The sequence below is a fragment of the Mangifera indica genome, chromosome 9 (assembly GCF_011075055.1).
Source record: "Mangifera indica cultivar Alphonso chromosome 9, CATAS_Mindica_2.1, whole genome shotgun sequence".
Lineage (NCBI taxonomy): Eukaryota > Viridiplantae > Streptophyta > Magnoliopsida > Sapindales > Anacardiaceae > Mangifera > Mangifera indica.
This window is the reverse complement of record NC_058145.1, coordinates 8,756,011-8,827,876: the sequence shown is the minus strand read 5'-3', so window position 1 is coordinate 8,827,876 and position 71,866 is coordinate 8,756,011. Positions and strand designations below refer to the sequence as shown.

Sequence of the window (71,866 nt, the reverse complement as noted above, 5' to 3'; positions counted from 1 at the left end):
TGAAGACCCCTACTTATTCTTCGAATGGAACGTCAGTTATGGCACCATTTCTCCCTTGGGAATTCCTCAACAGGGAATTCTTATTAATGGAGAATTTCCTGGACCAAATATTAATTCAACTACCAACAATAATATTCATATCAATGTCTTCAATAACCTTGACGAGCCGTTCCTTCTTACCTGGAGTGGCATTCAACACAGAAAGAATTCTTGGAGCGATGGAGTTATCGGAACAAACTGCCCAATTCCTCCAGGGACGAACTACACTTACCGGTTCCAGGTGAAAGACCAGATCGGTAGCTATATTTACTACCCAACGACAGCCCTGCACAAGGCGGCTGGTGCCTTTGGCGGCCTCCGTGTTAATACTCGTCAATTCGTCCCCGTTCCTTATGACAGATACCCTGAAGAAGACTACACTGTTCTTATTGGTGATTGGTATACCAAGAACCACACTGAACTCAGGATGTTATTAGATGAAGGTGGTTCCATTGGGAGACCTGACGGAACTCTCATCAATGGGAAATCCGGGAAGCCCGACGGACTGGGCGAGCCTCTTTTCACAATGAAGGCTAACAAGACGTACAAGTATAGAATCTGCAATGTTGGGCTCAAGACCTCGCTCAACTTCAGAATCCAAGGCCATAATATGAAGTTGGTGGAGATGGAGGGTTCTCACACTGTCCAGAATGTGTATGAATCTCTAGATGTGCACGTAGGGCAGTGCTATGCCGTGCTTGTGACTGCTGACCAGGCCTCCAAGGACTATTACATGACTGCTTCCTCCCGATTTACCAAGACAATCATGACAAGCACTGCAATCATCCGCTACGCCGATGGCAACGGACTGGCCTCCCTGGAAATTCCCCAGGCTCCTGAGGGTTGGGCCTGGTCACTCAACCAGTTTCGTTCTTTCCGTTGGAACCTCACCGCCAGTGCTGCCAGACCCAACCCTCAGGGCTCCTTCCACTATGGTGCCATCAACATTACCCGCACGATTAGACTCGCTAACTCAGTTAGCAAGGTGGATGGCAAGCTTCGTTATGCTATCAACGGAGTCTCCCATGTCGATCCAGGCACCCCACTCAAACTGGCGGAGTACTATGGATTAGCTGATCAAGTTTTCCAGTATGATTCAATCTCAGACGAGCCACCAGTCAATATTTCAGAAATTTCATTGAAACCCAATGTCCTCAACATGACCTTCCGCAACTTTGTGGAGATCATCCTGGAAAACAACGAGAAGAGCATACAGTCATGGCATTTGGATGGCTACTCATTCTTTGCCGTTGCGTAAGTATATTAACTGTAACTTGAGACAACATAGAATTTGTTTAATTACTGAAAATCTTAATGTTTTGCGATGTTCACCACAATTGACAGAGTTGAGCCTGGAACCTGGAGTCCTGAGAAGAGAAAGAACTACAATTTACTGGACGCAGTGAGTAGGCACACAATACAAGTCTTTCCCAAATCCTGGGCTGCCATTCTCTTGACGTTCGACAATGCCGGAATGTGGAATCTCAGGTCGGAGAATTGGGAGAGGACTTACCTTGGACAACAACTCTATGCAAGCGTTCTATCTCCTGCGCACTCCCTCAGGGATGAATACAACCTTCCCGATCATGCTCTTCTCTGCGGAGTAGTAAAGGACATGCCCAGGCCCCCGCCCTACAGCAGTTAGTCAAACTTCCGTCCATTGCAGAAATGTGAAGTTTGAAAGGCGTAGAGGTGGTAGCCTTGAGGGTAATTGGGCAGAATTTACCAGGAGAGAGGTAGAAGTATTGTGATAAACAAGAGAGGCTGGAAAATATTGCGAGTGTGAAATGTAAGTGTACGTGGTTGTCTTTTTAACTATAAGGTTATAGGATTTATTTTTTATTTCATTCTTAAATTCTACCATCTCCTGATGGAAAAAAATTATTAATTTAATTTATTAAGTTATGATGTACTACAAACTGTATGCCACCATTCAACATACATACATCCTTATGTTTTATTTTGAAAGAAAATGATAAGATCTGTTCATGAAAAGATTTGAAAAGAGAAATAAGTTTTTAAAAAAGATAAAAATTAGACATTTAATAGTATATGATTATTCAATCAAATTTTAGAAAGGGCATAACAGTAATTCTATTCAGATACATAATGTAAAAGCCAAAAATCTTATAAAAATATTAATAATTATAACGAAATAAATAGATCTGATAGTCTGTGTCATCAAATCATGTTTATATTGTGTTTATTTGAGTTTTGAGTTGAAAATCTTCAATTCTAACCTAATTTAAACTATGTTCGAGTTGACCTGAAACAACCTGAATTGACTCAAAATAATATAATATTTTTACTCTCCTAAGTGTTTTTAGTATTTTAATTTATTTACTAAATTACTTTAGTATACTATTAATAAAACACTCTATATAACATTTTATCTTATTTATAAATAGTATAAAAAATTAAATACAAATGCTTTTAAAACATGTCAATAATTTTAATAACATAATCTCATTTTCACAAGTGAATAATAAAATAAAATTTTAAATAAAAAATAAGAATAATTGACTAATTATAGCTATATGAAATATATATAGATTTCAACCATGGTTGGCAACGGGGCAAGGAGGGGTCGAATACCCTAATCTTTGTCTTTATCCTTCCATGGAAACACTTTTCTCGTCCCTACCCCAATCCCAATACGATTATGACGGGGTATCCTCATCCCCTCCATGTAGGGAAAATTTCTTTCCTTTCCCCTTCTCCATCCCCATAACGAAAATAACCCTCCCATTCCCCTCCTTATCCATACTAAAAAAATAATAAAATGCTATAATGTGTTAGGATATATTTATAATAATTCAAAATTTTGAAAGGTATCTCAATATCTAAGAATTTAATAGATACGCAAGGGAGGAGAAAAACCAAGAAAGAGACGAGTTAGGGATATATCTATCCTCTCCCATGTCCAGTCCCTAATTATAGAGATTTTAGTCATCCTCATCTACGTCCCCATTCTTATTGTGGAATCTATTTTTTGTTTGAGGAGGGTCGAGTTAGAGATCCAATTGGGCAAGTCAAATTGTCATCTCTAATTTTAGCTACTATTAATACTTGTCATTCATCATTTTTTTTAATTTGTACCTAACAAATTCTACTAAAGTAACATTTCTATAAATATTTAAGTCAATTCAGGTTAATTTGAGTTATTTTTATGTCAACCTTAATACTGTCCAATTTTGTTTTGAGTCATATCAAGTTAGCCTAAATTAAATTTTGTATAAAAAAAAAACTTAAACCTAACTCTATTTTTTTCATGTTGTTAACAGGTCATGTTGAAAATTGTTAACTCTAAAAATAAACATTTGTCAAAAATTATAACAAAAAAAATTAAAAAGAAAAAAGAAAAACAAACTACTCAATGAGAAAAGGTAGAATATAAGATTAAGGTTGTACTTGTTTGTATGTCATAAAATTAAATAAGGAAAATGAATTGTTTTAGCCTTTTTTTTTAAATCTTGTCTATTCAATTTTTATCCTTTTTTTTTTTTATCATTATAACATTTCAGCCAAGACCCTAATTTAATACTTATTTTACCCTTATCACTACGCTTAAGAACTCTAGCCTCTTAACATTATTTTCATCCACAATTCATTCGAAAGATCACTTAGAATCAAAGAGTTATTGCATCAAGATCATCAAAATCCAAGTAAATATATTGTTTCTTAGCTTATATCAAAGATTTGAAATTTATATTTTAAGTGTTCATTATCATATATAATTTAGTAATAGAATCCTTGAATTATAATATGCAAATTGTTGTTGTTTTATTTATTTATTTATTTATTTTTTGTTGTTTCAAACTTAAAACAGCTATAAGACGTGTAGTTATGTTAGATTAAAAGTAAACAAGTTATAGTGATCGAATCGAAAGAAAACATAACCCACTTTTTCCTAAAGGTGAGAATGAGTGGTATAAGAGCGTAAGTGAGTAGGTAGGTAGGTACGACAAGGGAAAAAATCAAAATTTTAAACTATTTGGGTAGATTTTGAAATATAGGAGAATCTAAGGGGTTTTATGATATTTTAGAAACATGAATTCCATCTTGTGGATGCTAGTGGTTATTCAGAGTTATTTCATCATTCAAAAATCTTATTTTAAGTATGTGTGTTTCTATATTCTCAAGAAATTTTTCAATTCATTTTTTAAATTGATTAAGGTAATATTTATAGTTAGATATGAAAATTGTGGATTACTAGAGTTGATGTAACACCGTTAGGCATACTTTAGGGGTATTTTAGTCCTTTCCCCTAACTTGTTTTTGAACTAGGAATGAGAATAGTTGAATGTAGAAATTAAATTGATATTTTGGCTTGTGGTATAGTTGTGCATGGTTAGTGCAAGCTCAAACATCAATCACCATATCGACAACCCACATAAGCTATCATGTCGGTAAGATTAACGAATGTAAACTTGCGCATCCTCAGGGTGCATGATTATACATGACGCTTTACAAAGAAGTTCTATTTAAGGACTGATTTCATAAATGAGTTTTTCAAGGAGTATACATTGACTTGAAGACAAAAGAAACCCTAATTTGCCTTCAAATGATTGAAACAAAGGGTTGTTAAGATTTAAATCTTTTATTTCATATTTATTAATATTTATTGGAAGCTCTGGTTGTTAGTATGTTTGTTCTAGTCTTTAGGTATTTGGTTATTTGAGTTCATGGTTGAGAAAGTGTCTTATGTGTGATCCTATTTTATAGGAGTTGTTATTAGTGCTAGGTTGAAGTGTTCTAATGTAAAGCATATTTATAGGCCCTTCTTCTTTATCAATAAAAAAAAAAATAGAGCTTACCATTCCAATACGTCTCTTTTTGCTTTTATCTTTGTATCAGTGGTATCAGAGCAATTAAGTGAGAAAAAGCAAAGAGAGAATGAATTCCCAAACAGTGAGAGTCCCAAAACAGTTCAAAATAGCAACAGTTATTCTCTCTTTGACTTATTTTTTGGGAAGCAATGGCTTCAGATTCAAATTTTGTGCAAGTGGCGATCCCTCATTTTGATGGTCATTATGACCATTGGAGTATGCTAATGGAGAATTTTCTACGGTCAAAAGAGTATTGGTTGATCATTGAATCTAGAATTAAAGAACCAGCACCAAATACAGTCTTAACGGATGCCCAAAAAACAGAGTTGGAAGGGAGAAAATTAAAAGATTTGAAGGTAAAAGATTACCTTTTTCAGGCAATTAATCATCCCATCTTGGAAACAATTCTTAGCAAAGAAACTTCCAAAGATATATGGGATTCTATGAAGAAAAAATATCAAGGCTCTGCTAGAGTGAAGCATGCACAGCTTCAAGCTTTAAAAAGAGATTTTGAGACTCTACAAATGAAGGATGAGGAATCTATCATTAGCTACTGTGCCAATACTATGGAGATAAGCAACAAAATACGATTTCATGGTGAAAAGATGGAAGATGTCACCATTGTGGAGAAAATTTTGCCTTCCCTAACACCTAAGTTTGATTATGTTGTGTGTTCAATTGAATAATCGAAAGACATAGATATGTTCTCTCTTGATGAACTGCATAGCTCCTTGTTGGTCCATGAACAAAAGATAAACCGAAGTTCAACTTTAGAGGAGCAAGCTTTGAAGGCTTCTACCTCTACTCATTTCTCAAACTCTAGAGGAAGGGGTAAAGGTAGAGGTAGAGGTAGAAGAATGGGAGATCGAGGTAATAGAAATGGCAGCAGGCATTTCAAAGCCAATGATGATCAATCTCAGGGCAAAGGCAGAAGACGTGATCAATATTTTGACAAATCCAAGGTAGAATGTTTTAGATCTCATAAATTTGGACATTATCATTCTGAATGTTATACTAGGCTACCTAATGACAAAGCAAAGGAAGAGCAATCGAATTTTCTGAAAAGAATGAAGTGGAAACTTTGTTGATGGTTGTTCAAGCTGATCAGGAACCTGAGTCTGATGTTTGGTATGTGGATACGGGCTGTAGCAACCATATGTGTGGAAGTAAGTCTTCTATTTCTTATTTAAATGAAGGCTTTCATTCTATAGTAAGTTTTGGTGATAGTTCCACTGTGAGGGTAATGGAAAAGGGTGATATTGAGATAAGAACCAAGAATGGTTTTATAGAAACAATTTCTAATGCCTTTTACGTTCTTGATTTGAAATACAATTTGTTAAGTGTTGGTCAATTGCAAAAAAAGGGTTATGTAATCACTATTTAAAAGGGTACTTATGAGATTTATGATCCTACTAAAGGAGCTATTAGTGTTATGCAAATGAGTTCAAATAGGTTATTTCCATTGAAGACTGAAAGTGTGTAATCTTGTTTGGTAACTGAAGTAAAAGATTCTTCTTAGTTGTGGCATTTTTGTTATGGTCACTTGAGTTTTGGTGGATTAAAGACTCTCCAACAAAAAAATATAGTGATAGGTCTTCCTCAGATTAGTATTCCTTCCCAAGTTTGTGAAGAATATGTTGTTGGCAAACAACATCGTTCTTAATTTCCCCAAGGGAAGTCATAGCGAGCAAAAGGTGTTTTGGAGCTAATTCATTCTGATATTTGTGGCCTAATAACACCAATTTCTAATGGAGGTAAAAGATACTTAATTACCTTCATTGATGATTATACTCGAAAAACTTGGGTTTATTTTTTACAAGAAAAATCATAAGCTTTTTGTGCATTTAAAAGCTTCAAAGCTTGTGTGGAAAATGAAATAGGAAAAACTATTAAGACTGTCCAAACAGATCATGATGGAGAATATTGTTCAACTGAATTTGAAATTCTTTTGTAAAGTTCATGGCATTCGAAAAGAGCTAACAACTGCTTATATACCACAACAAAATGGTGTATCAGAGAAGAAAAACAGAACCATCCTCAATATGGTGAGAAGCTTGTTGGCAAGAGGGAGAATTCCAAAACCTTTTTGGCCTGAAGCACTAAATTGGAGTATTCACATCTTGAACAGAAGTCCTATATTTGTTGTTAAAAATATGACACTAGAGGAGGCTTGGAGTGGAAGGAGACCAGTTATAGATTATTTTAAAATTTTTGGCTGCATCGCTTATGCACATATCCCAAATGAGAAAAGGAAGAAACTTGATGATAAAGGGGAAAAGTGTGTTTTTCTTGGTGTTAGTGAAACATCCAAAGCGTATAAATTGTTTAATCCACTAACCAAGAAGATTGTGATCAGTCAAGACGCTATCTTTGATGAGGAAAACACTTGGGATTGGAATAGGCAGCAACCTACTGAAGTTCTTTTTGACAATGATTCTGAAAAAGAGTAAACTCTAACAACCTTTATGCCTGAAAATTCATTAGAAGCAACTTTAACACCTACTGAAATTTTTCCAATAGTAACAGAAGCTACTGATACAGTAGAAGCTACTGATGCAGCAGCTCGATCTCTTTGTCGTATTAGAAAAAAACCTGTATAGATGGAAGACTATAAGGTAACTGAAATTGAAGATCCAATCACTCACTTTGCTTTATTTTTCGATTGTGATCCTACAGTTTTTGAAAGTGTCGTTAAAGAAGCAAAATGGTGGAAGGCGATGGATGATGAAATTGATGCCATTGAAAAAAATGATACTTGGGAGCTGACTGATCTTTCGGAAGGTCACAAAACCATTGGTGTAAAATGGGTCTTCAAAACAAAACTAAAGAAAAATGGTGAAGTTGATAAGCATAAAGCACGTTTGGTAGCTAAGGGATATACACAGGAATATAGGATTGACTATACAGAAGTTTTTGCTCTTGTTGTAAAACATGTTACAATCAGATTGGTGATTGCATCGGTGATGTAGAACCTGTGGCCTATTTTTCAGCTGGATGTCAAATCGACATTCTTACATGGAAACTTGGAGGAATAGGTATTTGTAGAACAACATCTTGGTTATATTAAGATTGGAAATGAGCATAAAGTGTATAGATTAAAGAAAACTCTTTATGGTTTAAAACAAGCTCAACGAGCTTGGTATAGTCACAAAGAAGCTTATTTTTTAAAAGAAGGCTTTCACAAATGTCCATATGAGTACACACTTTTTGTTAAAATTGGAGATAAGGGGAAACTGCTCATTGTTTGCTTATATGTAGACGATCTTATTTTTACTGGAAATGATAATGTTATGTTTAAAGAATTCAAGAAATCTATGATGGTTGAATTTGAAATGTCTGACCTTGGTATGATGCATTATTTTCTTGGCATAGAAGTAGTGCAATTAGCTAATGGGATTTTTATTTCTCAAAAGAAGTATGTGCAAGATATTTTAGACAGTTTTAGATGAAGGATTGTAATCCTGTAAGCATTCCAACTGAGTTTGGACAACACACTCTATAAGCAAATTATTAGCAGTTTGATGTATTTAACTGCAACAAGACCAGACATAATGCATTCTGTGAGTCTAATAAGTAGATATATAGAGAATCCAACAGAAATGCATTTGTTAGCTGCCAAGAGAATCTTTCATTACTTGCAAGGAACTAGAGATCTTGGGCTATTCTACAAGAAGGGTGAAAAGTTAGAGTTGTTCAGGTATACTGACAGTGATTATGTAGGAGATCAAGACGATAGAAGAATCATTTCGGGCTATGTTTTTATGTTGGGCACATGGGCCATTTTGTGGTCTTCTAAGAAGCAACCAATTGTCACCTTGTTAACTACAGAAGCTAAATTTATTGTTGCAACAACTTGTGCTTGTCAAGTTATATGGTTTAGAAGAATTCTTGAAGAGCTACAATTCAAGCAAGTTGAAGCTACTACAATTTTTTGTGATAACAACTCAATAATCAAACTTTCCAAGAATCCTGTGCTACACGGAAGAAGCAAACATATCGATGTGAAATATTATTTTTTAAGAGATCTTAGCAATGATGGAATAATCAAACTAGTTTATTGTCGAAGTGAAGATCAAGTTGCAGATATACAGACCAAGCCTCTCAAGTTGGCTATATTTGTGAAGCTGCGTAATCTTCTTGGAGTTTGTTCACGTGCTGCTGCAAATAAGGACTTTGCAGTGGGTTCATTTTTCTTTTAAACTGATATTTGTAGATTTTAGTTTAAGGAAGGGTGTTAAGATTTAAATGTTTTATTTCATATTTATTAATATTTATTAGAAGCTCTGGTTATTAGTATGTTTGTCCTAGTCTTTAAGTATTTGGTTATTTGAGTTCGTGGCTGAGAAAGTGTCTTATGTGAGATCTTATTTTATAGGAGTTGTTATTAGTGCTAGGTTGAAGTGTTCTGATGTAAAGCCTATTTATAGGCCCTTCTTCTTTATCAATAAAAAAAAAATTAGAGCTTACCATTCCAATGTCTCTTTTTGCTTTTATCTTTGTATCAAGGGTTAGAGGGTCTTAAAGAAGGGGGAAACTTCTAATTACCAACAAGAAGGATTTGTTGCAAGAAAAGATCTCTAGTAAGGCAAAAGAGACTACCAAGAAAAGATTTCAATAATTGTAAACTCTTTCATCAGAGTTAAGGTAAGTAAAAGTTATCTTGCTTTTATTGTTCTTTTGGAACCAAAGAAATGATTAAGTTGATGACTGTATTAATGAATCTATGCAGAATAGAAATGGAATGGTCAAGATTATGAATCTTGACTTGTTGTGCATGAGCTATTGCAATACTTTTAAGGTCAATTGTTGTTTTTGCCTTTGAACATTGTTTGTTACTAAATTTTATGTTAACTAGTGTATGATGAACAATCTTGGCATAGATTCAATGTCTTTGACGTTTTTTCCACCCTACCCCCTTCTTTCCAAGGTCCTCCACGATTATCCTCTTCATTCATCTTTTTCACCCAACCTCTCTTTTACCTTAGATTTTCCTTCAAAATATTATCTCTCTATGTTTTAGCCTTATTTTTCTTCCATTAGTTGTATGCCTCCATCCCCCATCAATACTAAATCTATGCCTCAGTGTTAAATGGATGTCGAATAAGAAATAGATCAAATTGTATGATAACCATATTATTGACAGGTTAAAAGTCAATTACTAGAACTTTTTTAATAGGGTGGCATTAGATTATTTGAGATGAATCAAGTCCAGTATCTAGATAATTGGTTTCGAGTCTTGTAAAATATTTTGAACTAAAACATAGTTTTATATATTAAAGACTAGAATGAAATAATCCTAAGGTAAGAGAGTGTGGATGAAATTATGGACAGTTGACTTTATCTAATTGGATAAGGATAAAGTTGAAACACATTTTGCTAGGATACGTTACAAAAATAAACTAGCATTAGTGAAAGCAAAATAACTTATCTGTTTCTTATAAGTATTGTTTTCATAATTTTAGTAATCAATTATTTATATTCTTATTAAAATTAAATAAATTTGTAACTTTATCGAGGAGAAAATGGTTGTTAAAAATTTATTTTTCATTGTTAAAAATTTTAATGATGGAAAAAAATCATATCGTTTTTTATCATTATAGATTCCCCCATTAAAAGTGTTAACGTTATTAATACTTTTAATGTGGGAAGCTATAAGGACAAGCGGCGGCAGGATTTTCCTATCGTTAAATTTTTTTAATAACGGAAAATAGATTTTTAATCATTATTTTTCTTTCATTAAAGTCATAAAGTTATTTAATTTTAACGAGAATATAAATAATTTATCATTAAAATCATGAAAATATCACTTTTAATGATTAGATATTTATTCACTTGTTATTTTTTTCTCATTAATGCCTTTTTTTAAGTGATACTTGAACAATCGTGCATGGTCAATGCACAGGTGTGCCTTATCCCAAGTTGATAATTATCCATTGATCTTATCAATCTCAAAATTCAGATAATCATATACTGTACAAGATAGGATAAACATCAGGTGCATGACCATGCACCATGGTTAATGATCTTGCATTGTCTCCTATATAGAGAGATGCAGTTTCAAAATTTCAAAACTTTCTTCTACCATGCATACTCAATCACGTCTATCCATCCTTATTCACAATCATACATAAGTTTTTCTAATAGACTATCTTGTACATATTATAGCCTTCTTAAGTCCATACTTCATATGGATACAGAGGTGTAATCCTACTTTTGGATTAAGAGTGAAGATTGACACATTCTAATGATTGAAAAGACGAAGAAGCCTCCAACATTGGTATGACTTTTTTCTTGATCTATGTTCACATAGATCAAATTTTTCATCATGTATGTTTACAACATAATGTCTATAAACAGATCTTGGGTGAATTTATGGCAATTTTGTTCAATATTTAAATTGCTTATTTTGTTACGTATGTATGATTTATGAACCATAAATCCCAATAATCTTTGGTACAAGAAGGAAGGAAGATAACCATTATTGTATTATCTATGGTAAGAAGTTAAATGCCATTGTTATATGATCTTTGGCATAACAAGATACAGTGTTGATATTGTGTGGTTTTTGACATTAGAAGATGCGGTGTCAATGTTATGTGATCTTTGACATAAGACGACATTGTTGTGAGATCTCTAGAGTATGAAATGAGTGTCATCTAATGTTGTGTGATCTTTAGCATATGGAGCCAATAATATGTGATCATTCACTTAGGTTTAGGAGTCATTACCATGTGATCTCTGGCTTACAAACCCAATGTGAAAGCATGATAGTTGTCACATGATACTTATAAAATGCTTCTTACATAAGCCCGTAAGGGATTACTCACAACTGAAGGTATCAATCTAATAGTGCATTTATAATTGTGTGCATGGAAAGAAAAACTTCATAATTATTCCTTATACGGCCTTAAAATGCTTCACACACACACTCGCAATAGAGAGCACCTTCAGGTGACTTTTAAGTTACCCATTTATAAATTGCATGCATGGAAATAAGGATTGTGATAATTATTCCTCATGTTGCAAGGGTGTCTTCGCCTTTGCAGCCTACTCTAACTGATATATCTCTGTGATGATAAAAAGTGATGAGAATTATTTGAAGTTATCATGCTTTCACTAAATATTAAAAAGAATATGACATCATATTATTATTTAGATTTAAGTCAAGAGTTAAACCATGATGGCGTGGCTATATGCAATAATATGCTAACAAGGTCAGAAGCATAATGCCATCAAGTGATTTGATGGCAAAAGTTTTTATGGCAAAAGTTTTGATGGCAAAAGGTTTCTATAAAAATTACACTAGAATGAGATCAAAGGAATGCCAAGATTTGATTTGATTTGAGTTTTATCAATGTGAGAATGTCTAAAAGGTCAACTACTTACTAAGTGTATCAACACTCATGTATTTCCTTTGATTGTTTCATAGGTACTAAATTATTATAATGGGCCTACAAAAAAAATGCAAGTTTAGTGAGGTGGATGGCATGAAGAGTGATATAGAGTCTATTCATGTTATTTGATGACTTTGTTACATTTTTTTAGACATTTTATATGCATATATACTATTTTATGGATGTGGTTGTCTTTATGGTTTTACGAATAATCAAACACGATTTGTATGTTTTTCCTTACAATATGTTTCATGCTCATTTATTATAAGATTTTTAATTTTGTTTCATTTAAGAAAGGCATGTTTTAAGAAATTCAAATTGACACGTCTTTTCATATGCATATTTTCTTTAGAAGGTATTCATCTAGAGCGCTTGTTATAGATGAATCATACATCTTTTAATATAGCTAATCTTACTCTTCTAATAATCGTTTTTCGAGGATTATGTTTGGTTGGTGTCAAACAATACTGATTAATGTATAAAACGGTCTAGTGACTTTAAGTAAAATATGTTAAAGTATTGTCTTAGAGCCAATTGTCATTGATGTAATTTATTGTAATCATTAATGTTTTTATTAATAAAATGACATTTCATTATTTCTTGTTGTTTTTACAATTTAGATAATTGTACTAAAAAATGTTGAACCCTAATGAAGGGCTCAATGTATAATAACTAATCGTAAGAATCTTATCTGCATATTAGGTTACCTCTCTTAAAACATTCATAGTTCTAATATTATCATGACTAAAAGCACAAGTAATAATAAGAGAACTATTATAATGTTGAATAACCCCATCAAAAAATGGTGACCATGTGTTAAAGTTGTTTATTGATAGTTTGGTGTAATACAAGAGTGCATGTTATATACGTGTTCACCCAACGTACTCACCAAAAGATTTCATATAGATAGTTGTTCTAGTGTCTATAAAATATACCATTTTAGTAAACAAAGATACATGTAATTTTCAAACTTGAGGTCACTAGACTATCTTATACAAAGATCAGTATAGTTTGACAATGACTCAATGTAGTCTATTTTGTGGATTACCAAAAAGGTAGTAATTGGTCATATCAAGATATGTGCAAATGTTATGGTAGACCAACAAAGGATTCATCACTCATGAGTAGAAGAGTAGATATCTTAGATAGGCACATTGACAGATGACAATGACCAATTAAATCTATAGTTATAATAGAATTGAGTTGGTGTTCGATTTGATATCATCTAATCGTTGATAAAAGTTAGTCTATGCAAATCGAGGGTTCTTGAGAGAGACACTTAATATATGTCTTAACCTCAAAAAAGATATCGTATGACGAAATAATCAAATTGTGCATGTAACTATATCATTGACATGTTAAAAAGTCAAGTGTTAACTCTTCATTTGTTGGGTAGCTATGATGTCTTACTAGAGACTAATATTTGTCTATGTTCAAATAGATACCAAGTTGAGAGCTCAACACAAATTTGATTACTATTAACCTAATAAAAAGCCTATAGGTCACACATATAAGGAGTTTCTCGAACTCTGGAGGTATTATATTATCCGAACTAAATCCAATCCAAAACCCAAATAAAGGATTTTGAGTCTCAAAAAGGTCTTTGGACTCAAAGTATGTTTTCTAACACCTAGGGATCAAAGTGTAATAATCCTAATATGTTTGGATGTATGTGAAATTTGGTTAGATTAGGTTTATCCAATTGGATAAAGATAAGCCAGGTTTGATTTTTTCATTGATTATGTATGATTGTACATGTTCTATGTACATCCATGCATGGTAGGCAAATACAGATGATTTGTTATTCATATCCATGCAGAAGAATCCAAATAAATTATAGATTGTATGAGATAACGATCGAAGATGTACTATTGTACATGGTGTTTATATATACAAGCATGATTTCTCACTTTTTCACTTTTGCATTTTTATTGTTTGCGTAAACAATGTCACACCTGTACATCCAAACACCCTTCTCGTGGACCACACTTTAGTAGGTTGTTAGGCACTACTCTAGCCTTCGTTTATTTGTGCTCTATGTGGATATTGAGGTACAGGCTCACACTTAGTTTGAGAGCGACTTCGACACCTTCCAGCAACTATGAAAGATAAAGCAGTAGTTAACATAAGTATAATTTCTATAAATACCCTATGTGTGTTTATGTAATACCCTCAGATATATTTCAGGGATATTTGTGTCTTTTGATCCTACTTTGAGACATGTCCAGTTTTAAATTTATATGTTGAAATGTATATACGTGTGTCATATACAAGCAATTACAAAGAAAAAAATAAACACACACATATATATATAGTAATATATTGAAAAAGTATGTAAATATATATGTTTGGAGAGAAAAGTCAAAAAGAAAACCTTTACCTTTTGTTTTTTCCATCATTCTCTCGTCTCTTCCAGAAGAAGGCAGTCTTCTTTCTTTCTTTGCTGTATTTTTTAAGAACAGTGAGTGATTTTGAGAGGGTTTTGGAAGATAAATAAGGAAGGAAAAGAAGAGGAAGCACTTTGGAAGTTTTGGTGATTTTGGTGTCAAAGGAAACAAAACAAAGAGAAGGAAGCCAACTTGCAAATATTTGGCTTGAAACAAGATAAGAGGTATCATCCTTGATATATTGGATGTTTTAGGCTTTTGATTCCTTGGATCTATGTTATAAATGATGATTTTGAAGTTGAGAAATATTGTTTTGTCATTTGGGATGTCTACGTGTGTGATTTTGTTTATGGCAGAAAGTTACATAATATTTACAGTTTTGCCACTAAATTCGTCCCACGTTTTGGCTGTCTTAACTGATGAGTCATGAATGCTATTATGGCTTGTTGGAAAACTCTTTGAATTCTCTTTTCAATTATATATAGCTTGTATGAATTGGGGATCATTTGAACTGTTACATATTGTATGAACCACAATGACTACTTTACCAAATAAACAGAGGAGACAGTTTTTACCACTGATTTCATCTCACGTTTTGACTACCTTATCTAATGGTTTATGAGTGCTATTATAGTTTGTTGGAACGTTCTTTGAATTATTTTTCCAATGATATATAGCTTGTATGAATTGGAGATCATTTGGATTGTTAAATATTATATGAACCATAAGGGCTGTTTTACCAAATAAACAGAGGAGTCAGTTTTTGCCACTAATTTCATCTCATGTTTTGACTATCTTATCTAATGCATTATGAGTGCTATTATAGCTTGTTGGAAAGATCTTTGAATCCTCTTTCCAATGATATATAACTTGTATGAATTAGAAACCGTTTGGACTATGAAATTGTATGAAAAAGAAGGTTGCCCTGTCAAATGAATAGGGTTATAAACAGTGTTTCACAGTTTTGGAAAGGAAAAGAAAGAAAAGGAATTTAGGGCTCAAGATTCAGGAGTCGTCCCAAGAGTATGGTCTGGTGAGTTATGAATAAATTTAGATGGAAGTAAAATTAGTAAGATATAAGGTCCGCATGCATGCTATGAACTATGAGGGGGCACTTTACACTGCACCGTCTGCAGTAGGGCACGTTCATAGTAGGACATCAACCTATAGTAGGGTTCGCTCATAATAGAGCATGCTAGTAGTAGAGCTCAATTCAGATTCAAAAACGGTGTAGTGAGAGAAAGGAAGAGAGCTCGAGCTTAGAAAAGTGTCAAATCCCTATAGTTAGCTTCTAGAAAGTATCAAATAAACACTAGATGGGACAAATTTTGACCCAAATAATAAAGAATAAACTAGATTACCCTCTCAATCTCCTATAGAGGTTAAGATGTGAGGTTGAGTCCTAAAAGTGAGTTAGAACAGGAAAAGAAATAATTTACTAAATTCTTTTCCCTTACTGAGTGTTCTTATCACTCACTTCCTTTTCTTTCATGATTGCAGGTATAGGTGATTGAGGTAGCTGCGAGGCAAGGTTAGGTCAGCAAAGATAGATCTGACTGGAGCATGTTATCTTTGGTTTGTATTATATGCATACAGTCGCATGTCCTTGTTGCTTTTAGACCTTTTTGAGAGATGATGGTACAGTTGTATATGAGTACTCCACATTGTCATATGCTTTCAGATAAGTTTTTATATGAGTATATACATCTTTTGTTTGCTTCCAGACTTTCAGTTTTTTTAGAATAATTTCTAAACATTTTTAGTGATGCATTTATTTTAAAGTATTTTAAAAGAAAAATAAAATATAGACGCTCCAGATATTAATTCGTAACATTTCTCCTTCGGTGGGTAGTGTTTATAGAGGGGGATGTTACAGTTTATATATGTTGTTAAATCAATATCTTAAGAGGGAGATCCGAGTAGGGTTTTGTGGTGATGTTTGTATAGTTTATTAAAAAAACTTGATTGACAATTTTTTTGCCCAAGAACCATAAAACCTTACAATTCACATGTATCATTGTTTGTTAGAAGATATGTTCCATAAACACTTCGGTTACCATTTATATAGTATCTTTTTGGCAGGTCAATCTTGTGAATATTTCTTTTCAATTTCCATTCGTATGCTACACGAAGTTGTTTATAAATAATCTTAACATGTGAGATCCGTCATCATCTTTTAGTAAGGTCCTTAAACAATATAATAGTCCTAAATATATCATTTGTACTCTAGGTTGGAATGATATTAGGACTATAGACATTTCTAGAATAGTAATCATTTGTGCACATTGGTTTCTCATGATCAGTGATATCTATTGATTTCACTATTATAGTTCTACCATTCTAAAGATATTCATCTCATTACAAATGTAAAACAATGATGAAGAATTGCAATTTTTATTGATATAAACATGATACATATACAAAATGTTGCATGTACATCAACTAGATAATCTACTTTAGAGCACATACTCTAATAAATGCACGCTCTAGTCGATCCAATAGGCCACATTTATGTGGTTTCTAAAAACAAAAGAACAATCTTGTGCCTTGTAACTTTGAAGGAAGATTGCACCATCTAGCCACATATTATTTGTGGATACATTGGGATAATTTGAACCATGTACAATGTCAAGCAAGCTACAAAACATCTCCTCTTGTTTTGCCAACATTTGTTGGAAACAATTGTAACCATTATCCATATTTATTTTAAAGTGATAGGTTCATTTTGTGGAACTAGTCATGATTTATTGTCTATACCATATATAGGTGTAAAAGGCTCTAAGTATTAAGTATCTTTAAATAGGGTAATAATTTTTATTTACTAAGTGTTTTGTCACTTACTTCTTTTATGTCTTATTTTGTAGGTCAAAAATGAGCTGGTGAAAAACAATGAGATAGTTGATCGATGTTGAAGGCACTCGAAGATGGTATTTCGTTATGCAATTTAAATGAATTATTTTGACATTTGATTCATATTATTTGAATACACAATTTTAATATTATGTTTTATGATCATGCAATGATATATGTGTAGTTTAAATACTAAATTATGTATGACATTTAATTTAATTTAATTTAATTTAATTTTCCGTGTAAATCATTTATGAAGTTGATTTTTATTATTATTATTATTTTAAATAAATTGTTATTTTCTTGTGATTATCAGTAATATTTCCATTAAAAGGTATGACCTTTGAATTAAGAGTGTTACAACGATGGTGATGCCTCATGCCAAAATGCACAACCAATCAATGTTTTCATATTCGGACTTAGCATTGATGTGATGAAGGGGCATGTTCGAGTCAACTGGCAATCAATTCAATTATATTAACCAAAGATCAGACCAAATTACTATTTAAATCAACATTAAAATTTATAATTAAAACAATTTTATCTATTTAATCCATAAATATAAAATCTCATGTTTAATTAAAATTTAATTTGGTTTGAAAGCACACCTATGTGTAAGGTGGGCTCAAGCTCTACCATTTGCAATTTTTTAATATATATTTTTTTAAATCCAATATATAATCTAACACTAACACTTGTGCTAGCCCAGCGGTGTGGCTTGCAACTTCCCAACTGTTGGGAGTCCAAAGAGAAGAAGTTCACAACATCAAACGATTCAAAACAATCCAATTGCTAAATTCAATATTAGGCTTACCCAGATCAAAATGTGCCCTAAGTCATGATCAGATTAGTTGAACCAATCAATCTTATCCAAGTTTTAAAGTCAAGCAACCAACACTCAATCACTGCACAAAAGCATGACACCCACATATCTCCGATGTTCTGCAAATTCACCAATGAAAACCTATTTAAGACTTCTTCCTTTAAATTGCATGCAGCACTGTGATCCAAACACTTCTCGAGCCATTCAATGGGTTGAAGCCACAGGGTGGTGTCTACAAAGAGCATGCTCCTTGGAAGGAACAGATTAATCAGATAATACTTGCCAATCTAACCTTAATTCATCAGATAAAAGAATTTAAAATAATAATAATATGTATCTAATCAATGAAAGCAAAAGAAATCAGTGCAAGTGATGCATGGTTATCACATAGTTGAACTATATAGCTCAATGCAACAGGGGAAATTTGGACTGGTTTTTCCTCTCATAGCATTTTAAATAACTCCACTGATGGAAGTACCATACACCAAAAAAAAAAAAACACAAAACTATCTCCTGATCATAGTCACATAAATCAGGAATGTTGCACTTACCAGTGTTTGATCTGCAAATAGTGGAAAATTTGAATGTTATGTATTCCAGATTACTCAAGAAACACCGACATCTCCAACACTCCAGCTCTTTCAGAGAAGTTGCACTCATTGTATGCAAGACCAAACAAAAATACTCGAATTTCTGAATCAATCACAAAATTCTTTACCAGCATGGGCAGGAAAACAAGCATTCTGATCTCAAGCCTATTGAGCCTGCGTTTGCAATGTGTCCGACTTCAAAGCCTCCTTGTTTTTTGGGCATGCAGTTCCCATTACATTGTCTGAAGAAAATTGATACAAATATAATGTATAAATGAAGATTTCCAAACATAAGTGGGTTTAGAAAATAATAGCAGCTATTAGATGCTATGATTGGTGACAAAAGACGGCTAAGCAAGATGAGTCACCATCTATAATCCACATACTCAATTCTTTGAGCCTCTTTTGAACTACATCCAACCCCAGTTCAGCAGACCAATAAAGAATCTTCTTTCCAACCTCTAAAGATGACTGATTAGCATTTTCAGCCTCAACCCTGCCAAAGTTTGTTTCATCAATCGTCTTAATTGCCACACTACGCTTCTGTTCCAACAAGTTTGTCACAATACATGCAAAACTTCTGCATTCTCTTGGCAAAGAAATTTTATCCATCGTAATTGCAATTTCAGACAAAAAAGCATCTGTCCAGATTTTCTGAACAGCAGATGAGCTCCTGACGTGAACTAGTTCCGAACTCTTTGAAACAAAGAAGTCAGAAGTGGTATCAATGGATTGAAGAAACAAATCACTATTGACAAAAAGCAAATTCCCATTCACTATCCAAGAATTGTACCTATATTCTAAACACTTCTTGATAACATAAGCCTTCACTAAAACCTCAGTATATCTTGCATTGGAATCTTGAAAATTCATGGATTTGTATGCTCTGATATTGTGCAGAAATTCATCTGCATCAACCACAGCATGTCCCCTCCTTGCAAGATCAAAAAGAAAATCAGAATGAGAGCCTATTAATAAGTAGTTCCAAATATTTAGCCTCTCAAAGTGGCAGAGGAGGTTCCTTATAACCACTTCTGATGCCCCAAATAGGCTCACCAGCAGAACAGTTTCTTGTTTCTGGACTGCATGAAGAACAGAGCCAAGTTCATCCATGCTCCTTGCAACTCTTTCAAGAAACACTTTTCTGAAACAGAAATCATACCATTTTAGATTACTTAAAGGTTGCATATCCAGAAAGTTGAAATCAAGAGAACTTTCATCCAAAAGTTGGGAATCTGGCCCAGCTGATTTCCCATAGTTAACACCAGCATCTCGGTGAGAGACACTAAGTGCTCTCTGATTCTGGAAATTGGTATAAAAATTAAAATAGCCACGAGAATGAATAAATTTTATGAACCAAGGAGTCCAGATTCTTTCTCCCATCTTCTTGTACCATCCTGTTGTCACCTACAAATATAATTTGATTTTTGAGTAACAAGCAAAAATAAGTATACAACATAGAAATATTCAAGGACAGGATACTTGAGCATGAATATTACCATTCCATCAAGGAATGGCTTGATGCCCTTGGTCTTGTGTTCATCATACCAAAGCCTGAATTCTTTCCAAGGTTTTGGAAAGAGAAGCTGACCCCAAGTGCCAACCAGCTGATACAAGAAAAGGTGGGTTCCACTATCAAGGTCTATCTTGTTTCCATGTTTACCTAAAGTCATCAACCAAATATATTTAAAATATAAAAATCTTCATAATATGAATATTCTAGAAATTTAAAGAAGACCATGGAATGTACACCACAAGATTGCAGATTAAAAGGTGTAAGAAGGCAAAGACACATTCATGCAATATACTTTCTATCAAAAAGATAGATGTCAGTGAAAAATATGATGCAGGACAGGAAGATAGGAAGAAAAGAGAGAGAAATGGGATAAAAGGAGGAAAATTAGAAACAGGAAAAACTCAATTCACATAGACAATTAATCAATTTAAAAGTCCATCTTTAAACAATGCATAGTTGGAAAATTTTCATCAAGATGTATGCTAAAATAACTTGGTTAAGAAAACCAAACTACGAAAAATCAAATTTCCACAATATATTTTGTCTCTTTTCATATCTATAAAGTCCGAAACTCTTTTACGAGCCGACCAAGCTCTAAGCTAGGGGCATTCATAGGCCTTAGAACCTTAGCAGCCATGAAACTTGAGGAATATCATATCTTAAACTGGTAAGTCTAAAGGAAATTGAATGCTTGACCCCTTGGTTAAAACCCCAGGTCCTAATCAGTCAACTCAATCTTTAGGGAATATATTTAATCATTCAGATTCTGGAAATTCAACAAGGTAAAGCCCTATTTTGTAATGGCAACAAACATAGCTGGAAAATGATTCTTAATCAACCTCAAACAGGTAAAAGAAGTCCACTCTAATTGGTAATAGAAATCTTATCCAAAAAAGGTAAGAAAAATAAATCTGAAATAAAGGAGTCAAAGAATTCTTACCAAAAAATATTGAAGGAAAAAAAAAAGAAATCAAAACAAAACTCAACTCTTGGTCTACCCCTAACATATGTGCATAGATCTCTATAATGTCCTAAATCATATTATACTTAAGACAGAAGCACCATAACACCAATCAATCAAAACACTATATTGTGTATCAAGACAACAACCACAAAATCAAAAAATTTTCATGTATATTTAATATAAAAAGATAGAAGACTCCAGTGGTGCATTACATTAAAATTAAAACAACACAATGCAATCCATCACACCAGAATATTGTCAGAGACAAATTGTATTGTTTGCAAAAGTCTTAAACCTAAAATAGGAAGATGACAGTAGAATCCTGAGTAATATGGAACTAAAGCTTCAGAAATAAAATTGAGTGAAGTACTAGACAGAGCTCTCTCAAATTGAAGGCAACCGCAAATTCCATGTAAATTTAACTAAAAGTTCTGTTTTGTCAAAATTTTCCATTTGGTTAGTTAGGCCATTGCGCATATAAATATAGATGTTCAAACAAGAGTTCTAAAGAAAAGATTATCTTGCTCAAGCTCAAAAACTAACCTTGAGATGCTATAAATATTATCCTCCAATCAACATCAGCTAGCTAGTTATTAAAGCCATGTTTTTTTGAAATGAGATATCATATAAATCTGTTTCATTTTACTAGCTAATTATTTCGAATAATTCCCATCATAAAATAAAGTTAAGCGCTTCACCAACAACATTGAAATGATTCTCCAAATTCTTCGCAACAATATGAAAAACATAAGTCCTTGCTATTGTTTCCGATTCACAGTTTGTTTCATTTGCAGTGGAAAACAAAAAAATGGTACCTGGAACAAACCTCGGACGCTGAAGCGACGCTCCGTAGATTGACTGACTAAAATTGGATGAATTATAATAATACTTGACAATCAAGCCCCGAAGAAACTTATAAAAGAGAGGAGAAACCTCCAAATCATCCTCCACAACAAACGCAAACTCGTGATCCGAAGAAGGCCACCACGCCTCCAGCCACTGAGCCTGGAGTCCCACGTTTCCCGTCCGGTATTGCACAATTTTTTCTCCAAATTTCCATTTAAACCCATCGATAAACCGCAAGATCTGCCGAGACTCCTCCAAATAAAAATCTGTTGATTCAGAGGAGTGATTACTAATAGGAAGGGGAAAATGGTCGATATAAATGTGGAGATGGACGGTGTCGGATAGGTAATCGGCAGCGGCGAGCGATTTGAGACAGCGGGAGAGCGAGTTAAGACGATTAAAAGTAAGTAGTTTAATGATGACAGAGAAGCCTTGGGAGAAATGGTTGGGAAAAACGGCAATGTCTTGAGATAAAGAGGGATTGGGATTTGAAGAGATGGGGAGAGAGGAATGGTGATAGTAAGAGTAGAAGATTAGGGCGAAGAGACAAAAGAGAAGGAAGTGCTTCTTCGGCGGATTCACCATTTTTATTTTCAGAGACGGATCCAACGGTTAACGATTCGTTATCAAGATGATGTACCCGCACTGCCTCTGGAGATGTAGGATAGGCCGTCTGTTTTCAGGCCGCCACCGAAGCTGCGAAATGCCAGGTGAGTTTCTGAAAGTGGGTTCAATACGATGTCGTTTGACTTATTGGCTTCATTCAACTTGACTAGATGGGTCTGCGAGTTCGAGTGCTCAAAGGCAAATAATTATTAATTACAAAAATAGATAAGTAACTTTTTGTTGTGATCTGAAGTGTCACATCGCTCCCGTACAGTCCACTGAACGTGTATATAGGTAGGGGCCAAAAGCCCTTAACCTCTATGACGCGTTTTCATAAGAGAAACAAAATTGTGCGGACTTGAAGCCCGAAGCGGACAATATTGTTCAGGTTGTTTGTACCATGTTATCAGCACGATTCGCGATGGAGAGTGTGTTGTGATCTGAAGTTCCACATCGCTCTCGTACAGTCCACTGAGCGTATATATAGGCAGAGGACAGAAGCCTTTAACCTGAATGACGCGTTTTCATAAGAGAAACAAAATCGTGTGGGCCTGAAGCCCAAAACGAACAATATCGTTCAAGTTGTTTATAATACTTTTAAAATTATTTTTGATTTCGTCCTAATCCAATTAATTTGATCAACGGTCGATTTTTATGTTAGGCCAAATGACTAGTTCCCACCAAAGGTTTGATAAGACAACAATTTCCACTCCGTAAGTTTGGAAAAATCATTTTTCACTTATTTATTAATTTTAGTTGTTATTTTAATAATTAAATAGTATTTATATTATTTTATCTTAATATTATAATAGAAGTATAATTAACTATATTTTTTTCTTAAGGATTAAAATATTATAATAACACTTTTATCCAACTAAACTATGATTAGTATTATAGGGGTGTAAATACATTTTTTAAAACTTACTAGGGTAAATAGTATTTTTCCTATCTTATTTAAAAAATTATCATATTCATCTCATATATTTTAAAAATATAATTATAGCCATAATAATTTGTATTATGATATTTACATCCCTATATTGTTACATTATATTCAATCTTTTAGGATGTAATTATCAGTTTTAAAATTATCGAGTGGCATATTAAAATTTAAACCCGAAATTTTTTCAAATTTCCAAAACCCCTTGAAAGGTTTTATTAATACTAACATTTTCAAAAATGTTATGAAACTCAAAGCATACGATTATACGTTATTGACACTTTTATCTATACTTATACAAATAAAATTTCTATTATTTTCAATTGAAATTAGGAAAATTAATTATAACAACCTATTTTGTTGGGGCCACATAATCCTAATCAACATTCTATAGATTATATGAATATAGCCAATATCTCAAATCTTGTTTTACCCTAACCTTTAACATAACAACTTTGTGGTATAAATAAAGTAGGAGTGGTAGGAATCATTAACCTTATCAGGGTATGTTGTTAATTCTTGTTTTGTTATAGTTAATTTTAGATCTAAGAATTATTTATATTTCAAATCTACATTATTATGAAATTCTGGTTTGATTTTGAGTTATAATTTGTGAAAAAACTTATCGAAATTAAGTATACATATGTTTTAGGTAGAGGTAGCTGGCTTAGTGCAACACAAAAGTCTATCGAACTAATCTAATAAGAGGATTTCATATGGATGGTTATCCCCTTCTCTATGAAACATATCTTTTAACAAATGGTTGCATATGTAATCTTTTGACTCGAAATAACTAAACTATATTGTATAAGGATTGATACAATTTGACATCAACCTAATATAATTATTAAGAAATGATTGTCAAAATAATGGTAACTAACCATATTGAGAGATGTAGAAAGGCTATAATGGACCAACAATATAGATATTCAATCTTATTGTGGTCATTATCCTAGGTCGATCTTATTTGATAATCTTATCATGTATCAAAAAATGTAGATATTCAAAGATTTTGGGCAATATTATAAAGATTGTATGCACAATTGTGCATGGTACATCAATGGTCATACATCGTTTCTATAACTTTTTCCATTTGTAATATTTATTCACATAATCCATTCCAAAGGTTCTAAAAGACATTTTGTAGCATCCCTGGTCCAATAACTCGACCCACTGTCAAGATATTGTCCACTTTAGACACACAGTCCATCATGGGTTTGCTTCTAGGTTTTACAACCCAAAACACGTCTTGACAGTTAAAGAGCTCACAGGCTATTTAACCACTCAAATTCTCCCACCACTAACCAATGTGGGATACATAAACAGACCCAGCATCTCTCTCGTGTTTTGTCAATGTGGGATTCGCCTAAGGGTATCACATACACCCCCTTTTACGGGACTCAACGTCCTCGCTAAGGTTTGCCCCACCATCGTTCAAGAGGACACGCGGAGCTGCTCTAATACCATTTGTAACATCTCTGGTCCAATAACCCGACCCACTGTCAAGATATTGTCCACTTTGGACACACAGTCTATCATGGGTTTGTTTCTAAGCTTTACAACTCAAAACGTGTCTTGACAGTTAAGGAGCTCACAAGCTATTTAACTACTCAAATTCTCCCACTACTAACCAATGTGGGATACATAGATAGACCCAGCATCTCTCCCGTGCTTTGTCGATGTGAGATTCGCCTAAGAGTATCACACATTTTCAGCCCCATTCACAGTCTTTGTTATCATGTGCCCCATGTAGATATCAAAATGTCACCTTACCCTTGGATCAAAAGCGATTTTCAACCTTTATCGGTGTTGATAAAGACAAAAGAGTCACCAACATTGGTATGTATTTTATGCAAACACCATATCCATATGGGATGATATAAATGTTTGGTAATGGATCACATTTCTCTTTATAGCTATTTTGTTTACTTGATTTATATTCAAAATTTAAATATGTGTTTTGATGCCATTCTTTTCTTTAAAGAGCCATAAATCAACTTATACGAAGTCATACCAAGAATGTGTACATATGAGTTAGGGCCTCAAAGAGACATGAGTTATAAGGTGAAGGTGAGATGTGAGCCTAGGTTATATAATTAAAAGGCTTAAGTGTGTGTATGTATTTTCATGAAAGCATATCCCACTAATTTTTAAATGTGATAGTTTTACATACATATTTTCCTAGATTTAAGGTGTAGAGCTATGTTTTGGAATCAATTTCATAGTGCACATGTTGGACAAGAGCTCCATAATTTTATAGTACACATGTGGACCTAAGATACCTGAAGTACATATATGAGACATGTTTCATAGATTCAAGATTTTTAGAACAACCATGAAAACATGGTTTCTCATGATAGTATGTTTTTGACATATTTTTCATAAGGATTTTTACAAGGGAATGTTTGTAAGATTCTCTCTACACATGTTTGTTATATGACATAGATGATGTGTAGTAGCCTAATATATGTGAGTAAGGAAAGAGGACTATGTAGTTATGCAACTCACTTAGCCAAGGTGTCTAATTCCCATCTCAACCTAGTTTGATCAACATTGAGAAAATTTTTTCTAGAAAAATGTTTTTAAATAAAAACACTTTTACACTTTCACATGCATTACATGTTAAGTGTTATTGCAAATTACAATCGAGAGTTGTATCCTATATGACTAATTGATTGTCATCAAAGTTCTTAGCCTAAAAGTATTCCTTAGATAACTAAGTTAAGAAAATGTCATCAAAGTTCAAGGGCCGAAGATGCTTTCTGAATGATCAAGTTAAGTAAGAAATTTCCACATATCAAAGTTAGGAGTCCAAAGGTGTACTTCATATGATCAAGTTCAAGTGAAAAATGAGTATTAGTGTGGAAAAAAACTAAGAGTTAGAGATATATGACTAGGTTCTCCTATTTACTGAGTGATTATTAGTCACTTTTTTCCTCTTTTATTTTTTGCAGCTAACATGTAGTAATGGCAGTTGTAGTGCAAAAAGTCAGCATGAGGTTCGCATGAGGGCAAAACAGTTTATTTTTGTATTTAATTTATGAGTTTGTGTTTGATACTATTATGTATGGTTTGATTACACATTTTATGTTTTTTTTGGTAATTTGACATCTTTTGACACTTCCATTAATAAGTTAAGGGCATTTTAGTGGTTATGTATGAAGGTTTATTTATGTCAAATAAATTTAAGATATATCATGCTTAGGTATTCGAGAATAGTAACACTTCCATTTGGAGAGAGGGATATTTCAGTATTCATTTAATTACATAAAGTAAAAAAAATAGACGAAGTAATGTCATTTTATTGATATGGACATGATACAAGCAAAAATTAATGTTAATACATTGACCATATGATTGGCTTTAGAGTACATACACAAATAGTTTTCTCCTTTTTAATGTATATTGTTGAAATATTTTTCATTTAGGTTGAATTCTACTCAATCTCACATTGTCACATGAAACTTTATGTTTTTGTGCATTTTTTTTGCATGTAATTGATTGAAAATATCTCCTAAGAAATTGTGGGATCGTGGGAGGGTGTTTTATACCCTTGAAACCCATTGGATTGGGGTGGTATGGCTAGAATTTCAAAAAAATTATGTCATTTTCAAATTTTGGAATTTTATAATCTAATTGATTAAATCTTAATTAAATTGGTCAACCAATTCAAACAGAAACTTACAAATCCTTTGTCAAACAAATTGGTTCATCGATTCACCATGAACTAATCAATTGAATTTCAACAATGTCCAATTTTCTAAATTTTTTGCATTGACATGCAAATGTTCAAAATGTCATACATCATCATGTATGTTTTAAAACAGATTTTCTACACATTGCCATGTATGGTTAAAAAACAAGTTGCCCAAATTCACATAGTCACCCAATTAGTGTTGTGTGCATAAATTATACACATTTAAAGTCTATAGTTTTGTTAAGTTTTGTTTAATTTTATATTTATTTCATGATATTTTCTTATTAAGTGTTTTTAGATATTTTGGGAAGTTTGAGGCCAATCGGAGTCAAATTGAAAACTTGAGGATGACAAAACACGATACTGCACAAAAATGCTAAAGACGCTAATACAAAAGTGTGGTATGCCTACGTTAGACAAAATCGCCAAGAATCTAGGAAGTCCAAGAAATCTAATATGTCCATAGCTATTGAACTTTTAAGAAGTGTTTCACGCATCCCAATACCTCTTTTTTCATTCTTGTCAGCTTCTTCATTTTCCTAGCTGTGTAGGACACATGGAGGATAAAAAAATTCAATAAACACAAGATTGAAAACCAAGAATTGTGGATCAATATAAAAAATTCAAGGAGATCAGCACTAAATATTTTGCCAAGATTCCTAAACATTGTCTTCTAATTCTTTTACATATTATGGAGTGTTCTTATTCATTAATATGTGTTCTTGTCACTATCATGTGCAGCTAAACGTTATTTTTAATTGATTAAGAGCGATCTTTCGATTCCTATGGCTATGTAGTTGCTATATTCATTGGCTTGGTAAAACCCTGATGATGTTTTGATTCAACAATTGAGTGTTCATATCTTGTGTGATGTTAAGGGCCCAATATCATGCATGCTAGTAGGTTGATGTAAACTATCGAGAGATAGATACATAATTAGTTCATGCAATTGTTGAATTTAAAGATTTAATTTAGAGATAAATTTAAGTCCTTGTGGAGTCATTGTTCATCATCAAACTTAATGTGTTTATATTAATCACGTACCATAAAAAGTAGATATTCACTTAATATTTATACGTTTGATCAATCTTGAGAGAGAAATTAAGTAAAATAGAATTATCAACTATTGAATTCATCAAATTCACACTACTAGTTATGTGGGATTGGTAGTTTAAACTTAGTAGTCAAGTTTGGTAATTTGAATTGGTTAATGTAACACTCACAGGTACGTCACAAGGGTATTTAAGTCTTTTTGTATGTATTTATGGTTATATGCATGATAATGATTGAGTTGGAATTGAAATGAAATAAGTATAAAGTATTTTAGGTGATGTACAATCGTACATGGAGGGTGAGCGCCCATACATCCTATGCCACATTGAAGATTTTAAAGTGGTGCAAGAATGTGCATATCAAGTATGCACGTCTGTGCGTAGCCTTTTTTTAAAATAAAAAAAAAAACATGTTTGCGATGACTTTGGGATGTTGGTTATTTCATGTTCACTGTGTGCTTATCCAAAGCAAAAGAGATAGATTGAAGTGACTTGTGTTTGGTGGTTATAGTAATCTCTGACGAGTTTAATAAAGCAAAGAAAGACAACGATAGAAAGAAGATTATAAACTACATCAAATCTAGTGGCAATGATGAAACCGATAAATAGGATAGGTATTCTTTCCATGTAGACGTTGTTTTCATTTTTTAAAATGTTAAATACAATCTGTTTAAGAAATTGAATTAATAGGTTTGATCTAACCCTCTCCTTCTTTTCTTTCTTACATACAAACTTTTAGAGGAAAAAAACTCTTTTAAGTTTTTTATTTTTTGTTATATCTTCGATTTATAATTTTAAATTTAAATGAATGAAATTATGTTTATACTAATGATATTACGTTTTTGTAGAAGTTAACAGTTTCATTAGGTAACCATTATGAAGGATTTGGATCTTAAGATTCAGCCTAAGACTCTTTTTTATAGCCGTCAAAGGAACTTTTACAAATTTGAAATTACTTGGTCATTGGATGGGGGTTTGGATAACCAAGTCTTTGAGGCTTCCAGCGTAAAGCATTGGCTACTGATGGCCTGCTATCTATCATTTTAATTGTATTTAAGAGGTTAATTTCGTATTACTCATTTTTTAACTGCATAACACCCATGCCGTCCATAATATGTCAAACGTTCTTATTTTCTATTGACCTAATTGTTGATGATCAGACGGTTGGGTAACATTAATCTCATAAACAAACAAGAACAAAAAAACGTAAATAAATGTCACGGGCCTTTTCATTCTTCAATTTTATAATGGACATTTACATTTATTTAATAAAAATTTGTCCAGAATTTTTGGGCATACCCAGACCAGAACAATAAAATTAGAATGATTCATGATGGATTTTTTTTATTAGAATGTCACAAGAGGGTCATTGTTTTGTTTGGTTGTACATTTTACAGATAATTTAGACAGGTTTATTATTATCTAATGATATCAGTTTTTGCTTTGATTTCAATCTTGACCTGATTTTTGGACTATTTATTTTAATAATTAATAATTAATAATACATTATGGTAATGTTTCCCAATATTTATGAAACTACAACTCCATTCATATATGGGGTAAGCAAATTACCTGTTTGAATCCGAAACCATCGGATATCTACTTTTTGTTTTAGTTTTTACCCAAAACCTATAGAAATCAGGTCTAATAATTCCTGGTTTCATTTCTAAAAATCTGAAATTGACTTGAAGTTTTAACATTTAGAGTTGGGTTCCAACAAATGTTTTAAAAACTAGACCAGTGATCGAACCGATTATCTCATTAGTTTATAGTTTAACCGATTCAATTGAAGAATAATAAAAAAATAAAAAATAATCAAATTATTCAAAAAAAATTTAAAATTTAAAAAATTCAAAAGTCAAACCCAATTTTTGGTTGATTCATCTAGTCAAATCCGGTTTTTAATCGAACTTGACTGAGTCAATAGTAAAACTGATTTTTTATATTAATCGGACCGAACTTGATGTCAGTTTCCGATTCAATCGGTTGAACCAATCAATCCAGTCCGATTTTCAAATCATTGGTTCCAACTTCTATTTTTGTAGATCTCCTAACCTATATCCCTAGACTTATGAAAATTTTTCCACTACACCCTCATTTGGCATCTAGTCTAGTTCCACCATTGTTAAAATATTTTCTCTCTTCTAGTTACTTTTCCTCTACTTCCAACAAGACCACCACCCCTTATTTCCTCAAAGATTCTTTTTGAACAGGAAGGGTTTTGACTAATGAAAAGATTGAGAAGCTCATGAACCTTGAAAATTTTGTACATTTTCAAAGTTTGAAATTTGGGTTCCAGTGGGTTCCTGAGATTAGACCTTAAGACATGGATTCTATTGTGGGATTGTACGCTAAGCAGTTTGTTGAGTCAATGTTGCCAACTTTAAGGCATGAGAAATTATTAGGGTTCTTAGTGAAGCAGTGTTGTGTTTGATTGAAAGAAGAATGTAATGCCTCATGTTGTTACACTTACTGGGGTTTATAGATGAAAGGAAGGAGGGAGATTGGTTTATGAATTCTAGATTTTTTTTTTATCCAAGCAAAAATTGAACTTTGATTTATACAAATCAATCAGTTATAATTTTAGGTTCACCCATAGTATTTGGATACGGCACAAGTTTTGAACCATAATATCAATACCTTATGATGAAATTTAGCAAATACAAATAACAAATGTTAGATGTGTTTATGCGATATTTAAAACTTTAAGTGATACCATATATATGACTTTTATGCATAATTTTATATATAAATAATAAAATATCATTATATAATTAGATAATTAAAAATTAAAGATAAAATAATAATTAATTATATAATAATATGTTATTATTTATACATAAAATTATTTTAAAATTTTAATATATTTCGTGACAAAAAAATTAAAATTTTCAATATAAATTTATTTATTTATTTATAATGAATTGATTAAGGCGATGATGACGTAAATTGAATGTGAAAGGTGAAGGCCAGCCAGCTCTTTGAATAAGGGTAAACGTAATTGTCACATTAAAGGAGAATCGGATTGAACCAAGAAGATCGTCCAAATAAACAAACAGATAACTAATTTCGTCATCAGCGTTAATAATTTAGATACGGACGGGACGGCTTCATAAGTCAACTACGAAACAAGCAACAACGGTCGATCTCCGCCCTTTTATAAATAATTTCTCATTTATAAAGAATTTTTATTGCATAAATTAAATAATTATTAAATCCAACTAAAAAAATAAAATAAAATAAAATCTCATATTTTTTATTCTAAAGATGAGATAGAATGTTTTTTACAAGAGAATATTCAGAGGAAAAAGAGGGAATTCTTGATATTTCCAGAATAATAATAAAAATAAAATTCAAAATCTCGCTAATAAAATAAATAATTATTAAAATAAAATTAAATTGGGCCCTCCAAGAAGTTTTTGAAGGGCGGCTTTTTCTTTGCTTTCCTTTAAAAAAAGCAAAACTCATTCATATGATATACCTTTAGCTTTTTTTCCCATTTTCAATTTCTTCAATATAATTAAACTTAATTTTGTAAAATTATCTGTTGCTTGAATCCCTATCTTCATCTACTTCTGAATTTTCATCTCATCCAATCCAACATTCTCCATAAAAATTTCGCTTTACATTTTCATGATCTGTAAGTCTAACTCTCCTTTTTCTCTACATTCTTCACTTTCTTCTCCAAATTAGGGTTTCTCTTTGATCATTCTCACTTCTTGCTGTTGATTTTTTTTTTTTTTGACTTCTCTTTCTTCTGTTTTGTGTTTGTACTGATGCTTGATTTAAGTTTTTGCTGTTTGGTTTCTGGCAAAATAGAAGAGAAAGAGAGGATAATTACTTCACTTTTTTTAGTAGTAATATGCTTTGAGTTTATCCTTTCTTTTTTTTTTTTTTTGGTTTTTGAAAAAAATTAAATTAAACATTTTTTTAGTATGGTTTAGTTGATAAAATTTCTTACATTTTCTTGCCAACCAAACAGGAAGTATTTGGTTTCTGCAAAAATTATTTTTTTAAATTTTTAATAAAAAGTTTCTTATATTTTCTTGGCAACCAAACAGGGAGTAGTTTGTTAAAATTGATTGCTTAGTTGATGCATTAAAGGTTGGTAAAATGGTGACCCACGATTTTTTCTTTTAGGTTAAAAGTCATGTTTTTGTAATGATTAGATGGCTTGTTTTGTTTCGTTGTTATTAACTTTTGTTGTTGAAGAGCAGAACCGAGCAGAGAGCGGTTAGTTTGCGAAAATGACGAGAGTGAGCCGTGATTTTGGTAACACAATGCAAAAAGAGGCCGTTCCAGCTGTATCAGCCGACGTCGTATTTGCTTCAAGTCGTTTTCCCAATTACAAAATTGGGGCTAATAATCAGATTGTTGACGGCAAAGATGATCCAAAAGTGATCTCGATGAAGGAGGTTGTTGCGCGTGAAACTGCTCAATTGCTAGAACAGCAGAAACGCCTCTCAGTTCGAGACCTTGCTAACAAATTTGAGAAGGGCTTGGCTGCTGCTGCTAAGTTATCTGAAGAGGTTCACTTCTTTTTTTCTTTCTTTGTGTTTAAATTTAATGGGCTTTAAGATCTTACATGTAATACTGAAGATTTGATTTAAATTGGTTAATTTTATTTTGATTGTATAATTATGTTCGTTTTTATTTTTGGTAATCTGGGGATAATTCACATAATGTAGTTCATCAAAGTTAATAGTGCTGTTTTGTATATTGAATGTGTTTAAAAGAAAAAAAGAACTCAGTATTTGCTTTTGTGTTCAAGATAATGCAGTTCCCAGAATACAGATATCTTAGTCTATATCTGGTGTCATTTGATCAATACTTTTTTCTTGTGAAATGAAAACCCTATGTAGAATGCAAAATTTGATCTCTCAGTAAGGTTATGGATATCAAAGAGAATGGATTATATATGTGATTGAATTACACGTTAGTATTTTGTGGAGTGCAGGCTAGGCTCAGAGAGGCAGCTTCATTGGAGAGACATGTGCTTTTGAAGAAGCTTAGAGACGCACTGGAATCCTTGAGAGGACGTGTGGTGGGTAGAAACAAAGATGATGTAGAGGAAGCTATTGCTATGGTCAGTCTCGTATAATTTTCTTCTTTATTGGACTTGTCCATTTAATGCTTAAATGCCACGTGTTAAAATGTTTTGTTGTACTATTACTGGATAATCAGCAAAAGTATCTATTTCAAAATGTGTTATGGTGTTAAAAAATGTCAGTTATTAATAAATGTGTTTCCCTTTTTTATTCCCTCTCATCCCTAACTCCTAGTTTACCAATGGATATGATATACATTTCTCATTTGGAAAATTCTTCTATTTCTGACACTTAATAGACGTATTGATATGAAGGAGATTCTTGGGTGTTATTTTACAATTTTACTCCTAGTTAATCTTTACCAGACTAATATTCTACCTTTTCTTCACATAATCTGGAGGGAGTCTGTGTTTGCCAAAGAATCGTCAACATCAGAGGGAGTGTGGTCAAGTCATTTACCCTAGCAAGTGCACCTAGCTGATCAGAAGGTGTAATCCCTAAATAAAAACGAACAAAGTTAACCAAAGGAGCATTAACTTATTTTTGAATCTATGTGGGCAACTATGATGGCCCATGGCAGTAAGCAATAACTTGTCTTATTATATTAGTATTCTTGTAATTATCCTTGTTTGGGTTATCTAAGAATTGGAGATCGTGGTGCAGACTTGAAGGAGGATATTATTTTTGTTAGGAAGAAATGAGGTCTTCTTTTGTTTGAAATTGCTTTCAAGAACATAGAAAGTACTTGTAGGAAAAATATATAGTTCTGGGTTTCTCATTTAAGATCCATTAAGGCATCATATCTAGGATCAGAATGGCATTACACAATCTAGACCGGGTTTCTGAAGCTTCAGATATAATTGAAAACCCAATCTTCTGGTATTGAAAGTGTTACTCAATTTCATCAAAGAGTGTCTTATTCCTGATTCAACAAGAATTTGGAGGCCTAAATAAGGAGTGAAAAAAAATTGAAATCTGACTAAGTAAGAAAGACCAATTAAAAATGTGCAAAATATGATCATTGTTGAAATGACAATGTCATATCGATATAATGGAATAGCTATCTGAAAAATCCCTTTTTATTACTTAGAAGACTCGATTAAAATCAGTGAATTCAACTTGATTTTGATTTGACATGGCACACTTTTGCTCTGAAACTGTATACTGATGTATTATGGTTGAGAAAGAAGGTTATAATTGTCAAATAAATGTTGTCTAAGCATTGCTATTTTGATAGGATTCCTCTGCCTTTAAAAAGTTACAACAATGCTTTGTGTTATTGTATAATGGATGATGGAGTGTGGAGCTCATGTATTTTACTTTTTATATTGTCTGATGATGTTTGAATTAAACAAGATCTACAGAAAATTCTCTCACCAACAACTATCCAATTATTGAAGTTGTTTATTTACCCATAGTTGTCAAAGGTGTGCCTAGGTGAGGCTTTACTCAAGGCGATGTCGCCTTGAGTATGGTCAAGATGACCAGTGGTCTAAAGGCGATCACTTTTAGTGCTTTTTAAGCACCTTTGGAGAAGCTATAGGTGTTGGAAAAGTGTGTTATATTATCACACCTGACTTCGGTAAAGTCTAAGACAATTTTGAGGTTATCGGCGAGTTTCAAGGTCATCATAAAAGTTGACAAAGAGTTCTAAGGTTGCTGAAAAGGTCGTTTGCTAGTTCTTACATTCTCAAAGATGTTGTTGGATAGATTTATGGTTGCCAGAAAGATCACTGACGAGTTTTGAGGTTGCTGTAGAGGTTGTGGAGAGATGGTGACCAAATAATAAAATTTAATTTATAATTTTGTCCTTTAGTAAAGTTTTACAGTTGCCGCATTAAATGCAACCACCTACCATCTATTTATTTACCGATTTTTCTTCTCTTTCACTTAACCCTTTGCTCTATTTTCTTGTTCACTCACTGTCCATTTTAATTTTTTTATATATCACCTTTGGTCCAAAGGTGACACCTTCGCCTAGACAATTGGACCCCTCATGCCTTTAAGTGCTTTTCGCTTTTAACGACTATGAATTTACCATGTTGTATAAATTTATTCTCTAGAATTTTTATTCTGACAATTATTCTTGATCTGTGGCTCATATAATACTTCTTAAAGCGATATTTAAGCAATGGTTTCTTCATTTTCTGCAGGTGGAAGCTTTAGCAGTTCAGTTGACTGAAAGGGAAGGGGAGCTAATTCAAGAAAAAGCAGAAGTGAAAAAGCTGGCAAATTTTCTTAAACAGGTATTCTGAATTTCAATGGAAATTTGCACATGGTGTCTATGTTGTTTTTAAAAAGTTATAGTTTGCTGTGGGACAGTGCCTTTCTTAAGAGTTTCTGTGGGCCTTAATCTCAGAAGACTTCCCAGACAATTCTTTTCTGATCACTTTAGTGGATAGCTGATCAACTGAATTAATCCTGTTTTCGTTAATAGAACAAAATCCTTCTTTTTTCCTCTTAAAGTAAAAAAATGTATTTGTATTTTGTTGCAAAGAGGTAATACAACTAAAAGCTTCTATTGAGCAGCCTTCCATTATTCTCCTTGTCTCATATATGTTTGTTATACTTAAAAAAAATGATCATTTTATGGAGACGTGTAATTAATGCATCATATAAATATTGACCTATCATTATTGGCCTCAAAATTTTGGAAAAGTAGACTGAACTTATATGGTTACATGCGATTTGTTAAAGTTACAAAATGACTTCTAAGTAGACTGACTTATGGAATAAAGTCAGTCAAATAATGATAACCAAAAATAAGGAGTGGAGGCTGTACTTTTGTAATCTTCATTATAGGCTTTAGCTTTAATTTTTCATTTTGCTCAATCATGTACTCATTGCTGTTGTTTTTAAAAAGAACACCTTTCTCGGGATAGCAAGTCAATCTTGCCCTAAAATCCGTAGGAATATTCTTGCACCTTCTTACTCTGCTTTTTGCTTCTTTTGGCTCGTTATTGAGCTCTCGCTAAGTGGGAACGAAGATGCAAACTACATTTCATTGTAGATAACAAATAATAGTTCAATGACATCTACATTTCTTTATATTCTTGAATTATGTTTTTTGTATACTCTTTTGTTGTTGTTAATTATCTTGACTACATATATGATTTTGTCTCATAAATTAGAGCTGATGTCAATTTGTAGGCTTCAGAAGATGCTAAGAAACTTGTTGATGGGGAAAGAGCTTTTGCTCGGGCTGAAATTGAGAGTGCAAGAGCTGCAGTTCAGAGGGTGGAAGAAGCTCTTCAGGAGCAGGAAAGAATGTCTCGTGCTGCAGGGAAGCAGGTAATACAACTTTAAGATTTCAGTGGATCCTAAATGTGAATGGGAGAAATTTATGGGAGAAAACTCAGAAGTAATAACCAAATGAAGCTTGCAATCAATTTTTAACAACCACTTAATCATGTAACTGTTTTACAAATAAATTAAATGTGAAATTGGAGAAATTTTTTTGATAGCTGGAAAGCCGTTGACCTTCTCTAGATGTTGACTGAACTCTGGCCGTGGGCCTACATTTAGTCCCTTCAAATTTGGCAACCAAGAAAAAATTGGGATAAAATATCCCAATGAACTTATTTAAAGTTGATCAGCAATCTGTTTTAACATCCATATAGGAAATTTGGGAACTCAAATATGGTATAAGTCAATGTGAAGTTAAATCAGCAAGTCTTTCAGGTTAGGTTGCTGGCTTAACATTTTGTTGAAGAATTGGTTTAAACAGGTGGAAAAAATTTATGGCCATGAAAATGCATTTCTGATGTGAGCGAAGAATATTTAATGTGACAGCCCGTTGAAGGTTGGTTCCACATATTAACGATCAAGTGGGAAGAGGAAACAAACTGAATAAAATCAGATGATTTTCTGCCTAAAGATACTGGTAGAAAAAGGAGGAAGTTTAAAAAGACACCAGCAGAACTAGAGAGAAAAGGAAAGGGGATGGCCATTTTTCATTGGAGAGTAGCTTAAAATCAGTTGAGAAAAAAGGCACCTGAAACTTGAACCCAAGTATTTCAAGAAAGTTACTGTAGACCATAAAAATCTTGTTATGGTACCCATCAGTCATCCAAATGGTGTGGACTGACCTCAGAATCCTTGGTGGAACCAAATCAAATTAATGTGTATAAAGCCCTTTGGACAAATAAATTAATTTACATGGCTCAAATACTAGTTAAATTAAGAATATCCAGACAATTAAATCTAAAGAAGCAGGTTTTTGTCTTTTTTGCATTTATGAATTTTACTTATTATAGCTGTGTACTGAATTTATTAAGTATTAGATGCAAATACATTCTTTATTGTATAACTCCTTATTGCAAAGCATTTATACTTACTGTTGTAACTTATTTTTCCCTAAAGTTTAGACTGTTATGAGTAGAATTGTGAGTTCTGTTCTCCCTAAAAAATGTTTCATGTATTTAAAGTTGTCAATTTAGTTGTAGTTCATTATTATTTTGGCATATTCATCTCTAATTATAAATGTAAAAGAGAATATTTTGCATCTGATTTCAGGATTTGGAAGAGTTAATGAAGGAGGTTCAAGAGGCTAGACGGATTAAAATGCTGCATCAGCCAAGCAAGGTGTATATTAGATCTCTCCTTTTAATTTTCCGCTCCTTTTACAGTAGAAATCCTTGCATGCTGATTTTTGATATTTGCATTCCTGGAATTCTCCATTGATTAGATGTCCTGTTAGAAGGGGAGTTATAGTCATTCCCATATGGAGGATCCAAAACGTGGGACTAGGAGACAGTTGCATAATATCGTTTTTCCCTGTGATTTTTTTTGTACCAAATTTATAAATCATGTGTAGAGAAAATTCATTTGTTGATAGAGTGAATTGCTTGATTTTGTAGGTTATGGACATGGAACATGAACTTCGAGCATTGAGAATTCAGCTTGCAGAGAAGTCTAAGTGTTCTCTTCTCCTTCAAAAAGAGGTTTGGCAATCATTTCACATTATCTATTGCAGATTTTGCTGACTTCTTCTCGTGCCAATTTTTCCTTACTATGTCATGAATATTCACATATTTGTATCAGGGATAAAAACCTAATATTTATTAAAATTGCTGAATGTATCAAGTAATTTTTCTGCCAACTTATATCTGCTAGTTCTTTGAATCACTATGATTACGTGCTACCAAAAATCCTGTTGTTAGTGGACATCCACTTTTCCTACAACTTAGCATGTTACTTTTTTACTCTGCACAAGAATGCACAGGAAAAAATTTTAGCTAGATGGTAGTGCCTGAATCTGAAACATTTGATTTTTCAGTGTGATTGGTTTGCCAAGCTAACATAATAAGGGCTTCTTACTTTTAGGTGTTTTATTTTTCCTTTTTTTTTTGTTCTGTTTTTATTTATTTTTTCCTTTTGAAAATTGTAGTCTAATACATATATTCTGTTTTTCATGTATCTTATCGCATTAAAAATTTGAGACATTGCATTAACACTGTGGAAATCCTCGGTTTCATATGATGCTTTCCAGCTGGCAATGAGCAAGAGGGTTGAAGCACGAACACCTGATTTATATGAGTTAGATGGTTCTGAAGCTTTAGGTTCATATTTACGAATTAAACCTTCCACTGACGGTGCTCCAGAACTTTCCAGATTTTCAATTCAATGGTATCGTGTATCATCTGAAGGTGGAAAAAAAGAGCTTATATCAGGTGTATATATATAAAATCAATGGTTTTACTGCTTTACTTTTTCTAGGTCTACGAAGAATGGATATGTGGATTCATAGTGATTTTAAGTTTTACATTGATGGGTAAGAATTTAGATGTGTATTATTTTAGTCATTAAAAAATTGACTACTACAGGTAATAGATTTATTTATTTTGTCTAAAGGTTATTGACATAGTTTTATCCATTTCAGGGGCCACTAAACCAGTTTATGCACCAGAGCCTCTTGATGTTGGCCGAATACTGCAAGCTGAACTAATTTGTGATGGCCAGCAAATCACATTGACAACCACTGGTGCCATTGATCCAGGTGTGATTTTGATCCTGTTTTCAACCTGAATTCTTTTATTTTTGTGGTTTTCACCTTTTGTCAGTTATCTAATTGGATTATTTGGTATTTACTTTCTGATGTGTGAATTATTTTTTTAATCAGCTGATGTAACCTTTTTTCCTCAGCTGCTGGTTTGGGAAGTTATGTGGAGGCACTTGTGAGGAAGCATGATGTTGAATTCAATGTATGTTACTCCATTTATTTGAATTTCACCCATTTTCTTGCTATAACTCTGGTTTCATGAGAGGATATAATTCTGTATTTATTTGCATTTTGGGACTCTTCTTTTATTTCACTGTCCACCATTTGGTGATTATGGTGGTGATATTACATTTGCCCTTATGGTGATCAACTTGACCATGGGTTATTTTCAGGATGAATTGATGTTTTTCACCATATCATTCTTGAACTATTTTAGCTGGTGTATATTTTACTGTGGCCTCAAGTGAAATCCTGAAGTTCAGATACTGGAGATTACCGCTTTCTGCATCTTGGCTTGCTTTGTTGGTCATAGATGTACTTTTCACATTAAACATTAAAAGCACTGGACATATACTATATTCTTCGTACCAATACTAATGAACTGAAATTTAAGCTGGATGAAACCTTTTTTATAACTGGTGTAATGCATAAAAGTTCCATCATTTTGCAGATACAGGATATGGTTTTCTGGGGAAATGTGGTGTTAATGTGAGCACCTGTAGGCATTGGTATTTATGATCTCCTTTAGCCTATAACTTTTTATACATTCTTCTTTTGATCTTTGACAGGTAGTAGTTACTCGGATGAATGGTGCTGATCATACATCAGAATCCATCCATGTACTGCACGTGGGAAAGATGAGGATGAAACTTTGTAAAGGAAAGGCAACACTTGCTAAAGAGTACTATTCCACTTCAATGCAGGTATCATAGATTTTGGTTTATTTTAAAGAACGATTTTCATGCTAGAAGTATTCATGTTTTAAGTAAGAGAAACGATTATATTGGGCCAAGATTGATTTAAAAGTTTTTTCTATCCTTTATTATTTCCTTTTGAAGATGTGAATTAGAAAATTATTTTTCCTCTTTTCTCTCACTTGCATACCTTCACATACTTAAATTATGTTTAAGAACTCAAACTATCCCCATGTTGATATTTTACCTGTTGTTGGTTTTTAATATTCATGAATGTAAATCATGTCTCACGGCTGTCATTATTTTCCCGTGCTTCAGCTATGTGGAGTTAGAGGTGGTGGAAATGCTGCAGCACAGGCATTGTTTTGGCAAGCAAAAAAAGAGCTTTCATTTGTTTTAGCATTTGAATCTGAGAGAGAAAGGAATGCTGCTGTTATGCTTGCCAGGAGGTTTGCGTTTGACTGCAATGTATGTATATAGTATCTTTCTTAATATTTTTTTGCAGTTTTTTACATCCAATTGAGACCCATCTTTACCAATTATCAGATTTTCAGTCTGAAATTTTATTTTTGTTGTTTGGGTTATTTTTTCCTTTTGACCCGACTGAGATATCTTTTATCTTCAACGGTTGGTTTTTAATGGCAGATCACGCTTGTTGGGCCAGATGACAGATCTCCTTTAGGAAACTAACTGACCTCCATCATATTCAGTTTTACTAATTGTAATTATTTTTGTTGAGTAAGACCATGTATTATAAGTTTGTATTACTAGGATTTGGGCCTGTATGATTGTATTGTGGCTGGCTTCTGTTTATTCTTTTTGGTGTTAGCGCAGAGGCATTGATTTTTGTTTGCCTTTTTGTTTGAGTGTAACATATTCCCAACAACATTTGGAGAATTATCTGCTGCTGTATTTTAATCTACAATTTGTTGAAATATTGGTATTTTATGATTGATGATTGGTATAACAATTGCTAGATTCTGGATGGTTTGGAGGGGTGGTTTTGTGTGCACTGACAGAAATCATTGTCCAAATCTTAGTAGTATGTTTAGCTTTCAATGATCTCGTATGGTTGAAACATATAATATGAGGAAAACCTCATTGATAACTTTCCTAGAAATTCAAAGGCCAAAGTACTATTTCCTCTCCAAGTTTTAGTTTAATTTCAAAAGTATACCTATGACAATTGAAAAACTTAAATAGAGAGTGATAAAATTGTCATTTTTCTTCTAAACTTTATAACTCTAAAAATTTATAACATTTTATTTTCTTAGTTTAGAAAACTAATATTTTCTCTTATAGAATTAAGTTTTGCTAAGTGACATTTTCCCTTTTTCAAATTTTTCAGCAAATAACGATTGCTCTCTCCTTTTTGGCGATGACTCTACCTCTGATGCTTTTTTTTCGTCTAAAGCCTTCTCCCTCTTGTGTTTGGAATTGTTGTCGTTCAAACAGTAATGATTTGTTTGAACGATGTTTTCATCTAGATTCAAAGAATTTAGACGAAATCCAATTGGAGAGAGAGGACTTTGGATGGAGAGAGAAGATGTCAAAGAGAAAGCCATCGCTAGGAGGGAGAAAGTGGCTGTTGTTCGCTATGAAATTTGGAAAGGGGAAATGTCACTTTTCAAAAATTAATCCTAAGGGGGAAAATGTTAGTTTTCCAAACCAAAGGGAGAAAATATTATAAATTTTAAGGGTTTTAGGGTTTTAGAGAAAAATAATGATTTTACCATTCTCTATAACAGAAAATTTTAATAAAAGTTAATCTATAAGTGAATATTTGAATTTTTTAACTGTCATGGATGTATTTTTGAGATTAAGTTAAAATTTGGATGAGAAATAGTCCTTTGGCCAAATCCAAATTAAATAACTTGCTAAAATAATTTTATTCTAATTGATCCATCAAATGTTAGATTTTAACGATCCCTCAACTTGAGAATTATATATTGATCATGAATAACTTTTGAAACAAGTGTTCAAAGGAATGGAAATTTGGGTGACCTATCCTACATTATTTGACTATCATTTGAAACATAATTAGAGTCTCTCTTGGCCATTGAAACTCTTTTAACTTGAGAGTTAAAAAAGAACCATTAACTGTTTTAACTTGAGAGTTACTAAGACATCAAAAATATAAGTGGAATAGTTATTGGTTACTTGTTATGTGGTTTGATGCCTTTGAATAAAATATCCTAGGATGTGTAGATTTATTTTGGTCTTGAAAAAACAATACCTTTATGAGCAAAAGTGCATGTCGGGGAATTAGTGTTTTTAAGGCAGGTGTAAGAGTCTTTGAAGTTTTTCAAGTTGAGCCTTGTCATTGATCACTTCCTCTCTATTGGTAATGCCTTGGTGTTTGTCTCGGTGGATTCTTGGAAGCCTTCCTTCTCATTGATTCCCTATGGCTTCCAATTTTAGGGTTTTCCATAGATTTCTCGATATGTCTCACAAGTATGCTAGATCTTATCTCAATGGTTACACTAAGGTTGATCTCTTGATATTGAAATGGGTTGATCTTTCTCTCTTCCAAGCATGACTTTATGCCTATTTTCTTCGCATCTTACCAGAGCAAAGGCTTCCCTAATAGAAGGTAATGGTCTCCTCCCCAAAATAACCTCATCTATCCTTGAGTTATTTGGCCAAAAGACTTATTCTTATTGAAGTTTTAGTCTAATCCCAAACTTCCACTTGTAAAGTTTTAAAAACTCAAAAATCTACCCATAAACTGTTAAAGCTAATAAAATCTGCTAGTTATAAGGGTAAAATTCTCATTTAACTAGTGATATTAAAATAAATAAATTTTATCTCATTTCTCCCTTAAAAAATAAAAACTAACAATTTTTTCCCACCTAAAGTTTTGAAAACTTAATTCCTCTAGGGTTTTCTTTTTTTCTTTATCTCTATTGGTGACTAGAATTTATCGGCGTCTCTGTTGCTCAAGCGAAGATCGACTTCGTCTTTCCTTCCTAGCGTGCTATTTCCTTTTAGATCATCATCTCCATTGAGCTTTATCGTTTGATTCTTTGCGAAATGAAAAAATCAAAGATGAGTCGTTTTTTATCATCAGCTCCTAAAATGAAATAAGTGACGGAGAGGGTTCATTGTTGGCTCTCAAAATGAAATGAATGACAAAGAAGGTTCATCATCGGTTCCTGAAATGAAACAATGGACAAACGATGGAGAATGACCCATCTTTGTCACGAAGAATTGAACACAGGTGTGTCTTTACTGTGCTCTATACATGGGCATGTTAACTTGATAAATCATACACGACCTTTTCTCCTCATGGCTTCTTCCTGCATAAACAAAATATCTCATACATGGGTTTGTGTCTCCAAACACGGGCGAGTGTTCTCTTCTCAACAGTTAGCATAATTTTTAAACTTAAACTCATCTCGACTACTCTACTTTTTAGGTTTATTTTTAGTCATTTCACCCCACACGTAGTCGTGCAACAGACATACATGGGCAACCCTCATACCCTAATTGACTGCTCAACCATTGATGACATCTAATGGTAGTCAGATAGCTAGAAAACTAAAGCTAAATTATGAGTGTCGTGCACACAACTATGTGTCTTATACCATATGATCGTGTGTTGAACCCAGAATAGAATTTTAAACCTGATTTCACACCCTAATTTAGTTTTTATGCATTTTCCTCAATTCAAAACAAAAACTAAGGCATTTTTTTCCACTTTTACCATGCCATTCAACATCACTTCTAAATCATCTTTAAACAATATTAACAAAAATCATGATACTATAATCATATGCTCCATTATAGCATAAGAACATTGGATCATTAAACTTCCAACATCACCGTATCACCATTGAAATTCTCTTATCATAGCACTAGTTTAACATATAATATATACACATATATAAATCACCACCAACTTACATAAAATTCCAAGGGATTCGTTGTTGACAGTAGCATAACATGACATCAAGCAAAAACATAGGAAATCAACTCATACCAATTTAGCTTCCTCATCAATAAACATGTCCCATTTATACAATTTTAGTATGGAAAATTCTCTTTAGTTAAACACTAAATCATGCATAAGTTAAAGAGAGTCTTGAGTCCCACTTACCTTGAACTTTCTGACGCAATAAACCCAAGATACCTGGTGGCCTCCCTTCTCTCTATTTTCTTGATCACCACAATATCAGAGTTCGATCACTGAAGCCACCAAAAGTAAGCTTGAAAATCAAACTTAAGTGCCTCTCTCTCTCTAATATTTTTCGTGCATTTGGATTAGGGATTCGAATCCTAAAATGCAAACATCATATGTTGCATCCCGATTACAAGTGCATGAATTGTCAAGTAATATAATAGATATCAATCACACAAGGATTGAAAAACTAACTACTAACTTATTTCAAAACTTGTATTAACTAAAGAGATCGTAATAAAAGATAGTAAAATATATGAATGTGACTATTACTAATACAAAAATTAAATCAGACTAATATGCAACTAAATAGCGAAATAATATCAAACTCTACTACTTATGCTTGTATGAGGAAAGACTTCTAAGATTGCAAATTCATTGGTAACCTCCGCATAAATCTATAGTTTAATAAAATTGTTAAATTAATCATGATATATTTTGTGAGGTTGACTAAACGTGCAGTTATTGAACAAGTTTCTACTTTTGTGATAACTTAGACAATCTCTTCTAATTTTGCTATTTGATTCTAATTACTTCGTAATGAGTTGACTTATCTTTAGTATCAACCATCCAGGTTCAATCAATATATGAACCAACCTAACATTTATTTTCGATAATTTACGTAAACCTACTAACATGTGCAAAGATAGGCCTATATCTTTATCATAAATAATGAATAACTATTCAATGAAGCAAAACATAACGATTTATAAAATTATAAAATAGTATACTACATACTCATGGGGGTTATCAGATTCCCCATAGTTCCTAGAATAGAGAAATTTAGCCACTCATAGTAAAAACACGTGCCAATAACAAATATAAACAAACACTGTTCTCAAAGTAAAGATGGAGAAAGATTGTATATAAATATGTATACGTGCTCTAAATGGCTGGCAGTTGCTATCACTTGCTATTTGGTGTTGTTGTTGATACTCCTGATTTCTTATGGAATACAGGCAGTAAATTGCTCAAAGCTATCATTGAAAGGCTCATATGAAAGTAGTCTTTTGCACTAATGAATTGGGTGTCTTTATATAAACTCCTTTTTCCTTATGCACTCACGATTGATATGGTTCTTTCTTGATTTTGTTTAGCATTGAATCTGCTCTTTCTCGATTTGTTGATGTTGATAGGTTCAGATTCTTCCCTCTGTGCCTGTTTAGTCCTAATGCCATCAGAAAATTTTTTGAGCTTCTTCCATTTTCTTCACTTTTTTTTCCGTAATTCTTCTTAATTTTCATTTTTTTTTTTCTACAAATAGAAAAAGAATAACAAAATAAAATATTTAATTAAAACCTAAACTAAATTATCACTAAAATGCAAAATTTGTTATGCCTTTAAACACTACATGCGAGTGCATGTATCCACCATACATAGTCGTGTATCATTTAATTTAGATTTTATGCGACATTCACCTTTTCCAATTGACGTGGCAATGTGAACCATGGGTGTGGCCTCTCTATGAATGGTCGTGTATCAGTAAAAAATCATACTTTAATATTAAATTCACTTTAAATTCATCATATATCAATATACACATGCAAAATGACTACTATGCTTTTAAGACATATATGTGAGTGTTACACATTTCCTTAAAGCTTTGGAGAATCCTTGACATTATATTTTAGCTTCATCCCCTGCTTCATCTTTTCACTATAATTTAAACCCACTATTAATCTTTTAACCCTCTCAAATCAGTGTATTAAAAAAAACAAATCGAACTTGGCTTGCTTAATCATTCTTTCAAATTGTTTCATATTAAGCAAGTAAAGGAGCTCCATGGGAATTCAAGATTAAAATGTACTTTGTTGGTGTCTTCTTTGTAGTTTTAGTTTTGTGTCATGCACTATAAAGTTCGGGCGGGGTGGGGGGGTGTGGTGGTGTGGAGAATTTTGTCATGGAATTGTTATAGATTCTATGTATTCATGGGTTGTCATAGGACTTATAATGTTGTGTTTTTCATATATTGTCATAAATTATATATAGCGTTGTAATAGAATCCATAATGTAATGTTTCCCATGCATTGTCATAAATTCATGTATTTGGGGTCCAAGTATTCAAGTTGGGAGGGAAATTTAGATGATATCCAAATAGTTTTACACGGAAGAAATTAATTCAAAAGGACATGGAGACAAGCAAGTGGCTACAAAAATGAAGCAGGTGCTTTGCCCTCAAACTTCACCATTTCTTCAGTTTTTTAACTTTGATCAGAACAGTGAACGAGTTGCTTAAAGGACATGTTCTTCAATTCTTCAACTCTATGGAACCGGCGTTCTTCATCCCAAATAAGCTCTCTAATTTCAAACTTCAATTTTCTTTCAGCTTTAGACAAAAGCTTGAACAGGCTTACGAACGAACTTGTTTTTGACTTGAAATTGCATGGTAGAACTGTTCTTCATCTTGAATGGTTTCCTTCATTCAAACTTCAGTTTTGCTCAATTTTAAACTGCCTTTGGAACAAGGTCATTCCTTGTAAAATGAGTAGTCTGGGCAGTGGGACAGGCATTCCAGGTATATTTCATGCATTTTCATTTTAGGCTTGACATGAGTCATATCTTAAACAATTGTCAGTGTTTTATACAATAACTTTGCTTGGTTTTGTCACATAAGAACACAAGGGTCCAACACAATCAACTCAATTTGTCTCTTGTTTCCAGTTTCAAATTATAAACCATTCCAACCCATAGCCTCATTTTTACCGGTAGATGTAGTATCTAATGGTAGGGCCGTTGATGGTAAAATACATAACCTGAAGGCATTGGTGATGATAGCCTTGATCTCGATTCAGTTAGATTAAGGACATGTTATTGTACTTGCACATATGATTGTTTTATTTTTACAAGATTTCAGTAGAAGCTGTGTAGTTTTCTTGCCGTAAACAGAGAGAGTCGTGTTGCCGAAGAGTAAATTTGTTAAAAAAGCATAAGAAGCCCAATAAACACCAACAGAAATTAACAGGATCCACACTCCAAGAGAATGCAAGGGATAATTTTTGTTTGCAGAAGGTTAAAAGGATTCATGATTTTGTTTATAATAAGATTAAAGGCAGTTTTTATATATGCTTCATCTTAATAAAAAGTGCTATAAAAACCCCGTTTAAAGTTGGACCAAATTAGATTGAACAGTTCAAACAATTAGATCGGATAATAAACAAAACTTGACGTTGTTGTATTATACCAGGTCCCGGAATGTTAAAAAGACTAGATCTAAAATTTATATAAACATTGCAATTGGATCAACAGCTTGATTTAAGTACAAAGTCATGACATGCCAACATAGGTTGCCCCAGGTCAAACGCTATACACAGCATTGAAAAAGAAAATGCGAATTAAAATAGACCAACATAAACAACTGCCGTGAAGAATGGTTTTGGCATCAGAGGATAAGTACAGCTTCTTTGTTTTGCCTTGTCAACTTATTCTAAACCAACCATTTTCATCATACTCGGGGAAACATAAGGTAAACAAACTGTAACAACAGCCAATGAGTTGAAGAGTAACTTGGTTAAATGTTTCCTTGGCATACTTAAGATGCTAAAACTCATAGATTTCAAACTTTCAAATATCAAAACTTACCTCTTCTCTCTTTGAATCATAAAATAAGCCAAAAAATAATAATAATAATTGCTTCTCTAGATCACAAAATCAAGTCTCTAATTGGGATTTCAAATTGTAAACATGAGTTTTGCATTAAAACTTTTGGGTTTTGTCAATAGGAATTCTCTATTAAATTGGATTGTACTTTTTATTGATAGGCTTCCCGGAAAATGCTTGTGTTCAATTCATTGGTTAAAATAGTGTTAGTATAATTTCTCAAATATCAAAAATAAAATGCTATGTAAATTAAAATTAACATTTTATATGCATTCTATTTTCATGTATTAAGAAGTGGGGTTGGGTTATTTACAAACTTTATAAAAAAGAAATTCATAATTAAAGATTCTCCTTACCCTCTCAACTGTGACTTGCTCTACCAATTTTCTTGATTTATATTAATTTTTCAAGCATTGGAGAAGAAAAGTTATTTATTTTTCCGAATAAAATAGAGAATAAATTTTCATGCTTCAGTCCTTTAAGCTCCTAATTTTGAATATCAGTTAGACATTTCATTGAAATATTACTATAGACTCAGAAGACCAGCCTTCTTTAAAAAACTCACTCTTGACAGAAAAAGATTAAAGGACTTTCTGGCTTTGTAGCCAAAAAAAAAAAAAAAACCATTCACTTTCCTTGAGATATTTTTTTCTTTCTTATGCCACAAAACATATGACATGAAATTTATTTATCCTTGTATTTTCTTTGTCCAACCTTGCAATATTTAAGAAAAGGCAAACAATGGCCTTTGACAAAAGAAGTGAAAACAAGTTTACTTGTGAGATTGCCGCCTCTACAAGCAGCTTGTGACACTTTAAGTTGATTATGAAACAACTGAAGTAACATTGTTGTAATAATCCATAAACTCGTCCAAGACCCAGAGCTGGGTGCATTTTCTCAGTTTCTTTTCCATCAAGGCAAATGGAGTACCTTAAATATTACTTTCATCATCATTCAAAAACCAAATTAACCCTGTCGTTCCTTTCCACCAAAGCAAATGGAGACATTCAAGATCAGATTCAGATGTTTTGTAGCAATTTGTCCTCCGCAGTCTAGTTTCCCCCAAGGCGAAAATTAAAATGTCCCCATCAACTTCACCTCTCCATCAAGAGAACAATTCAAGAGCCACTCTTCTCATCTAAGAGTTCTGCTGCATTTGCCTCCATAGTTTTTCTTTTACCCGAAACAGAAAATGGAGCACTTTCAAGTTACTGGCATTGTAAAAATGCAAACTGAATCTGTAATTGTTCCTTTCCACCAAAGCAAATGGAGATCTCCAACGCAAATTTTTAAATGATTTCTACGCAAATTTGCTCTGTACCTCTATTTCCCAACAAGATAAAAATAATTTTTTTTCTCATTCGTCTTCATCACATTTTCAGGATAGCTATCTTGAGCTTCACTATCTTGTGGGAAAAACAAAACTACTCTTTGATTCAATCAAACTACAACCAGGTACCTTAGAGACATTTATTTCTTTCATGAAGATCCTCACCTTCTCAGCCTTGTCAAATCTCCCCGTGGCTGCATATATGTTTGACAAAAGCACGTAATATCCAGCTTTTTCTGGTTGCAACCTTATTAATTTCTTGGCAATGCGTTCACCAACCTCAATATCATTGTGAAGTCGGCACCCAGCTAGAATAGCACCAAGCAAAGCTGCATCTGGTTCCACTGGCATTTCTTCAATAAACTTCTCAGCCTCCTTCAAAAGCCCTGCTCTTGCCAAGCAATCAACCAAACTGGCGTAATGTTTCAATTCAGCCTTCACATCTGAATCTTCCATCATTTTAAAGTACAAACGCGCTTTCTCCAACAATCCACCATGAGCACAAGCTGACAAAACGCCAAGAAATGTAACATCATTGGGTTTAACCCCTTCCTCGCACATCCGATCAAAAAGCTCCAAAGCAATATTTACACTTCCACTCAATCCATATCCCAAAATCAAAGAGCTCCAAGAAATCACATCTTTTTCATTCATATTATCAAAAACTATATTCCCATAACTTAATTTCGAACATTTTACATACATATCAATCACAGCATTGCCTAAGTTTAATCCCAATCCTAAAGAGTACCTCCTCAAACACCAAGAATGAACACTTTTCCCGTGCTTCAACCATCCCAATTGAGTACACGCCAGCAGCAAGCTCACCATGACCACGTCATCTAGCTCAACTCCTGAACGAACCATCTCCTGGAAAACTTGTAAAGCCAAAATGGGTTCCCCGTGTTGAGCATATCCAGCCAAAATGGCAGTCCAAAGAACTATATCTTTATCATGCATTTCGTCAAACACTTCTCTCGCATAAAAGATCTTCCCAAAAGAAACGTATAAGAATACCAAAGCAGAAGCAACAAACAAACTCCTTCTAAACCCCAATTTGAGACACAACCCATGAACCGAAAGGCCTAATTTTAGGTCTCCTAAACTTGCACATGCTCTTAGAACGAGAGGGAGAGTGAAGTCATCGGGTCGAACATTTGATTGTTCCCACATATGGTGAAACAATTGCAGGGATTTGTGGGGATAATTAGAGCGAGAAAACTCGCGAAGAATTATATTCCAAGAGAAGATGTTCCTGTGGGGCATGTGAAAGAAGAGGGGGAGAGAGTAAGAGTAGAGTTTGTGATGTTTAGAGTACATCAAAACCAGCTTGGAAGTTAAGATGACATTGTTGTAAAGAGAAGTTCGAAGTAAGCGAGCATGGAGGTGGCGGAGATGCGTAGAATTTGGGGATGAATGAAGAAGTGAAAAGTAGTAGGAAATGAAACTGGATTTGTTCCTGTGCATGGATGATACTTCTGAAAGGGAATTGAAATACTAACCCCAGGAAGGATGATGCACACGACAGCATGGTTTTGAACCAAAATTTGACCGGCCGGTTCAGCCTGTCCGATCAAACCTTGTGCCGACCTACATCACGGTAAATCTAATTTTGATTTGTTTGGGGCTAAAAAACTTATTCCCACCCAGGGTTTAGTGAACTTGTCAACTGATACCTATAACTTTTAAAAATTCATATATCTACTTTTTTATTAAAATTTATTGTTAGGGTTAAAGGTAAAAATATTATTTAGCTAAAAATATTTTTAAAAAACTAAAAATTTGTTACATCTCCTAAGTTTAAAAATTTAACAATGTTTTTCACTCAAAGTTTAGAAAGTGATCATTTCACCCATAGGGTTTTTCTTTCTCTTCTTCGACAATAACCTCATTATCGGCCGACAATTGGCCTTCACTATAATCTTCCTCTCCCCTCGGTTTGCCTGAGCCGCTGTCTATTTTCGTAAGACAAAGACAGATTTGTTTTCGTCTAATAAGGGGACAAGATGAAAAATAGTCTTCATCTTCTCGAATGAATTAAGATGATTTATTTTCATCCTTCTATATGATGCTCAGATGAAGATGTTCTTCATCTGAATATCATCTAGATGAACAAAGATGATTCTTTGTCTCGTCTCCTTGTTAAACAAAAACGAATTCATCTTTGTCTTCCAAAATGAATAGTGGCTTCGAAAAATTAGCTGGAGAGGAAGATTATAGTGAAGGCCGATTGTTAGCTAGTAGTGAAATTATCGGTGGATAAAGGAAAGAAAAACCCTAAGGGTGAAATGACTACTTTTCAAACTTTAGGTGAAAAAGATTGTTAGACTTTTAAACTTAAGAAGAATGTAATAAATTTTTAATTATTTAAACTAAATGATATTTTTACTTTTAATTATAACAATGAATTTTAATATATGGATGGATTTGGATTTTTAAAAATTATCGAGTGTGAGATGAATTTTCAAAAAACCTTGGATGGCAATAAACCTGTGGACCACTTTTTAATTATACCGTTTTGATCTACAATCAAATCATTCGGATACTCATAATACTTTATTAAAAAAATTTTCAAATTGAGGGAACTCAAACCAAGCACCTTAAAATGAAGATTCACATCAAACCTATCAACGAAACTCTAATCTAAAACCTCAATCGATCAATGTCTAGCTCTCATATTTATTAATCTTACATTAGAAACACAAATCAATCAAGAAAGATTATTTAATCCATGTATGAATATTAATTTTAAATTTAATTTTGGGAATCTAATTCTAAAATAATTGTATATTGTTATTATGTTGATCAAATGTCCCTACACACATGAGATTTTCTTCCTTTTTTGGAACATGGATAACATAAGTATGTGTTGACTGAATATTGACTATTCATGTAGCATACACAAATTGTGTAAATATAAACTAGGGGAGTAAGTGCAAATATTTTACACTAAAAAGGGGTTATGCAATTTTCTATGCGTAATAGGGTTCAATTAGGGTATCTTGTATGCGGTTCACTTTCACTTATAATCTTTAGTATGGAAAAGGAAGTAATTTTACTTTGTGTATATAAGGGGGCAAGGCTAGTGAATACTTTGATACTAAGAGGCATCATATGTCACTGACATTTTATTCATAAAATACATGTTTCTTATCCTTATCACGCTGAGGGCAATATGTATGATGATAGGTCAATGTAGTGACTAAATCTTAAAGTTTTCACCATGATGAACTTAAAATGGCTAAAACAGATATCTACCATATGTAAATGGGATTTATGCACCCAAAAAAAAAAAAAAGGCCTTTCACTCCTTGTAGCATAAAACATTTACACCTACTTCCTGACATACACCAACTTAGTTCCATATTTGACCTCTAATTATGTACATAAAAAATTATAACAACCCCCAATTTGACATTAACTTTTTTACACTCACCTGCTAGTTCAACATGTTATGCAACTTAGGTTACATACACCAAGTATTAAAATCCATAGATATTTTGCCTATGTTGTTGAGTTTGTCTAAAACTCGATTCAATTATATGCAAATATATTTATACTCTTTTCAATCCTAACCACATTCATAACTCAATCACCAAATAACAATGAAATCTATCAAATTCAATACTAAATCCTAAAACCCCAGCTTTGTTTTAAAAATCATAAATAACTATATAAATACAAATATATTTATAATATACTTTGTACAATGTAGTCGAAAGACAATTACGACTAACATTACAAAAGGATCACAAGATTCCTCTAAGACCTCTTGAGGAATAGGTTCTCTAGGAATTTCCTTACACACTTGATTTTAGGGTTTGAACTCTTCTCTCATTGCTCTTTCTTATTGAGTGTTGTTAGCCTCTTCAGTTGCTTAAACTTGTCTCCACTCCATGACCTACTCTATGTAACTCTTCATTATTGGATTTGGTCTACCCATAATAGGTTGACTTGATTTATTAGGGTTGCAAATATAATATTAACCCATAATATGCAATAATTCCAATATTACCCTTGGTAGTTATTAGAGAAGGATCATAGGATTCCTCTAAAACCTCTTGAGGAGTAGGTTCTCTAGGAATTTCCTTGCACACTTGATTTTAGGGTTTGAACTCTTCTATCATTGCTCTTTCTTATTGAGTGTTGTTAGCCTCCTCAGTTGTTTAAACTTGTCTCCACTCTATGACCTACTCTATGTAACTTTTCATTATTGGATTCGGTCTACCCATGATGGGTTGATTTGATTCATTAGGGTTGCAAATACAATATTAACCCATAATGTGCAATAATTCTAATATTACCCTTGGCAATTATTAAAGATAACTGCCACTCTCCCTCTTTATTTAAACTGGCGTAACTTCCATTGGGAAAAGAACTTTTACGCAAAACAAAAGAAAACACAATACTCTTTCTCTTCTATTCTCTGGAAGAAATTTTGTAAAAACAAAGAAGCAAATAAGCAAAGTGTGTTGTGGATATCGTCAAGAGTGCATCAAATCACCAATCATCATCAATTGTCAGATTTGGTAAACTAGGTATGTTTTTCCTGTGAGAACTGATCGAGGTCGTGAATATTTATCTACCGAATTTAAGGAATTATATAGTGAAAAAGGAATTATGAGGTAATTAATGATTCCTAGAACTCCACAACAAAATGGTGTAACAGAAAGATGAAATCGAACTCTGTTAGAAATGGTTGTCTATGATGGTGCAAACGAATCTTCCAATTCGTATTGGAGAGATGTTTTATTGACTGTGACTTATATACTTAACCGTGTGCCCACTAAGTCAGTAACTTCCACTTCTTATGAGTTATGAATATGTAGGAAACCTGAATTAAATATGATACATCGTTGGGGGTTTATTGCATATATCCATGATATATTCCATAAATTCGAAAAATTGAGACCAAAAGGCAAGAAATGTATCTTTATAAGATACTCTGAACACTCCAAAGGATACGTGTTCATAGGAGAGGACTCTGATGGAAGAATGACTATAATAGAATCTAGAGATATGACTTTCATAGAAGATAAATTTCCTAAAAAGGGTGATATTGATAAAAATCTTCATTTCTATGAAACAGAAAAGGAATATGGAGAAGGTTCGGTTCAACGACCATTAGTTGTGTCAAAAAAGATGATATCTCTACCTGTTACAGATAGTGGGAGTAATAAGGTTATGCTCTAACCTATTTCGGATAATGGAAGCAAAGATTATCAATTGCGTAGGAGCAAGCGTTCTTGAATCTCTAAGAGACGTTTCAAAATTGAAAATGAAGTTTTCATAACTATCCCTCCTAAAGATGATGAGCCTAAAAATATCAAAAAAGCTCTATCATCTCTCAATAAAGAAAAGTGGCAAGAAACATTAAAGGAAGAAATGAAATCCATAGAACTTAATCGAGTTTGGAGTCTAGCGGACTTACCGTTGGGTCTAAAACCCATTGGAAATAAATGAATTCTCAAAATTAAACGAAAGGCGAATGACTCAATAGATAGATACAAAGCTCGCCTAGTGGCAAAAGGCTATACCCAACAAGAAGGTATAGATTATAAAGAAACATTTTTGCCTGTTGTGAGGTTTACTTCAATTTGTGTCATTCTAGCTATAGTAACACACTTAGATCTAGAATTGTATCAGATGGATGTCAAAACAACTTTTCTTAATAGAGAGCTTAACGAAGAAATCTACATGGATCAACCTGTAGGTTTTATGGTAAAAGACTAAGAGTGCAAAGTATGCAAGCTCCAAAAATTAATATATAACCTACAACAGTCATCAAGACAACGGTACTTAAAATTTCATAAGACAATATTGTCTTATAATTTTAAGATGTAAGAACAAGATCATTGTGTCTATGTCAAAAAGTCTAATGATAAATCCTATTTCTTTATGTGGATGTTGTGCTGATAATTAGGAGTAATTTGGAATATGTAATGATCATTAAAAATTGATTATCTGTAAATTTTGACATGAAGGATATAGGTGAAGCAGATTATATTTTAGGTATAAAAATCAAAAGGGATCGTTCAAAGAGACTCTTGGTTCTGTCACAAAAGTATTTTATCCAAAAGATCTAAAATGATTCAACATGGCAAACTACAAACCCGTAGATAATCCTGTGTTAAAAGATGATTTGTTGAGCCAAGATTTGTGTTCAAAGACTCAAAACGAAAGAAATGAAATGTCTCTAATACCTTATTCAAATGTGGTTGAAAGTCTCATGTACGCGATGATGTGTACTCGCCCCGATATATGCTTTGCTGTCGGATTGGTTAGTCGATATTAATCAAATCCAGGAAGGGAACACTGGAAGACTGTTAAAAGGATATTGAAATATCTGAAAGGCACTGTGGATTATTGTTTATGCTACTAAAGAAAATATTTATGTATCATTGGCTATTCGAATGCCGACTGGGGTGGCGATTTAGACCAACGCAAATCAACTTTAGGTTATGCTTTCTTACTCAAAAATGGCGTCATATCTCGGAACAATAAGAAACAAACATGTATAGCCTTATCCACAATAGAAGCAGAATTTGTACCATGTTCTACTGCTATGCAAGAAACTGTTTGATTATAAATATTTTTTAAGAAATTGGGTGTATTGGATGCAACAGTTGGTCCTATAGTTTTGCATTATGATAATCAAGTTGCGATAGCTTTCACAAAAGATCCCAAATTCTACAATAGAACCAAACATATCGATATTAGATATAACTTTGTCAGAAACATCATTTGGAAGAAGGAAGTGATGGTACAATATATTTCTATGTGTAACATAATCGCTGATCCTCTAACTAAATTGATATCAAAAGATGTATATCTTGCACATGTTAAGTCTCTTGGCTTGCATAAAATATGATAGATGACTTGTTGAATATATATTATACTTGTAACACAACGTTAAAACATCAAAGAATTTGAATTTATTTTATGTGTTTGAATTCGTGGTGTTTATGGATATACATATTAATTTTGAAAACTCAATAAGATGATAATGTCACACAAGTTTGATTGGATCTCTCACACGAATAATCACCTTTGACGTTGAGGAGAACGTGCAAAGATGAGACATGTTTTTTGAGATTAATGTCGTTAAAAGAGTGCACTTAGAATATGAGAATTGCTCAAGAAATAAGTTATTAGATATGTTGCCTTGATGATTAATCAAGATGAGGTCATGACTTGATAAATTTGAAAATAACCGATTTAGATTTCCCACTTCGAAATAACTTGTGAATACCAAATGTGAGTTCTTAATTGATAAATATACCTGTAAGATTGAAGAGATGATTAAGAACTCAAGTTAGACACTGAGTGCAGCGACTGAACTAAGATTTGTATAATATTGGTAATGACATTTTGAAAAGATACACATTGTAGCACATGATTCATATGATGTATGCATAAATAAGATGACCGTTTGAAGTAGTAGAAGGATGAATCTTTGCTCCTTCACTGTGTGAGACTTTATAAGGATTACCTCATGATGGTACCCTTTGACTCTTTGCTGTTATTTGATGTTTATTCTTAGTGTTGCTATCTTAGCTTGGAACCTATGACCATGAATGATTCAATCTATAGACCATGATTAGAAAAACAGTCAAGTTTAAATTGAAAATTTTGAGTAGAAGAGGAAGACTTATATATTACATGTGTTTGTTGGCCGACTGATCATGTCACTCATATAGGAGATTTGACTTGATCATGGATACATAGAAATATAACAATAATAAATGAAGAATTAAAGAGAGTTAGTGTTATCGAGTAAGTCTAGAGTACTACGAGACTAACGCTTTATTTTTATTTTGGCTAGAAGTGACTATGTTATTCCTATCAGATGCATAGTAAATTAGCTCCCAAGTGCAGGTTGCTTGCAAGGTCGCACGACACATTTGCCAATATTAATTGCTTTGTTTTGTAAGATTTTTGTGAAAGAGTATTGTGATTTGGATTACCTTATCATGTGTGAGTGAGAGATACTGGATCTGATCCACCCATTATGGGTTAACCCGATCCATTAGGGTTGAAATACAATATTAACCCATAATATGCAATAATTCCAATATTGCCCATGACAATTATTAAAGATAACTGTCACTTTGCCTCTTTATTTAAACTGGCGTAACTTTCATTGGGATAAGAACTTTTACACAAAACAAAAGAAAACACAGTACTTTTTCTTTTCTATTCTCTACAAGAAATTTTGCAGAAACAAGGAAGCAAATCAGTAAAGTGTGTTGTGGATATCGTCAGGAGTGCATCAAATCACCAATCATCATCAATTGTCAGATTTGGTAAATCAGATATGTTTTTCTTGTGATCCTGAATTGGTATTATTTTCGCTTACATTCATCAAGAATGAGAAGTCGTAGTTAGAAAGCCAAAATAAGATGATGTAGAAAAAGTTGATGAGTATATGCCTAGCCCTATTGTCTACCTTACTTTTAATTGTGATCAGTTTATCTAGTCAACTTGTTGTTCTCTCTAACAACCTTATTGAATAAGGTTTTCAACTGATTTGCCCACTTAACCAACTTAATAGCCAATATCTTCTTGAACATGATAAACCTATTTAGTTTGACCAAATGAAAAAGTAGTTGATCAAACCTATTCTCTCTCCTTGACATACACCCATTTTAGGTGGCAAGTTCTAGCTATAAGGCTTCAACCTCAACCTTAAGGCTTTGCTCCATAGCCTCCAATTTCTATTCAATAGCCAATAGTTATTCGTTCGAAGTTGTTAACTTCTTTAAGCAAACAATTCTCTTTCTCATGTTCATCATTATCCAAAAGAACATCTACATTGTATAAGAGTGATAAAATGCCTAAAACTTACAAATAAGATAAAAGTAACAACTTGACAAACATATAACTTGTGCATGTAACACATTAAATGCAAGATGCAAGCATTTGCATCATAACATATTACAAACAGACCTTAAGTAGGATACCATTCATGTAAGAAGTAAAAGAGTTTCTAAAGTCTTACTTGCACTTTATAAAGTGGGAGACAATTGTTATGAAATAAAATTCCTCTTTAACCAAACTCACTGAAACAATAGCCAAGAGGCAACTAGCCACTAGTAAACTCCAAGTTACTCAATCAACAACCATGACATATCACTTATTTGTAGATCAACTCAGAATGTAGATAGAAGTGTCTCTATCCAGAGATAGAAAAGACGACATAATTTGACAATTTAACTCTTCAATGTATACAAGATTATCTTCCTACTCTAACCCGTGTCCATATAGGAAAGTTATCATTTACCAAATTTAGATAATGTAATTGATATAATTATCTTATTTTCATAAAGTTTAGAATAAAAGTAAAAGCTCTATATTCATTGTTGTAGTAGGAATAATCCAATTTCATACTTGTAACTCTACCTCTTATCCTACAAAAATTAAGGATTAAATAGATGTAAGGTGTCCAAGCTCATTCATAAATTCATCTTAAGAATTCTTGTAATCATACTTAATTACAATCCAAAGAGATGAAAAATAACATAACTGTAAATATAGTTCTTGAGTAACAAATTGAATCACATTAAAAACATATACATTGAAATTGTTCTACTAATTCTATTTGCCAATATTATCCCTTTGCACAAGTACTTCTCCATTATGATTCCAAGAAGGCAAAAATAAATTAGCAAATTGAAGATTCTAATGGTACAAATAGATATTGACTTTTCTACCCTAAAATAACAATGCATAACAAGGTAAAGCTAAATACAAAATTTTGTTAAGGGTTTGCATGTTTACCAAGGTTTCAAAAACAAGACCGGTCAACTGGTTCAACTAATTGAACTGGAAACCAACTCTAAGCTTAATATGGTTTACATTAAAAATTGGTTTAGGTTTTGACTCAATGAAACTCGATCAAAATCAATGAATCAAATGAACTGATTAAAACCAATAAAACTAAGTTTGCTCAAAGTTTGATTATTTTATATTAGATTGAATCAAATTTTAAAGATTTGTAAGAAAACATAGGGCCAAAAATAAAATAAAATAGAAAAAAAAAGACATCTCATATTTATTGAAATAGTTATTTCATGAAATGTGAAAAAATTTTGGTTTTACACTTTCATAACACAATGGGCTAACTTTAAAAATTTTGAAACATTATGTGACAATTACGTTAGATAAGGACATTTATATTTATTGAAATATCTTATGTAAGTAATGACTTATATAATTAAGTTTTCCCTTTTTTTTTAATAATGAAATAAAAATATTTTTTATTTAATTATTTCATTGAGATTAGGTAAATAATTATCACTCATTGAAAATGATATGTCGTAATTATCATAGGTTTGAATATCCTGATTAATTTTTTTTGCAAAATTTTAAGCAATTGAAACTCTTTATTTTGATTTTTCTATCTATGTACAAAATTTGTTGGGTATTCTGATATTATTTCTTAAAAAATTATTATAATTTAATAATAAATTAAATAAGTCAATTAAATCAATCAAATTATAAAGGGAGAAGGACTATTTCCCACCTAACTTTTGATGTATTTTCAAAATGTCATCTATGACAGATGAAAATCTACTTTTCCCACCCATGAGCTGTTAAAATGGATGATATATGTTTGTATAAGGGTAAAATGTCATTTTACCCTTGTTAGATGAAAAGACAAAAATACCCCTCAATTTAATCTCCCAAAATTGATGTAAGGGTTTTACCATTCACCCCCCTTAGGTTTTAGAAACTAATATTTTCACCTTACCTAAAGTTTTTAAACTTTAAAAACTAACATTTTCACCCCCAAACCTAGGGTTTCCATATTTTTCAAAATACAGATGCCCCTCATAACTTTCAAAACTAGCATTTCACCCCCATTCTTCAACTTCATCTCCCGACGTCTTCTTCGGCGTCGTCACCGGCCTCCTCCTTCTCCTGGTGCGACGACGGTGGTGCGACGAAGAGACGGAGATCTCTTCATCGCACGATGTGACGAAGAGACCTCTCTTCGTCTCTCGTTGCCCAGATCTGGGAGATCGGTTTCAAACTTCACTCGTCGTCCAAATCTGAGAGATCGCTCAACGAAGGTCTCTCTTCTTCTCTCTTCATCGCTCGTCGCGTCTGGACGACATGACGACGAAGGACAACAAAACGTCGTCCTTCGTCTGTTCTTTCAGATTTGGACGACGCTTCGTTGTCTAGATCTGGGCGACGAAGGGTCGTCCTTCATCGTCCTTTGTCGTCCTTTGTAGTCGGAGATGGGAGATCGGTCGAATACGTCGGCCGTCGGTGGTGGCTGGAGAAGGAAGCAAACACTAGGGGTGAAATCTAAACTTTTCAAACTTTGAGGATGAGTTAGTTAGTAGTTTTTAAAACCTGGAGGGGGAAACAGTAAAATTTTAAAGTTTTAAGATTTTAAATAGCAAATGACGATTTTGCCCCTATTTCTAACTGAAAAATTAGACGACAGTTTACTCATGAGTGAAAAAAGTAAATTTTCATCTGCCGTGATGGTATTTTGAAAATGCATCAAAAGTTTGGTGGGAAATAGTCCTTCTCCCAATTATAAATTAATAAAATAATCGATTTCATTATCAATTCAATTTTAAAAGCATTAGGGTTTAGAGTTGGGAGAGCTGAACAAAGAAATGTGTCTATCGAAGAGTTGAGTGCAAATTCATTGCGATATATTATAATTTAATTAAATAATTAATTAATAATCAGCCACCATATTATATAGTTTATAGTAACAGCAAGAAGAGAAGAAACATAAAAAAGATAAAAGAAAGAAAGGAAAGTATTTACGTTGATTAGGGAAAAAAATGGCTACCGTCGGTCGTGCTCGTGAAATTGATGGAACTGCTAACACTATTGAGATCGATAGCCTCGCGCGTTTCGCCGTTGATGAGCATAACAAGAAACAGGTCTTCAATTCAATTTGATTGATTTCATGTTGTTTTTTTTAATTTTTGTAATTGATATAATTTTGTATACATACTTTGCCTCTTTTTCTTTTTTGATTGGTTGCAGAATTCGATGCTGCAGTTTGGTAAAGTGGTGAAATCGAAGCAGCAGGTGGTTTCTGGGACAGTGTATCATATAACTCTTGAGGCGAGTGAGGGAGACAAGAAAAATGTTTATGAAGCGAAAGTTTGGGAGAAGCCTTGGTTACAATACAAGGAGTTGCAGGATTTTAAGCTTCTTGATGATGCTTCTGCTTAATTTGGTATTGTTTTTTCTTTTCTCTTTTATTTGTGAAAAGGACTCTAATTGTAAAAGGGCAAAAAAAAAAAAAAGAAAAACCAATTTGACAGTATTTTATTGGCATTTTAAGGATTTACTTATATAATGTTATACTTGTTTTCAAAATTGATATTAGGACTGGGACCAAACTAATTAATTAATCATCTGTCTATAACATAATTGAGTGATAATTACCACCTATACAAAGAGATGAATACAAAGTGATGTGGCAATGTTCTTTAATGAATTATCAATTTCTGAATTAACTTTGTATATGTACTCTTTTATTTATATTTTGCCTGATCACTTTGTATATGCATCTTTGTTTGAGAACTTTGTGAGTATTGTATTATTTGTCATAATTATGATCATTCACTAACAGTTGAGTGAGATTGAGACACCTGAAACCAACATAGGTTCGTTTTAGAAAGTATAGCATTTCAGTTCGACATCTTTGGGTTTCATAATATTTTTACCTGTTTTTGTTGCATTTCATTTAACTTTTTTTCCCTTCTCTTTCTAAATTTTGTCATCATGTTCTGTAAATTTGAAGTATAATTTCAGTGTCCTGTGTATTAGAAGGAGACTGTCACTTCATGATACTGATTTTGACATTGGATTACAATAGTTCTGTTATGAAAAGGATCCCAATATGCATTCTGTAAACAGAAAGACAAGTTAGTTCGGCTAGATGTTTAAACATGAGGGAAATTCAGTAAATGTAGCATATACTAGAACCTAGTATTTTTCAGCAATATAGCTGGCCATAACGAGCGATGAACCTATAAGAATTTTCACCTTTCTCTTCTGTGCCATTCATTGTCAATTTTACACCTCAAAACTTGTCACGTTGAGTGAGCATCTGGTTGTTGATGTGGCTTTTAAAAATCGAGCATATTTATCTGTAATATGGCATTATGAAGATCCATTTAGATATCATAAGCACAGAAGTGAAACCCTTTTGCTTTTTTCTGCATTGCATAATCAACATTGGGTTTTACTGTTCATAGAATTTAAAAGATTTTGGACTGACTTATCTCAAATTTTGAACTAAAGAAAATTATGTCCTATCTTTGTTTCTCCAATAAAACTAGGTAATTCTTTAATCCTAGTATGCAGTATCATAATAAATTATAAATTGCTTTCTAACTTTAATATAAATGGTAAGCAAAAAATGAATTATCTTGAGTATTTTTGTTACTACAAGTCTGCCCTTCACTGCATGTAATGATAGAAGAAGAAGTGGTCTATTCTTATTTTTTGACTTGTTCACTTGTTCTTGCTGGGAATCTAATGCTAGCATATCTTCGTTAGATGGTATAAGAATCTGCAATGTCATTTTGCAATAAGTCAGTTTATTTGTATCAATATGCATACAAGTCTTACTGACCAAGCTTGGTTATCAATAGTGATGATGATTTACTTTTGATTTCAGGTGGCTGACTTGTAGTACATTAAACTTGGAAAGAAAAATATCAAGAAATTGAAGCATTATTCAGTATAAAATAAATGTAACTTATGAATTGGGTTGTGACCTTGCAAATGTTTGTGTAAATTATTCTTTCTTATGGATGGTGCAACTTGGTGAAGTTCTTGTAGATTGGTGCGAAGTGATGCATTGGTCTAATGAAGCCTTCATAAAATATGCATGCTAATTGTGTGAAATAAATTTATTGTGTTATATGTTTAAAATATTTACTCATCTTTGAACTCTCTTTATCATCAAGCACTACAGGTGATAAAACAAACAATTACTGAAATTGGGATTTAGCTACCATAAATTTCTAATAAAACAAGAGCTTTCTTAAGCAAGAATTAGTAAGATTTATTGACTTTATAAGAGAGTTATGAGCACTCTTGACTGGCCATCCTAAAATTGGTTAAAGATATGATGTTTTTCTTTCCCTTTTCAATTTTGGGTTGAGTTGTTCATTTCAGAGCTTAATGGGATTCTAAAGCTTCTGTACTCAGTGAGTCACAACCTCTGATATTTGGAGCACCAATTAGTAACACTGTCTATGTGTAGTTTGGTCTCATTTTCTGGCATCAGAAGGATGAAATTTGATAGCCAAGGCTTTCTTCCATTGTATTAACAAGAATTAAACAAATTTTTTCCGAAGTTTTATTCTTTTAGTTCGGGTATGCTATTTAACTTATTCACTAGCATGAAATATAATTATGCAGATACACACAACGCCATTATAGAAATATTTGTGTCATTTAAATCAATCGATAAGCAGGTAATAGTTTCAAAACTAGGAATCAAGCATCCAATATTGAGCCATCTGCTGAAGCTGAAGCTGGAGCTGGTTTCCTCTTCTTTGCAAGTGCTTTTTCCATTCCACTGACTTTGCCTGCTGCAAAACCAAATATTCCGTGATGTATGTAATAGGCAAAGCAAGACGACCTGGGGACATTTTAACAGCTAGATTAAAGTAATTATAGAGATAAGGGCAACTGACGACGAAACTTTTGTAGATGGTGAATCACATAAAATTTCGATATCACAACTATTTCTTTTACTTGTCTCAATTCATCTCTTCATGCATTCTCATATACCCATATCAGACTTGCTTGAGTTTGTACATAATTGTATTGCTATTATTTTAGCCTATCTTGCTCAAAACTCTAAATTACATATATTAGTTTATGACGAGAAATTGTATCAACAATTTGACGCCACAAGGAGGGTACAAACACATCTCATGCTCTTTCAACCCTAAAGATGGCTTGCAGAAAATAGCATTAGAAAGTATTTGACAACTGATTGTCAAGTAGTTCAAAGAGTACTCTAGAGTCTTTCTCACAAAGCCAGGTTATTTTCAAGGTTGGCACACCACAACAGAGGTACTACTCATTTTGTGTGTGACTTATAGGCTTTCCACTAGGTTGTTAGTGATTGAATTCATATCAAGCTCTCAATCTAGCATCCATTTGGACACAAACCTAGATTGACATCTAGCAAGACATCATGACCATTCGATTAGTGGAGTGTTAGTATTTGACTTTTTAACATGTCAATGATATAATTATTCATACAATTCGAAAATTTTATTATATGATGTCTCTTTAAAGTTGAGGTATATATGAAGTGTCTCCCTCAGAGATTCTCGATTCACATAGATTGACTTTTGACAATGATCGGATGATATCAAATCCAGCATCAACTCGATTCCTCTGTGGCCACATGCTTAATTAGTCGTTGTCAACCGTCAAAAGACCTTAACTAAGATATCAACTCTTGTGTTTAAGACTAACAAATTTTTTGTTGGTCCACTATAGCCTTTGTACTTATCTCGATATAGTCAATCACCTCTTTTCAAACAATTCTCTGATTGGATTACGTTGTGTTGGTATCGAACCATACTGATCTTTGTATAAAATGGTTTGATAACCTTAAGTCTAAGGATCATATATATTCTTGTTCACTAAGAGGATATATTCCATAAATATTAGAACAACAATTCATATAGAATTCTCTTGATAGGGTTGTCTGGTGAACATGTATACAACACGTACCCACGTGTTGCATCAAGTTGTAAACAAAATAGTTTTGACATGTAAGAACTATCACAATCTTTTGATAGGGTCGTTCAACACTATAATAACTCTATCACTATTATTTGTGCCCTTAGTCATGATAATATCAAAGCTATGGACGTTTTAAGAACAACCAACTTGTGTGCACATAGCATTCTCAAGGTCGGGTGTCATGTATTAATTCTCTTGTCATGGTTCAACCATTCTTACAATATTTCCTATACACACGTGTGTGTGTGTGTGTGTGTGTGTGTGTGTGTGTGTGTGTGTGTGTGTGTGTGTGTGCATGCGATTTCACTAACAAAGAAAGTATTAAGTAATTACAAATGTGACTCTCAATAATGAATATGTATCATTATGAAGATTGATTTTAGGACACCAACCCCAAAAGGAACAATTGTTCACCTATTTGACTATGGAATAGGCATTCATTATCTTTTCTATTGCATGGTCATTATGGTCTCTTGAATAATTGTTATTACATCTATGGTCATTTTTGTAAATTTCACTATGAAGTATCATTCTCTACTTTAGAATGAACATTTATCATGATCTACATATATGAAACAACCATTCCTATCCTTAGATCAGATGTTCAATCACAATTTCATATATTCTATTTTCATATGAAATGATTATTTTTATTCTTGGGACGATTGTTCCATCAAGTCTATATCAATTGAAACTACTATTTTCTCTACAATTTTATATATATATAAAATTTAGGAACCTCATCATCATCCATTAGATCATATGCATATAAATTACAACATAATAAATCTTTTGGATTCCAATGATGTACTTACTAATTGATCACTCTTAGTCACGAATTTCTCCTTCTACTATGCTCTTAAAGGCTAAAGAAATGTATAAACAATTTACGGTTTGTTTTATGTGTATGGGACAATGTTTGATCATGCAACACATGATTCTTTTGAAAGAATTTCGACCAGATAATTGCCAAAATAGACATTCACATCTTTGAAATGGTTATTCATCATTTAAATCATTTAAAGATGTGGTGTTATCTATGTTATCCATCTATCAAATGTTGAATGAGCATTTCATCCTCTGGTACGATGGTTCAACCTTTCATTTTCTATATACTTGAGCATAATTTCTCATAACGTATATTTTTATTGTACTTAATTAAATCATTGTTGACATAAATTTTCTAAATTTAACTCAATACTCACCTACAGGTATTACATCATATTAATGAGAAAAAAACAAAATTAGTGAATTCAAAGAAGAATTACACCCAAAAAAATTGAACAATTAAAAAAAAACTACCTAAAGTATTTTCATTACCAAACTTAACTAGAAATCCAATGACCCATTTGTTCCCTCAACACTATTGTCCAATCCTAAAAATTTACCTAGAAGACATCCAAACACTTAGGCAACCATTTGAGCACAAAAACCTAGAGCTATAACATACGAAGTTAGAGAAACCTGCCTCGAGCTAGTTCATAGAAGAATATTATGAGATGATGTTTGATCAAAAGAAAAACTGAAGAAATATTTGGAAAGGTTAAGAGTTAAGATGTTTTCTCTTGAAATCAAAATTTCTTTTAGAATGACTTAGGGTTTTTCTAAAAGAAGCTTGGAAGTCAAAGGATTTGAAAATTTGAAGTAAAAGAAGTCACCCTATAATGAAGTGATTTTAAATTAAAAATAAAATTATACCTAATCATGTGGTGACATGTCATAGTTTGTGCACATAATTTTTCTAAAAAAAAAAAAAACTAACACTTGGGTTTAAAGCAATTCTATAGATGGTTAGTTTGTGAACTAGCATGAAGCAATCTTATTTGTCTAAATCAAGTTAAAATCAATGGCATATGTCATTTATCCAACAAGGTAGGTGAATTGTGCCAATAAGATACCTCGGCAATTCAAATCGCCCCAGAAAGCATACAATGTTCACATGTTTTGCATTTAACGCAAAATGGAAACATCATATTCACGATGCATTTTGAAGTAGAAGTCTCAATCGTCCAATTGTCTTTCATTCGTGCAAAAAGTTGAAGGTCTAAAGCCTACTTGCATTTTACAAATTAAGAAGTAGTTGTGCAAATCGACTCCTTTTTAGTCAAACTAACAAAAGCATTAAATAATGATTAACCCTTGTAGTGAGTAGCTGTATAAATTGTATGTAGTGATGAACCACATCGTTTACATACAAGTCTATGATACAATATTGACATAATACCTTCTTTCGGAGAGTGGAAAGGTTCATTATACAAAAGTTACATACTTTGTCATTACATACCAAATCGGAAATATATAATCATCCAATTTTCTCAACAAGTGGATTTATCGTACAAAAGTTATAACATTTAATTATGTAATTACATTTGTAATTCTACCTCTTATCCTATAAATAAAAAATTGTACAGAAATATCAAAATAACCTTTTTGACATTCATATAATTACATTATCAAAGTGTAAACATAAATACTAATAATATAACTGTAAAAGTAGACTTTCGAATAACATATCAAATCCTTTTAAAATATTTTTGATATTTCATAAATTTTATCTTTAACTGAAGATATTAAAATGGGCAAAAATAGAGTAATTTAATAATATTTGTTAACTCTTAATATATTTTCATAAATTATTAATAATTCATTAATAATAGTGAAATTTAAATTATTTTATAAATTTCAGAAAAAAAAATTATTATTTATTATATCTTAATTTAGGTGTCTATATTAACACTTATAATTTGCTTATTTTCCGAAGTCAGCTTCTCACTTCTAGGGTTTATTTTGCAGATATAAATATCACTTGCTGAGTAGAAGACCATGCCCCGGTTGTGTGCTCACTCTCCGCCTCTCTCCAGTTCTTCTCCTCCATTATCATCCAATTCAGTCACAAATGGCCTTCACTTTCTCAGATCTCCACACTGAATCAGGCCTCAAGTCTCTCGACGACTATCTCCCCGGAAAAACTTATATTTCTGGGTTCGTTTGGCTTCATTTATTCATTTAATTTATTCATTCAAATCCTCTCTTTCATCTGACCTTCAAATTTTGATATTTAATTACAGGGATACGATTACAAAGGATGACATCAAGGTGTACGGTGCCGTTTTAGAGAAGCCGGGGAGCTCCTTCCCCAATGCCAGCAAGTGGTACGAATGCGTCTCTGCGCATCTCGCCCCATAGTAAGTTTTTATTATATTTTATTCTTTCTTATTTTAGTTGAATTTATTTGATAACTACTTTGAATTTATAAATTGAGTTTGTTATTTGGCATTTCAGCTTCCCTGGAAAAGCAGTTGGTGTGAGAGTTGGTGGCAAAGGTGCTCCAGTTGAAGCCGCTGCGGCCAAGGTATTGATATATTACTCAATTATATTGACTAAATTGCTAATTCGATAGTGCATCTCTAGGTTGTACTTCTATAAATTATTTTTATGTTTTTCATAGTAGCCATTTTATAGTTTAGCTTGCATTATTTGTTATCGTAGTCATCATATATGTTTACCTATTGACAAGTAATTACAAAAGCTGTCATATTGGTTTTTCCCCTGCTTTTTCATCTGGAAGAGGGCCACAAGGCAGGGAATGTGATCCCGTGATTTGGATGTTTTTTCTTTTATCTATAACAGATAGGATCTTTTTGTCTCACTCCCCAATAGTAGATTAGTGCCAATTGGTCTGACCAGTTGGGATTTTATTTTTTCCCTTTCAATACATTATTGATTAGGTGAAGGTACCAAAAGAAAGAGATTGGAACCCTTGGTTAACAAAAGCTTGTGTAGCAGTGCTGCTGCATTTCATTTTGCTTCTTTTTGTGCGTCTGTTTAGATTATTTCAAATGTTCTGCTGATGGTTATGTTGAATTTTTTTTGAAAAATGCTGGATTCTAAGTTTTTCTGTAGTGTATTCGATGTGTATAATTTTTTTTTAACATATGAGTATGTCAGGATAATGCTGGAGATGACGATGATGATTTGGATCTTTTCGGAGATGAGACAGAGGAGGATAAGAAGGCAGCGGAGGAGAGGGAGGCAGCTAAAGCCAAATCTGCCAAGAAGAAAGAAAGTAATGTTTCTTTTCTTATTATTCTTTTTGTAATAATATCGTGTACAAATCGATTGATTGAATAGGCCCTTTGTACTTGTAACAATATAGAAAATGCTGGAATGACTGATGAAAGCTTTATAGTTGCTTCTTGCCATAACAAGGAGAATGTAACTTTTATCAATCATAGGAGTACTGAATCTCTTGACAACATTTTTTTTAGGTGGGAAATCTTCTGTTCTGTTGGATGTGAAACCTTGGGATGATGAGACAGACATGAAGAAGCTTGAAGAGGCTGTTAGGAGTGTTGAGATGCCTGGTCTCTTGTGGGGAGCATGTATGGTTTGATTTCCTTCAATTTATTTTTCTGCTTTAATTAATAATGCTGCCAATAATATCTAATGTGATTACTTCTGTATTGAATTTTTAACAGCAAAACTGGTTCCAGTTGGTTATGGGATTAAGAAGATGCAGATCATGCTTACAATTGTTGATGACCTTGTTTCTGTGGATTCACTCATTGAGGAACATCTCACAGTTGAGCCATGCAATGAATATGTGCAGAGTTGTGACATTGTTGCCTTCAACAAAATCTAAAAATCTTTTATTTGTACTTGACATAGAAAGCTATTACAAGCCATTTTTGGCCATGGTGTAGTATTTTATTTCAATTCCTCTTAGCCCTGGGTACTGTTTAAAAGTGGAAAAGGTGATCATTATGGTTAATCTAAACTTAATTTTTGTGTGGCTTGAGACTTTCGTTAAATTCTAAAACAAGAGGATGGTTATTTGTTATTATTTTGAAATTTGGATTCCAAGCACTATAATTTTGGGGGGGAGGGATATTCACCGGCGATAATGATCTCACAGTTGATATTGATCCTATTCCTAGTCAGTAAATTTGGGTATTATGTGTGTATTATACGACATTGTTGTATTTTATTATTTTAATTAGATTTAATTGTATCATTGAATCTAAAATGAATAAAACATGCATTTTATATGTTTGTTATGTTAAATTGTACTAAAAGTCTGTATTATATGTTGTATTTTATAATTTTTTTGATAAAAAATAAAATAATGTTGTTTTACAGGAAAATTAATTAAAATAGGCAAAAGAGCTATATCTTTTTAGGCTAACTTTTGTAGGGCTGGATTCGAGCCGAGCCAGCTCGGGCTCGAGCTCGGCTCGGCTCGGTTCGAGCCCGAAACGAGCCGGGCTCAGCTCGGCTCGATCGAGCTCGAGCCGAGCCCGAGCTGGCTCGGGTTGGCTCGGTATATTTTTTTAAAAATTTTTTTATACAAAACGGCGTCGTTTTGATTTTTATATATATACAAAACGGTGTCGTTTTGATATAAAAAACGAGCCGAGCTGAGCCGTTACCGAGCCGAACTGAAAACGAGTCGAACTCGAGCCGAGCTGAATTCGGCTCGAGTCAAGCTCGAGCCGAACTCGAGCCGGCCCTCAAAAAGCCGAGCCGAGCCCGAGCTGGCTGCGAGCCGAGCTCGGCTCGGCTCGAATCCAGCCGTAAACTTTTGTATCTTTTAACTTTTTAAGCAAATTCATATTTTTTTTAAAATAATGCTCTTTTTCATTTAACTAATCTTTTTCTCACCATTTTCATTTTGTTTTCACCTTTCTTTCTTTTCTCAACACTTCGATGACAATATATTCTAGTTGTTTTTTTTGCCATTCATCATCATTATATTCTAAGTTTCTCATGCATAAATTGAAACTTGTATTCAAAACTTTCAATCAAAAAACTTTTTTGGGGATAAAAAAGTTTTAATGATGATTTGTAAAAAAGGTTGACGTTTATTTAGTTAAACAATTATATTATTTGTATATAGTTAGTATCTATTGTATTTGTAAAAGTGAACAACTTTTGGTGCCCAAATCTAAAGGAAAATGGAAATCACTATTTTTCTGGTAAATTACGTTTGCGGGTTGCCTTGTTTGGGTTTGTCGGGTTTGCGTTTGCATAGTTTGCATGGTTTGCGTTTGCGTCATTTCATTTTTGTTTTTGTCTATTCTATAAGTTTTTGTTTTTGTCTTTGGGTTACTTGATTGAATTTTTTTGTGTCTAGGATACTGGGTAGACTAATAAATCTGTTTGGATATGGTGGGTATTGGGTAGATGAAAGTGATAACAGTTTAAAATACATTAGTGGGCTTCAAATATTTGTATCAATTAATAGAAAAATAAATTATGATGGATTCGTAGAAGTAATGTGTTTTTGTTTGTGCATTGACCGAAGTTGCAATGTTGTAAAAATTCATATGCAAAACCCACCACTTCAAATGATTTACCATATTTGTTAAAGGATGAGTTTGATATTCGGATTACGATGAGACTATCTAGGACTAATAAAAGGAATTCATTATTTCTTGTAGTGTTTACAAGGCCTGCAGAAGTTAGAACCAACTGCAACAACAGCAAACCGAATCACAGCTT

The 71,866-nt window shown here is 32.9% G+C and overlaps 6 protein-coding genes across 9 annotated transcripts in view; 4 read left to right on the top strand and 2 right to left on the bottom strand.

The window, feature by feature from the left end:
- Window positions 1-1,886, top strand: part of LOC123226472 (L-ascorbate oxidase homolog) — a 1,951-nt gene extending 65 nt beyond the window's left edge. The window contains exons 1-2 of the mRNA XM_044650994.1: window positions 1-1,293; window positions 1,384-1,886. The exon at window positions 1-1,293 is cut by the window's left edge and continues 65 nt beyond it. Of these exons, the coding sequence (XP_044506929.1) occupies window positions 1-1,293; window positions 1,384-1,684 (1,594 nt within the window). The 3' untranslated portion in view covers window positions 1,685-1,886. The remainder of the gene's footprint in view (window positions 1,294-1,383) is intronic.
- Window positions 1,887-18,273: 16,387 nt separating this feature from the next.
- On the bottom strand, window positions 18,274-23,046 carry LOC123224713. 3 transcript variants are annotated; one of them, XR_006504045.1, is made up of 4 exons: window positions 22,208-23,045; window positions 20,412-20,575; window positions 18,874-20,319; window positions 18,274-18,441 (listed from the first exon to the last, which is right to left on the bottom strand). XR_006504045.1 is itself a non-coding variant. In XM_044648409.1 (4 exons), exons 1-4 carry the CDS (start codon window positions 22,821-22,823, stop codon window positions 19,596-19,598), a joined length of 1,407 nt encoding a protein of 468 aa, XP_044504344.1. In that variant the 5' UTR covers window positions 22,824-23,046; the 3' UTR covers window positions 19,454-19,595. The 3 variants fall into 3 exon arrangements, 2 of the variants coding, with proteins under 2 accessions (XP_044504343.1, XP_044504344.1); XM_044648409.1 differs by lacking the exon at window positions 18,274-18,441 and having other exon boundaries at window positions 19,454-19,608; window positions 19,706-20,319; window positions 22,208-23,046; XM_044648408.1 differs by lacking the exon at window positions 18,274-18,441 and having other exon boundaries at window positions 18,668-20,319.
- An 8,924-nt stretch (window positions 23,047-31,970) lies between these two features.
- Window positions 31,971-41,481, top strand: LOC123226025 (stomatal closure-related actin-binding protein 1). 2 transcript variants are annotated; one of them, XM_044650462.1, is made up of 13 exons: window positions 31,977-32,173; window positions 32,751-33,062; window positions 33,491-33,619; window positions 35,735-35,827; window positions 36,732-36,872; window positions 38,097-38,165; window positions 38,441-38,524; window positions 39,073-39,253; window positions 39,463-39,579; window positions 39,726-39,784; window positions 40,371-40,505; window positions 40,815-40,964; window positions 41,142-41,481. In XM_044650462.1, the coding sequence occupies exons 2-13, from the start codon at window positions 32,781-32,783 to the stop codon at window positions 41,184-41,186; spliced, it is 1,485 nt and encodes a 494-aa protein (XP_044506397.1). In that variant the 5' UTR covers window positions 31,977-32,173; window positions 32,751-32,780; the 3' UTR covers window positions 41,187-41,481. The 2 variants fall into 2 exon arrangements, with proteins under 2 accessions (XP_044506398.1, XP_044506397.1); XM_044650463.1 differs by lacking the exons at window positions 40,371-40,505; window positions 40,815-40,964; window positions 41,142-41,481 and adding an exon at window positions 40,253-40,309 and having other exon boundaries at window positions 31,971-32,173.
- Window positions 41,482-49,203: 7,722 nt separating this feature from the next.
- LOC123225106 (pentatricopeptide repeat-containing protein At4g14170) lies at window positions 49,204-51,157 on the bottom strand. Its single transcript, XM_044648970.1, has one exon. It carries the CDS (start codon window positions 51,068-51,070, stop codon window positions 49,676-49,678), a length of 1,395 nt encoding a protein of 464 aa, XP_044504905.1. The 5' UTR covers window positions 51,071-51,157; the 3' UTR covers window positions 49,204-49,675.
- A 10,044-nt stretch (window positions 51,158-61,201) lies between these two features.
- Window positions 61,202-63,528, top strand: LOC123225190 (cysteine proteinase inhibitor-like). Its single transcript, XM_044649091.1, has 3 exons — window positions 61,202-61,515; window positions 61,622-61,817; window positions 63,270-63,528. Exons 1-2 carry the CDS (start codon window positions 61,414-61,416, stop codon window positions 61,811-61,813), a joined length of 294 nt encoding a protein of 97 aa, XP_044505026.1. The 5' UTR covers window positions 61,202-61,413; the 3' UTR covers window positions 61,814-61,817; window positions 63,270-63,528.
- A 4,643-nt stretch (window positions 63,529-68,171) lies between these two features.
- LOC123224895 (elongation factor 1-beta-like) lies at window positions 68,172-70,208 on the top strand. The gene is made up of 6 exons (XM_044648649.1): window positions 68,172-68,347; window positions 68,434-68,550; window positions 68,648-68,717; window positions 69,314-69,431; window positions 69,634-69,747; window positions 69,844-70,208. The coding sequence occupies exons 1-6, from the start codon at window positions 68,262-68,264 to the stop codon at window positions 70,005-70,007; spliced, it is 669 nt and encodes a 222-aa protein (XP_044504584.1). The 5' UTR covers window positions 68,172-68,261; the 3' UTR covers window positions 70,008-70,208.
- Window positions 70,209-71,866: the final 1,658 nt, after the last annotated feature.

Excerpts from the sequence above, each read along its gene's own strand:
- LOC123224713 (XM_044648408.1), bottom strand. The coding sequence starts at position 22,823 with ATGGTGAATCCGCCGAAGAAGCACTTCCTTCTCTTTTGTCTCTTCGCC. Across the intron at positions 20,576-22,207 it reads GCGTCCGAGGTTTGTTCCAG|GTAAACATGGAAACAAGATA; the intron begins GTACCATTTTTT and ends TGATGACTTTAG. Across the intron at positions 20,320-20,411 it reads AGCCATTCCTTGATGGAATG|GTGACAACAGGATGGTACAA; the intron begins GTAATATTCATG and ends TTATATTTGTAG.
- LOC123226025 (XM_044650462.1), top strand. The coding sequence starts at position 32,781 with ATGACGAGAGTGAGCCGTGATTTTGGTAACACAATGCAAAAAGAGGCC. Across the intron at positions 39,785-40,370 it reads AGCATGATGTTGAATTCAAT|GTAGTAGTTACTCGGATGAA; the intron begins GTATGTTACTCC and ends GATCTTTGACAG. Across the intron at positions 40,965-41,141 it reads GGTTTGCGTTTGACTGCAAT|ATCACGCTTGTTGGGCCAGA; the intron begins GTATGTATATAG and ends TTTTAATGGCAG.
- LOC123225106 (XM_044648970.1), bottom strand. The coding sequence starts at position 51,070 with ATGCACAGGAACAAATCCAGTTTCATTTCCTACTACTTTTCACTTCTT.
- LOC123225190 (XM_044649091.1), top strand. The coding sequence starts at position 61,414 with ATGGCTACCGTCGGTCGTGCTCGTGAAATTGATGGAACTGCTAACACT. Across the intron at positions 61,516-61,621 it reads ATGAGCATAACAAGAAACAG|AATTCGATGCTGCAGTTTGG; the intron begins GTCTTCAATTCA and ends GATTGGTTGCAG.
- LOC123224895 (XM_044648649.1), top strand. The coding sequence starts at position 68,262 with ATGGCCTTCACTTTCTCAGATCTCCACACTGAATCAGGCCTCAAGTCT. Across the intron at positions 69,432-69,633 it reads ATCTGCCAAGAAGAAAGAAA|GTGGGAAATCTTCTGTTCTG; the intron begins GTAATGTTTCTT and ends CATTTTTTTTAG. Across the intron at positions 69,748-69,843 it reads TGGTCTCTTGTGGGGAGCAT|CAAAACTGGTTCCAGTTGGT; the intron begins GTATGGTTTGAT and ends AATTTTTAACAG.